At 42.5% G+C, this 71,161-nt stretch overlaps 6 protein-coding genes across 6 annotated transcripts in view; 5 read left to right on the top strand and 1 right to left on the bottom strand.

The window, feature by feature from the left end:
- Positions 1–3,299, top strand: part of LOC111226771 (protein FAM46C-like) — a 6,987-nt gene extending 3,688 nt beyond the window's left edge. The window contains exons 3-4 of the mRNA XM_022752082.1: positions 1–161; positions 2,712–3,299. The exon at positions 1–161 is cut by the window's left edge and continues 139 nt beyond it. Of these exons, the coding sequence (XP_022607803.1) occupies positions 1–161; positions 2,712–3,299 (749 nt within the window). The remainder of the gene's footprint in view (positions 162–2,711) is intronic.
- Positions 3,300–12,638: 9,339 nt separating this feature from the next.
- On the bottom strand, positions 12,639–16,008 carry LOC111226651 (non-histone chromosomal protein HMG-14A-like). The gene is made up of 6 exons (XM_022751913.1): positions 15,870–16,008; positions 14,881–14,907; positions 14,663–14,692; positions 13,865–13,912; positions 13,644–13,763; positions 12,639–13,548 (listed from the first exon to the last, which is right to left on the bottom strand). The coding sequence occupies exons 1-6, from the start codon at positions 15,882–15,884 to the stop codon at positions 13,501–13,503; spliced, it is 288 nt and encodes a 95-aa protein (XP_022607634.1). The 5' UTR covers positions 15,885–16,008; the 3' UTR covers positions 12,639–13,500.
- Positions 16,009–16,937: 929 nt separating this feature from the next.
- On the top strand, positions 16,938–27,823 carry sh3bgrl (SH3 domain binding glutamate rich protein like). The gene is made up of 4 exons (XM_022751814.1): positions 16,938–17,184; positions 24,499–24,684; positions 26,433–26,513; positions 26,905–27,823. The coding sequence occupies exons 1-4, from the start codon at positions 17,140–17,142 to the stop codon at positions 26,938–26,940; spliced, it is 348 nt and encodes a 115-aa protein (XP_022607535.1). The 5' UTR covers positions 16,938–17,139; the 3' UTR covers positions 26,941–27,823.
- Positions 27,824–30,826: 3,003 nt separating this feature from the next.
- On the top strand, positions 30,827–32,486 carry LOC111226655. Its single transcript, XM_022751919.1, has 2 exons — positions 30,827–31,085; positions 31,344–32,486. Exons 1-2 carry the CDS (start codon positions 30,917–30,919, stop codon positions 32,042–32,044), a joined length of 870 nt encoding a protein of 289 aa, XP_022607640.1. The 5' UTR covers positions 30,827–30,916; the 3' UTR covers positions 32,045–32,486.
- A 2,956-nt stretch (positions 32,487–35,442) lies between these two features.
- LOC111226620 (sodium/hydrogen exchanger 2-like) lies at positions 35,443–44,574 on the top strand. The gene is made up of 13 exons (XM_022751866.1): positions 35,443–35,686; positions 36,249–36,471; positions 37,228–37,468; positions 37,568–37,818; positions 37,928–38,145; positions 40,025–40,221; positions 40,340–40,429; positions 40,863–40,933; positions 41,125–41,259; positions 42,322–42,418; positions 42,544–42,672; positions 43,943–44,006; positions 44,390–44,574. Exons 1-13 carry the CDS (start codon positions 35,443–35,445, stop codon positions 44,572–44,574), a joined length of 2,145 nt encoding a protein of 714 aa, XP_022607587.1.
- Positions 44,575–45,183: 609 nt separating this feature from the next.
- On the top strand, positions 45,184–48,474 carry LOC111226716 (transmembrane protein 182-like). The gene is made up of 5 exons (XM_022752006.1): positions 45,184–45,467; positions 46,657–46,768; positions 47,165–47,263; positions 47,781–47,918; positions 48,239–48,474. The coding sequence occupies exons 1-5, from the start codon at positions 45,294–45,296 to the stop codon at positions 48,457–48,459; spliced, it is 744 nt and encodes a 247-aa protein (XP_022607727.1). The 5' UTR covers positions 45,184–45,293; the 3' UTR covers positions 48,460–48,474.
- Positions 48,475–71,161: the final 22,687 nt, after the last annotated feature.

The following is a 71,161-nucleotide window of genomic DNA, read 5'->3' as shown; positions in this document are numbered from 1 at the left end:
GCCTCATCTCCCTCTCAAACAACAGTGGCAAGAATCTGGAGCTCAAATTTGTGAGCGCGTTGAGGAGGCAGTTTGAGTTCAGCGTCGACTCCTTCCAGATCATTCTGGACCGTCTCCTGGAGTCCTACATGCAGCAGGAGTCACAGCACAAAACTAATTCTGTTGATGTTAAGGAGCAGCCTGCAGAGAATCAGAATAAAGACTCTACCTCTCTGCTTAAACAGCCCACTGCTCCAGAAACAGAGAGGACCACTGGTAGAGACTCATCCAGCAAAGAGGGTGCTCAAATCAGCCCGACGCAGCAGAGAGATGAGGTGCACGAAAAGGGGTCGCAGACAGACCTCTCACAACAAACTGAACATTCAAACCAGACAAAAGAATCCAAAGTGGAAAAAGACAACAAAGAGCAAACACCTGCAGAGCGTAAAGACATGTCAGAACATAGAGAAAATTTAAAGGAGACAGACGTCTCTGAGCAGACACCTCTAAACCCTTTGTCAGAACAGAAACAAACCTCTGAGAAAACTGAAACACCAACACCAACACAAATTGAACTCAGACATGAGCCAGAGCTCTCGGACAACACCAACTGCTCAACGAAGGTAGAACAGTCAGAGCAAATCCAGTCCAATGAGGGCCACCAACCAGCACATTCAGATCACGAGGAACTCTCTGTCCAGAAAGAACCATCTAACCACAAAAAACCCCCCGATGAACAGAAAGATCTCACCGAGCAGATGGGAGAGTCCAAGTTGTCAGAAAAGTCAAACAAAACCCAGGCAGAATCTTTAAACCTGGAAGAAGAATCACACACTACAGAGCACTCTGATAAAACAGACATCTCTAAGTGTTTCAATGTGGATCAGAGTAGCAATGAGAAAGATAAAACACAACATGTGTCTGCTGCAGACACTATCACATTTCCACATGCTAAGGTAGAGACACAGTTAGCAGATGAAAGAAAAGTAGAAACAGAGACAGGGGAGCAGACACAAGCAGAGAGGAAAAATGACTCTGAAACCAGCGAAATGGCAGAAGAGATTTTAGCATCAGAAGCAAAAAACACAGAAAACACACAGGGTAGTGATTGTTCCTGCTCCTCCTCTTCCATATCTCTTACATTTCACAACACACAACCTACCGGCACACAGGATACACTGGAGGTTCACAGCACAGTACACACAGATAACTCAGAAAAATCATCTAACATACTTGATGCTGTCAGCCCTCCAGATACTCAGGATATTTTACCTGCACCACCCAGCCTTGTTTCTGACAAAAAGACCTCCTCTTCTCCCTCTAGTAAGGCCTCAGATAGACTATCTCACATGGTGGTGCTCAAACACTCGTCTCCCAAACCCCCCCGGAGGATGTGTAGGAAGGTTACCCCCAGTCCTAACTCCAGTCCGGCTTCTGAAAGTGAACCTGTCATAGCGCCATGTGTAGATCCAAACCCCTGCCCCAGCCCTGAACCTGAGATAGCCTTTAACCCCAAGCCAACAGCTCCCAGTTCAGACCCTACACCTACCCCAACAACCAGTATCATTACTAAAACAAACCCCGGGCTTGAACCCAACCCTTCCAGTGACCCAGCTTCAAAGCTAGACCTTACCTCAGATCCTGATCCAGCCCCTGATATAGTCTCCACTTCTGCTGTGGATCCCATGTCTTTACCTCAAGAGCCATCGTCCTCTCAGCCAATCACAGATGGTTCATGTGAGACGAGCTTAAAAGAGGAACCATCTACACATGTGGCTTTTGATGAAGAAAGCCAGTCCTCGCCTGAAGAACCTGTCTCTACATCCAAACAATCAGAGTCTCTCGACTCAGCGGACACATTAGTTTCACACACTGATGCGTCCAGCTCAAACACCCAAGAACCTGTTCATACCTCAGAAGTTGAGCTCAGCGATGAAGACGAAAACAGAGAACAACCGACCAAAAAGATGGAGTTGAATCAGCCAAACACCAGCCCACAAGAGACCACACTTAGTTCACCCTCCTCTTCCCACTGTGTCACCCCTCCCGTTTCCTGTCTCACCCCTCCCGTCCTCAGTCTCTCCCCTCCCTGCTTCACTCACTCACCCCCCAGTCTCAGTCCTCCCCCATGTCCTACCCCTCCCCCCCATTGCCTCTCATCTCCGATGCCGAGCACCGCCAGCCTTGCTACGAGCTTTAGCTCTCCACCCCTGAGTTTCAGCCCTACCTCATCCTGCCTCAGCTCACCTCCTTACCTCACTCCTCCTATGCTCAGCCTTAGCCCTCCTCCACTCTGTCTTACCCCACCTTCCCCCTGCCTCAGCCCTCCCCTCCTCTGCCTCACTCCCCCAGTGGAGTCAGAGGACCTTGTACCTCAGGTATCTTCAGACATGGAGCCTTTGATACTGAACACAGACAGCGAGGAACAGATTGAAGAGTCGTCCCCTCAGCCACGAGTTCCTCTCCTACAGTCGGAGGACGAAAAGGAACAAGATTACATTTCGTCGTTGCCTCGGGTTGCAGAGCCTGTCTCTTTTCCAATCACAATCCCGAGCTCCACCTCACATGTGCTGCCTCACTCTCAGTCTGGAGGCCCAGGGGAATCTGCCCCTCCAAAAGCCGATGAGGCATCCAGCTCCATGCCTGAGAACAAAGAGGCCCCTAAGGCAACCGCAGACATGCCTGAACAGAGCAATGTTCCTTGGGCCTCTGGCTCGGTCCCTGCTGTCGAGGTCCTAGCAGAGAGCATGTATGGTGACTTTGAGGCAGCCATGGACCACCTGCGCTACCGGCTAATCGCTACCAGGAACCCAGAGGAGATTCGAGGGGGTGGCTTGTTAAAATACAGCAACCTGTTGGTCAGGGACTACCGACCGGCCAGTGAGACTCAGATAAAGACACTGGAGCGCTACATGTGCTCACGCTTTTTCATTGATTTCCCCGACGTGCAGGAGCAGCAGAGGAAGATCCTGTCCTACTTGAAGAACCACTTCATTGGCGAAGAAAGAAGCAAGTACCAGTACCTGATGACGCTGCGTCGTGTGGTAGACGACAGCACGGTGTGTCTGATGGGACACGAGAGGCGTCAGACGCTGAACATGATCACGGTGCTGGCACTGAAGGTTCTAGGAGAGCAGAACATTATCCCTAACACAGACCATGTGACATGCTTCTACCAGCCTGCCCCGTACCTTGCTGAGCACAGTGCCCCTTATCTAGCAGAACCCAGCTACTGCAGCTACTACATACCCCAAGGGGGATCAACTCTGCTTTACCAACCTTACCCCTTACACCTGAGCACACAGACTGGACTAGTCTGAAACACACAAACACACACTTAATTACACATAAGACATAATCGTGCAAGGGGAAGGTGCTCTGCCATGATGAAAGAGCTGGAGAATGGAAATATAATCCAGGGATAAACTGTTTGGTCTATAATAGACTTGTGGGGGTGGGATTGAGTGGGTTTTTACAGTAAACTCCCAGAGTACTCTGTAAGGTCCTAACATGATTATATGTAATTATCTGGGCTTTGTGGGAAAATAATAATTCTTCCGATATTGTTGAAATTCCAGAAAATGCTGTATGCACTGCATGAGTCATAGCCCTTTGGTCTCCCTGGGAAACCAACTGCGCTGTTGACATTCACACATGCACGGACACACACAAAACACACACACACACACAAACACAGACAGACACACACACACACACAGACCCACACACACACACACACATACACACACACACATGTGCAAACACACTTCCAGGTTCTTGAATTGTTGTACACTCTTTTCATGTTCTTACTGTGTTGTTCTTAATGGGTTTGTTCAGAACGTGGACCTTGCCTGTGGTTGATATTGTGCATGGATAAATTAGGACTGTTCTCTCACTGCCAAATACTGTGTGACTACTATGCTTCTTAAACAGTTTAATGTAACTTTGTTATTCCTTTACTCAAGGGGGTGTATTCTGAAAAAATACTGAGGGACAAGTCTACCGGTGTGTACAGTATTTTCATCAAAACACACGCATGCACAACACGTACACACAAATACACACATATACATACAAACAAACAAACGTGCAGTCTACTGTATGCACACAGAGTTGGACAACGCATGAGTAGCTGAATATATAGATCACATCCCGAAGTCAAAGCAAAGGCTTTTAATTTAATAAAAATTGATCTATTTTTGCAAGACTTTCCAAGATAATACTCAGTGGTAAACAGACTGGTTAGTTCCTACATAAAAATGCCAACAACAATGCCTTTGCAATAGACTGTACAGCGTATTGATTACAGTATATTGTGTGCGAATACACTGCATTGTTTCAGGTAAATTGTGTTAAGATGTAGTGCTTGATTTCTTTCCCTTGTGGAGTCTTTTCTGTAATCACGTGAAGTACTGTACCATCTAGTGTTGATTTATTTAATGCTAAAGTTTACTCTATGGAGGTGGTCAGGTTATAACCATCTTTGGGTCATCTCTAAACATGGCAGATGCAGATCTGTCCAAACTGAAAGAAATTACATTTAGACTTGTAGGGACTCCTCTCAGCATGAATCAGCATTCTCTAATTCACTCAGTCCGAATCAACAAGTTCAAATCCACCTCGAACCTGTTTGAATCTAAGTTTAAAAGCCGTGCAACAGCAACTATGACCAAAGATGGTTCGGTAGGGAAATCAAGTGCCTAAATGTGAGACATGATTGGCATGTCTTTATCTCACTGCACTGGGGGTGTTAATGGGGTGGGCTTGGGGCTGGGTTGGGTGTGTGTTCAGTTGTTGACCCCTGTTATTGCTGCCTGTTTTGATGTCTTCTTTAATGTAGTCCTTTGTTGTAGTTTGTTCATGTACATTTTGATAAAAATAAAGGGGAACCCAACAAACCTTCAGATGCGAGAGAAATTGAATTCTTTCAAAGCAGCTAAGCCCTGTCTTTAAAGAGAAAAAGAACTCCAATATCACTGTTTTCTTGTCTTTTTTTCCTCCTTTCTCATTCACCCTCCCTTCCACTAGTCCACAAAATGACATGCTGTACAGCTTACGTATCCACCCCATGATTACCCTCTGCAATGATCCACTTAAGCGTGACCGTCAAATCACGATGGTGCCCAGGAGAGCGACCCAAAGCTGTGAAATTCTGTCTGTGTGACGCCTCTTATCACAAATCACCTGTCCTTCAGATGTGTTTGGACCCAAATGACGCATGGTCTACGCAACACAGGAGGCTCAACAATGTGTAAATGTGAGGAGAATACGGTTTGTGAGGTGTGAGACTGAGAGGGGAGACAGGAGGGGAGGGGGGCAGAGAGAGAGTGTGTGTGCATGTGTGTGTCTTTTTGTGCGTATGTGTGTGTGCTTCAGATGGGAATACATGTGCAGAGGCGGTATCAGGTGGTCCCCCTCTCCACCTACTAATTGAAGAGACCTACAGTATAATGAAACAATAGGGCTCGCTCCTTACTCCCTCTTTGCCTCCATCCTCTCCTCCTTTTTCACACCACTGATAGTCCATGGGGGGGGGGGGGGTGTTTTGTGTGATGGCAGGTAGTGGCATGGTCACACACTGTCTATTTACACACAGTATAGGCTTGCTTGCGCTTATGTGCACAAGGTTGCAAGCATGTGGCTCTCTGGGAGAGAAAGAGAGCGTGTGATCTAATAGGGTCTGTATCAGTGTCTCACAGACCTCTGAGCCACTCTTGTCCACTCGAGGTTTCCATAGAGACAGAGACAGGCAGCATTGTGGGCGCAGAGAGCATGACGGAAAGCAGGGAAGACCCACACACCAAATGAGGGGGAGAGAGATGAAAACAAAAAAGAAAAAGGAGGTGGGTGAAATGAAAAGAGAAAAGATAGTGGACAGAGACATGGATGCGTGCGAAAAAAGAGTTGAGGGGGAGACAGACGGCGAAGGACAGAGTGAGTGGAGTGTGTGGGGTGGGGGGTGAGGTTATAGATAAAGCGAGGCGAGAGGAGCGGGAGCAGGGGAGTTGATGGGGAGAGCGTGGGAGGTTGTCAGGCCCTCAGTCACAAGGGAGTCACTGTGAGGTGGCTGCAGTGACGGCAGCAGTGATGTCAGAGCAAGGGCACACACACACACGTGTGTGTGTGTGCACATACACACAGCTGCATGCACATTAATTTTCCTAATGGCCTGCCCACCCATCCACCCTCAACAAACATTTTCAAACTCACCGAGACAAAAAGAGAACATCACCCACACAGCTGTCCTTCTCCCTTTCTGTCTCATGCATACATTTTATCTGACTGTCTCCTCAGAATCATCATACAGGTTTAACAGGTTTAACAGTCAAGCTTTTTCTTTTGCTCAGATTTCCAAATCTTTTCATACCTCAGAGTTAGTTAAACATGAATAACAGAATCTGAAGTATAAATAAAAACAAAAGCATCAAGTTGGGGTTAGTAGAAGCTTAAAGGGGCGAAACATGCTGCTCCATCTCAGGTGTGAGTTGAGATAATTGTGGCTGCCAGACAATTTATTTGAATTCCTTCATCTTATTGCCCAGATTAATTCCTCTGTAACAGTCTGTCGATTACCAGCCCCTTTAAAGTGTCATTCTAAAATATGACAGTCACCATTAAATAAACCTGCAATTACAAAACACTTAGTGACACACAATTAATAGACACCATAATCATTTGTGAGGGTTTTATGCTCCATTGCAGGCAGAATTTCTGTCTCTGAGACTGATGAACACCAGGTAATAAAATGGATGTGTAGTATTCACCATTCATAATTTTTTTTCATTCACTACAATCTCCCCCCTCCCCTTCACCCATACCACCCACGTCCTCTACCTTTCTCCTCACCCCCACTCCCCCCCTATCCACTGTGTGCCTCCCACCCACCTGCTTCCTTGACTGAGCTATGACTCAGTCCTCTCCCAGCTGAGGGTACAAGGGGATAAAATCCTTGATGAAAAACAGCCAAGAAAACCATTTTACTCAAAGAAATAGAGCAATTGGCAAGGTAAGTGGCTGCTGCATCTTTAGTTTCTAATGCCACCCACCATACACACACACACCTCCAACCCCCCCCCCATCAGAAATACACACACACACACACACACACACACACACACACACACACACACACACACACACACACACACACACACACACACCCCGGCATTGAAATTGATGCACTCTTACTTTATCCACTAATTCATGCTTAAAAGCAAAATTGGGAAGGCAGTGAGGAGTGTTTCAAAAATAGTTTTTCATTTCTCTAGATAGAAGTCTGTGTCGTCACGACTCTGTGACATGGATGGATGATTTCTTAAAGGCGAACTTGCCAAATACATGCCATACATGGAGCCTGAATCAGAAAACCTTGAGGAATCAAACCTGTCATTCATATTACTTTCTTATCCCACTTACAACTTTAACCTGTCTGTGCTATTTTCAGGCTCAAATTGTACCATAATTACTTAAACTCCTCATGCACCAATCCAAATGGTGCACTGATGCAGAATGTAGTTTGAGGCGATTATGTTCCCTAAATGGTGTCTGCACTATCTGTCTCTCAGGTATCAAATCCGTTTAGGAACCTTTGGGTCACTGAGACCTTTCTTTGTTAATTATGCAAACTAAAAGCAGCATGATGGATCATATTGTTTGCCATGTGACAAAGACACACGCTTGTGTAACAGGCGATCAATCAGGTGGACGGACAGGCAGATTTACATCAGAGTGAGGGGTACAGTTTAGTGAGAAAGGCAGCTCAGGCATACATGCAGCTGGCTGGTGTAGAGGTTTACCATTTATTTAACATCGCACAGCAGCCTATGTGCCTCTGTGTTATTGGTCATATAGGTTTTCTCAATCATATGGCTTTAGTAAGTAAACATTGAGATACTGACCACCAGTTTCATAAAGACTACAAATTCTGGTCATTCCTCTTGAGATGTGTCTAGAACTTCACTGGAGTCCATCTGTGTCAAACCAAAATGATTGGACACAGTTTAGAAAGAGCACATGTGTGTATATAAGGTTTCATAATTCACACTGCATATCAGGACAAAAACCAAGCCATGAAGTCTGATGAACCCCCTGTAGACCTCCGCAATAAAATTGTGGTGAGGCATGGATAAGGGCAACGGTATAAAACCATTTCTAAAGCTTTGAGTGTTCCCAGGAGCACGGTGGCCTCAATTATGTGAAATGGGAGAAGTTTGGAACCACCAGGACTCTTCCTAGAGTGGGCTGTCCTGCCAAACTGAGTAACCGGGAAAGTAGGGTCTCTTTGAGGTGACCAAGAACCCAATGGTCACTCTAACAGAGTTTCAGACGTTCTCTGCAGAGATGGGTGAACCTGCTGGGAGGACGACCATGTCAGCAGCTCTCCATCAATCAGGCCTTTATGGTAGAGCGGCTGGACAGAGGCCACTTTGACAAGAAGGCACATGACAAAACGTGAGCCCTTTGGGCAGAACTCTAAATATGTGTGACGTGCGGCCTGATACTGGGGCGACGGTTCTCCTTTTAGCACAGCAATGATCTGAAGCGTACAAACAAGACAACACTGGATAGGCTTCAGGACAACATTGAGTGGCTCAGCCAAAGCCCAGACTCAAACCCCACTGATCATCTGTGGAGGGACCTGAAGATGGCTGTTCACCGCTTCCCATCCCATCTGATGGAGATTGAGAGGATCTGCCAGGAAGAATAGGATAAACTGCCCAAATCGAAGTGTTCTACAAAATACTGAATTAAGAATCTGAATGCCTTTGTAAATGAGAAATATCTCAAACATCTTTTCACTTTGACTATAATAATAATAGTTTGTCATTACGGGTTATGAGTGTAGAAATGCAATTTCATCCATTTACAATGAAATGTACAAAACAATAAAGTGTGAGAGTGGAGAAGTCTGAATACTTTCTGAGGTGACTGTATGTTTCTCTGACGTATTTTCACAATGATATACTGGTACTGGTATTAACCGAAGGATCCGAGTTCTTCTTTCACTGCTGTCTATAAAAGGAATGATTGACAGAAATGATAGCGTCGCATCATCAGCTAGGTCAGGGATGAAACTCAGATCTGCATGTCTGAATGTCTGAATGTGCGTATGCTCATGTTTGTATTTGGTGGTGGGGGGTGGGGGGCTGTTTGTGTGTGCTGATGTTTATGCCTGTGATTCGTAGCACTGCTGCTGTTTGCAGTGAAGCATGTATTAGCATGGGACTGGTGGAGGAGGGGAGTAGCTCAATGTGTGTGTGTGTGTGTGTATGTGTGTGTGTGTGTGTGTGTGTGTGTGTGTGTGTGTGTGTGTGTGTGTCTACACTGATTGACGTCACAGACGCCCACTCATTTCCATCTTGTCTGCGTGCGTGGAGAGAATAGATCCCCATCTGCATCCAGCTCCTCTACCCTGCACACTTCCTCTCCTCTCCTCTTTGCCCCCCTCTCCCCACCTTCCCCTCCTTCTCACCCTGCCTCTTCCCATTCACTCGCTCTTGTACATCCCACCCCCGTAGAGTGCTGTGGGCCTAGTAGATAAACAAGACAGTCGAACACAAACAATTTAAGACAGCCAGGCAGTGCCATCCTCTCAGAGAAGCATACTAGAGAACCTTGCCACTAAACATCTGCTCGACTCAAGCGTCACTGAGGTCCAGTCCGGAGGGAGGAGGTTTGACTCAGGCTTTTCCACACAATGTGAATGTGTACCTGTTGGCAACTTTTGTGTGTGTGTGTGTGTGTGTGTGTGTGTGTGTGTGTGTGTGTGAAAAAGTGTGACGTTCTTTCCACAACAAATGCTCATCCACATTCACTCACTAGTATCCCTGGTGACGACAGGACATCATTTAAATCGCTTCCTCGTAAAAGGTCATCCTCATCCTTTACACCAAGAGTTGCCTCCCTCCCCCTCTTTGCACTACAACACAACAACGCACATGAGAAGGTGTTGGTGTGTGCAAACACGCAGGGTCCCTCCCACACAAACACTCATTCAACCCCTCCTGCCTGCGAGACCTTGACCAGAATGATGTGGACAGTGGATGTGAATGGGAGAGTGTGGGGAGGAGACAGGGGCTCGGAGTGCGTGGGATGGATGAGAGAATAAGACATGCACATGTTTAAAAAGGGAAAACTGTGCTATTTTAGTCAACATATCATAAGCCATCAGAGAGATGAGGGTGCATACTGGGGGCTTGTGCGCGGCTGGGTCACAACTCCCTTGTGATTACTCAGGCTCAGACAGTGAAAGGAGACAGACGAGGATGAACAGCAGACAAGCGGGCAGACTGGCAGATGGTCACACAGACAGTTAAGCATGTAGACAAACATTCAGTTCAGACAGACCAGGCAGCCAGCATGCACAGACACAACATAAAATAATACTGGAGTAATTAGCTCTTTAATGTCAGTGTGTATGTCTGCTGGCGTGTGTGTTTGTCTACATCTCAGTATCAAAGCCGCTAACGAGTCAGAGGGCTGATCACAGGAGACAGGATGAATGGACGGATCAGTGAAGGTGTAAGAGCTGAGGAAAATCACAAAGAGCACTCAGATGAAAAGAGGAAACAACGTGGCTGAGATCTGAAACTTTCTGTCAGATCAATAATGTATTTCCTTTCGTTTCCCTCGCATCACTGCACTTTATCAATGGAGCTTATACAGAGGATGCTGGATTCACAGCCTGGGCCTGAGGATTTGCTCTTAATTGAACTGTCTGGTTGAAAACTGGTTAAATAGAAAAGTAAATGTATCAAACAGATGATGCTGACAAAGGATTAAAAGAAAGTATGAAGGGAGATGAAAGCCTGGAGGGATCCACTTTTTGAGTGTTTGAAGTGCTTTTTCATTCTGAAATGTGTGATCTGCCTCCTATTTTTCAATGGTTCCTCGTAATATGCCCCAGGAAAAGTAAAAACACTTTTAATATATCAGCTAATAAAATGTAAGGTTATTTAAAGCTCCACAGGGCACAATGAGCGTTGCTCCTCTGTGTTTGCAGGAGTAAAGCTAATACGAGGCTGCCATCTAGCGGCGGCGCGACGCAACAACGCTCCGCACACTACTAAATATCGACAAAATGGTGCCCGGTTCTCGGCCATGACAATGCAGGTCAGAGGAGCTGCAACTGCTGCACAAAATAGCGGAAGATCAGTCAAACTCGAGTGTAGCGTCATGTTCTGTGGAAAATGAAGACAGTGATTCATGGTTAAAGTAACACGAGCAGCTGCTGCAGAGTGTGAAGCAGAGGGCCTGATGCAGCCAGTTGCAGCTAATCCTTAGAAAAAAAAAAGAAAAAAAAAAAAGTCTTTTTACAGAGGGGATCACAAAAATGTCTACATGCATATTTTAATGCACTGCAAAGTGAGATTTGGGCTTGAAAGAATCCTGCGAATATGTATACACATACACACTTACACGCCGTAGGTGCTGGAGGCAAATGCGCAGACACAAAGCTCGGTGAAAGCCTATTCAATGTGTGTTTGGTTAATAGACCATGCATTTTCTCATGCCTGCTGCTGCCAGGCTTCTGATGCATGCAGCTTTGAATGCAAAAACTAAATATGGAGCAGTCTTTAAATGATGTTGCTAAAATAAACCAGTGATATTTTGTTAGAGGGGTGAGATTGATATGGGTCACAACGCTCATAACTTGAGTTGATGTAGAGTTAAATATGAGCCTGTGAATCCTAAAGGGGAAGGAAGATGCTGGGTGGATAGACACAGTCTGCTCTCTTTGGGGGGGGGGGGTCAGCCTCAACTGGAAAGGATTCACAGAGTGCTATAACTTTCCTCAGTATTGTGATGTTACAGACACTAAGGCATGCAAGATATAGGCTTCACTAGAGGCCTTCATTCAGTTGTGGAGTATAATGTCCTTTACTTTAACACTTTAATGATTCATAACAAGGATGAATCATTCTTTAAGGATGATGAATGAATGAGAGACTGTCTCCCAGTAAGACACACACCCCATATCGGGGAATCTTGGACTAGTGTCCCAGCTAGTGACCTTATGCTTACCTGACCTCCCTGTGGATCTGTAGCAAGACCATCTGTGGAATAAAACACACTGCTTTGAAGATCACAGTGGACAGATCCAAATCCACAAATCCAAAACCCCATCTAACAAATACTGGCCTAAATTTGGACGAAACTCCCTCTGTAATCTGTTAAGAATCTGTATCCTTCAACAGTCCTCTCGAAGGAAATGTTGGATTTGTCTACAGTGAAGTTACATTACAGACGTGTTTTATTTAGTCAGAGGTCAATGCACTAATCTGAATCCTGTTGTACAAGTCCTGCTTCTATTTGAGTGAATGCAATCATGTGCATTACACGTCTGGTTGTACATCTCTTTATACAGATTAACACTGAAAAGCTCTCATATGTGGTAAATAATAGAGATTGCATATGAAGTTGGCAGAGTACAGGTTTGGAGGTGCAGCTTTAAATTTTAATTTCATCATGATCCATTGTTGCAATTACTACGAAAAGTGCTGGAGTTTTAAGCTGTGCACTCTGAGCTGTGAAGTTGACTGTGGTTATAGATACATATTTACAAAAGTTAGAATTTGACTATTTGGTGATAATGTAGAAGCTTCATCTTCTATCTATACAATACAAAATCTCTTGAAGAAACAAAGTCGAGACACAGATTCGAGGAAAATTCCCAGGACTTCTTTTTATTAAGAGAATTTCAGAACATAAGAGAGGGACCAGACACCTGCATTTGTCAGAGAAGGTTTCCAAATTCGATCGTTTTAAAAAAACCAGAGTGTTTAGAAAAGCTGACATGACAGCGTGGATGGAGCAGGAGCTGTTTTACACGCAGGGTCGTCTAGGAGACGGGTCGGAGGCAATCGCTGTTCCCGGAATGTTTCACATGTTCGTCTTCCTCTTTCTTATGGACAACACTCTTCAATACGCTTTTTTTTTTTTTTTTAAACACAATTTCAATGAAAAAAAAAAAAAAAAAAATCCAAAAACAAGACCATGAGACAGAAGCAAAGGGAACTCACTGCACATTTAGAGGTCTAAAAGAATCACCCACATTAACATGGCTGAACCGTTAATAAAACATGGATAAAGGCTGAACTGTAGGGGGAGGAAGGTCTAATCTGTGGAGGAAGAAGAGGGGAGGAGGGGGAAGATCAGGGAAGGGCGGAAAAACACAGGAATACACAACTCACAACATAGCCAATCCGGCAGGGACGCACTTTCTACACCAAACAAGCCTTCAACAATCATGAAATGCCATTTAAAAAAGATTTTAGTGTGTTCATCTTGCTTGCAGACACTTGATATGACCACTGCAAATCTGCAAGGCGCTCCATAATCAGCTTTGCTTTTTGTGCTAAAAATCTGTACGGATACTTATAAAATCATTGATAAAAATATTCCTCTGTTAACAATACGCCTTGGAGGGAAACCATGTGAGAGACTTGGGGGGGCTGGCTGGCTGGCTGGGGGGTTCAGAGGGGAGGGATTGTAGAGGAGGAGGAAGCTTGGGCAGTGGTGCTACTCGGACTTGGCCTCCTCCTTGGCCTCCTCAGGGGCTGCCTCCACCTGTGGGACAAAGAAAACAGGCCAAGGTCAAAACTTTTGATTCTGTATATCTTCAGTCTATGATGGCCAACTTGAGAACTTTTTCGTCCACTCACCTCGTTGGTCTTGGCCTCTCCGTTCTCAGAGTGGTTTTCCTCGTTTGCCTCTGCCTCTGCGTTCTCCTTTGCCTTCTTGGTCTTCTTGTCCTCCTTCTTATCATTCACAGCCTTTTCTTTCTGCAGTGGCAACAGGACAAGCCGTTAGCAGGCTGAATATTCACACACTACCTGTGTCTTGTAATGCAAGTTAACTTAGAACCCGGGCCAGCGTCTCCTACCTTTGCCGCCTTCTTGACCTTTGGTTCCGGCTTGGGTGGGGCCGGTTTCTGCAAAAAGAAAAAGGGAAAGGAATGAAGAAACAGCTACAATTACACACTAAAGCACTGTCTTTGCTAATCTACTAGTTTTCTCATTATTCTGAAGACATGAGAGGACTTTGGCCGCCATAAGACACTTTTTTAAATGGATGAAAAAGAATTTAAGTCTAAAATATTCCCCAAAAGTTAACCTCTGTGAATAAAGATACTGTCAGAGGCTTTCTAACCTTAACATGACAGTCCTTTAATCACTTAATTAAGGAATTTAGACAATATTAAGATACTAAAAGTAACAATTCTGAGAGCCTCTATTATGCCAGCTACTGGTATTTAGTTAAAACTACAAGTAGATACATGTGCAGATGCTTTAAGTGATCAGTCCTGCAATTTTTACTTCCTCTAACGTTTATAAATCAAGTTTTAATTGTGTTATAATTGATTTTATCATCTCTGATGTATTTCTGCCAACTTTATTGCTAACTAATGCACTACATGAATATTCTTTAGTGATTCTTCAGGTCTGTAATGTAAAAATAACATGTTTTGTAGTTTTGTATATCAATTAATCAAGCTAAAGTATTCATGATACGACAAACTATTTCTATACTTGTTTTTGCTTCTCTTAAAGCAGTGTTTGGCTTGATTTAATGAGTTTCATGTGCGTAACCACTTTTAAGAATTCCACTATGCTTTACATGTTAATTAACTGCATCTGCTAATGTAAATGAGTTTCGTGACATTGTATGTGTGTCTTCTTACCGCTGATAACCGAGCTGATCTCCTCTGGGGCTGAAACAGAACAAAGACTATTATCAAGGGGCTTTTATTTTGATTGAGACTGTATTCAGGAAACACACATTTGAATTTAATACCAAAGTACTTTCTTTTAGACAGTTGCCCACACATATCCCACATACTCATTAAAACTGAATTTTTAGCACATGTATGAGGTGTTGCTTAACGTGCCCGCAGCTTACCTCCTCCTTTTCTCCTCCTTCTGTTCCCTGTGCACAAGAAACACAAATATAACAGGTTAAAATACAAAAAAATCACATACAGCATTATTAAGAGTTTATATGGTGTTTATATTAACAGGAAACAGCTGTTAAATGCTTCAGGCACATATTACGAATAATTACAGACCTGCTGAAAAAACTTTTTAGTTTCATGTGAAAACAAAAAAATATTTCAAATACAGCTAAATTTAATGGATTAGAGCCCAGGAATGTAGGGGTAATGTGTCATTTCAGTAATAGGCTGTGAGAACTCAGCCATGCGGGCCTCTGGAACCATATTTTGAGGGCCCAGGCCCTGCTTTTCCCTTTCACTCCCCCATCTCTTTCTCTCATTCAATGCATGAAGCTCAGATTTGAAAGCTGGCGCGGGAGTCTTTGAGAAGGGGGAGGGACCTGCTATGGCTCGCGCGCGCCACCGGGCGGAAGAGCCACGCCATCGCAGCCATTTGGGACTATGAACAAAGAGAGAAAATATATAATTTTATCGAAACGCGACGGCGAATGTTTGTTTTTGCGGTCAAAATGCAAAGTAAAGGCACTAAAGCATTTTCTGGCGGCACTTTTGGCCGGTTTGGTGGCGAAATGGCGATAAGTGAAGCGTTTGTTCTCGGTAGGTCGGCGACGAAGGTGGACAAGAGCTGCAAAGCATGGCTGCTGCTTGTGCTTTAACTGCATGGAGACCGAAAGAGACTTCTGACTCCCCAAAGGACAGCGGCTCTCACATGAAAACGCGTTTTAAAGGCCGTGTCCGAGCAGGAAAATATTCATTCCAACACATAAAAAATGTATATTATATCTACAAAATAGGCAAAAATTACCAGCGAGAAATAACGGTTATACATTGCGTTATAATTAAGTAATGTCTCAGAGGGATGTCTTCACAATCGTTTGCATTGCATTAATAGCTGATATCCCCCTCAAACTATTTTTATTATTTTGAGAATACGTACCTTTCTCTTGGGCATGTTGATCTCTTGGAGGTTTTCTTACAAATACAACTAAAAACTGTTTTTCTTAGTGGGTTCAGTGCATGTGAAGACGAGTGTCTCCCTTATGCTCGGCAGTGTAGTAAACACACTGGAACAGAGAGGCGAGTGGTTGAATGGGGGGAGGGGTGCGGCTAAAGGCATGATTGATAGGCTCTCGGCCAATCAGGTGACGCCATTCGGGGCTGCAGAACACTTGGAATTTTGGAGCCGGTGATGTTCTGGGGTCTGCGCGAATGGCTTCTTGCAGGGAGAGATGGGAGGAAGCCTGCAAGAATGAAAGGATTGCATTCGAGGACATATTGCCTTCATACAAGTGTGATCGTTTACTGTCAGAGAGAGAGGCCGCGAGGCTAACCTGTATGCACGGTTACACAGGCCCCGGCGGCGGGCAACATGCCCCGGTGTAAAGCCATGCAATCCACGCTGGCTCGTCTAAAAGCCAGGGCTCACATCTGCAGCAGCCAGCGAGGAGACATTTCTACATAAATTCACTTCGTGTTTGAGTCCAATATGGCGCCCACTCCTCTCCGACACATTTTTTTTGTTTGTCAGTCGGCTTTCCTAAATTCGTTTCAGGGAAAAGCCTTGCGTCGTCTGCCCCAGACGCCTGCAGGGGGCCCACAAAGCCCGTCTAATCAATGTGGCTGCTAAAGACGGCGCTTCCAGAGGCTGTGCTGTTACACAAAAGCTCTCAGAAGTGTTCAAAAAAAAATCATTGCAGATTTTTATACCTTGTTCACTTTTATAACATAACCATAACCACCATACCAACAACACATGCAACGGTGCATGTGTGCAGCGTTTGCAGAACAATAGCCAAAGTCTGACTTGCAGACAATGGGGTCGAAGCTAAAATTCAGACAATATACCCTCACTGTGTTGCCAGCATGATAGGCCTAGTGCCTTTCTGTGCGTGCGTGTACGTGTCTCTGAGTGTGTGCTCTTGCTCTACAGAGAGAGAGAAAGAGAGAGAGAGAGTAGAAGGGGCGGGGAGGCAGAGTAGAGGCGGAGGAGGAATGCCAAGCTCCATCCAGTGCTGAGAACCGGAGCATTTGCGCAGATAGTCTGCGCTGCCTACAACAGACACACAGCATTTCAGCCTGGGAAGTTTGTTGTTGTTGTTGTGTTTTTGTCTCACTGCCGAGCAATCCGCCTGCACAGTGTCTGCAAGGAGCAAGGCAACCAACCAACCGCTGCTTTACCGGAGTCCAGTCAGCATCAGGGATTTAACATGGTGATCAAAGTGTACATAGCATCGTCCTCTGGATCCACTTCGGTAAGGGACAAAAGAACGGCATGGCTTTTATATAACCGGGGTTTTAGCTGGGTTTATCTGCTGCATCCAGCTTGTTAGGCAGGAGAAAGGAGGCTGAACTTTTATTGAACTCACTAACTGATGTCCATCCGGCTGTCATCCTCTCAGTCTGGAGTGGTCTGACTCATCAGTAAGCATGCAGCTCTGCCCTCCTCAAGACTTTGGACACAGATGGAGTCTGTCAAAGTCTTTCCCCTCTCTCCCTCTCTCTCTCTCTCTCTCTCTCTCTTTGCCCTTATTTAAACTTTGTCACAGAGGCAGACGTAGAGAGGAAGTTTGAGGTGGGCAGCTGAGAGTATAGGTGCTTCCTGGAGCGACAATTGAATGCTTTTGCAAATGGAACCAGGCTGAAAACAGGAAAGGCATGTAGTAAAAATCAATAATTGTACTCCAAATTGCCCACTCTGTTACCTGATGCCAGGACAGACAGCTTGTGCATCTGAATGTTTGTTTCACTGTGCTGCAGCCTGGAGGATCTTCAGCTTCATTTTTTGCCAGTTTCTTCCAGACTGGAGAGGAATGATGGTGATGCAATTCTCCAGGGCCCCTTTTCAGATATGCAGCTGCAGCCCAGGAATACTTAGGCACTGTTTAGGACATGTTGGAGGTCTGGAACAGCCTAGACATGCTATACTACAGTAGGGGTTCAGTAAACCTTAAATTCTGGCTATAACATGTCATTTTTTCAGTCAAATCTATGTTGCTCACAGCTATTGCAATATTCCTGACATAATCTGTGATGTAAAGTATTTCTAGCATTTAAGGATCTGTCTCTCATAGTTGAGGATGTTACTAAATTGTTCAATAGTGCAAATTTGAAAGGTGCTGTGATGGAAATAGCACAGGAATAACAGTCTTATATCAAAATCCTCACTAAAAAAAACCTCAAAAGTCGCTTAAATGAAAGTCACTTGTCACATCTGGTGGTGTAAATCACCTTTGGGATAATTTACCCTCATTAAGCAGCTCACGCACAGAGGAAATGATCGAACAGAACACAGAGCCTCTTCTCAGTTGGACAGGATTGAATTACTTTATTGCTCGTCCAGAGAAGTGACATTTGCAAAGGCTCAGCCGCAGCAGTCTTACAGGACGGGAGCTTCCTATAAAGTGAGAGCAGTCGGAGTGTAGAGCCGGTGATGCCATCACTGTGCTGGAGCCTGTCTGTGAAAATGCATTACCTCTCATTGATCTGTCTTTGGAAGAGTCTGCCAGAACTAGTGGGCGAGGTTATGTTCTCTTAAATGCTGCATAGACACACTTATACTCACATTATCATATTCATTCTCCGTCTTTTTTTTATTTTTTTATTTGGCAGATCAGCAGCAGTGTACTGACTAAACCAAGCTGCCATAAACACATCTTATCTGTTTTATCTTGATCTGGTAGCTCATTTGTTTGAATTAATTTGCATATGAGACATTCTGTCACATTATAGAGTTTGTGGGGATTCACCTCTATGTCTGATTAGGACAGTATTTATTTTGAAGTCTCTCCCTGATGCAGTGAGAACATGTTTGTGAAATGGAGTGCATTTGCTGATCGACTGAATGACAAATTGTGGTCGAAACTCTGCCCTCACCGAGCTTGCAGTTCGATTGCATCACTGACACAGCAATGTGATTTGCATTCCACTATCCAGCACTGTCTGCTGCTACATTAATCAGTCCAATTTAGTTAAGCATGTGAATGGGGCACCAGCCTCAACAGGGAGACAAGTAAGTATATCAAAACCAACATTTAAAGCTCATGCCCCACTTAGGAAACAACTGCAGGTCAGTGAGGGAGACAGTGTTAGCCAGAGGGATGCATCAGATTCAGCAGCTGACGAGCTACAACATTCAGCATTATTCAGACAGATGTATTTTCTAAAGACATTACGTTTTGGTTCATGTTCAAGCACTTTAATAGCTTTTGGTGCTTATTGATTTTATGCAGAATGTGATTCACATAACAGCAGGTTGTTATTATGAATGGTTTTATGTAACTGCAAGGCTCAAACATCTCAAGAACCAAGTTTTCTAGGGTTTGATGGACAAAAGTCTTAAATTCCTAATATAAAATAACAACAGCTGATTCACAAAAGATGTGTTCCACAAAGCTCAGTTAGAGAGAAGTACAGTATGTTAATAACAGATAATGAAGAACTCAGGTGAGCCATGTCAACCAACTGTGGGTATGTTGAATAGATTAGGTTGGGTGTGTCGGCTCTTCCTCTATACTTGTATATACTTATTGCAGTGTAATGTAATGGTCTTGGAATAAATGTTGTGTAAAACGGTAGTTTGAAGAGGAATATAACATAAATGCCTTATAATATAATGCTATTTGGAGAAATCTTACAAACTACAGTCTTGCATATTATCATTGTGTGGAATCAACACCTTTGTGACAGAAAAAAAGGGGGTATGATAAATTACAAAATCAGATTTTAGCCACAGCTAGTGAGAGTTAGTGTCCCTGAGCAAAGCACTGATTGCCAGCTTATTCTCTCCTGACCTGTGACCTGTGCTAATCCAATGTGAAGGGTGGTATCCCTGCAAACTGAATGAGAGTTGACATCATCGTATTTCCACCCAGTAATGAGAAGCAGAGTGTTTGAGTCACCTGAAAAATGGTGTTGTGACTCGCTGTCAATTCTCTAGAGACACGTCTAGTGTTACCGGCAGTGGCTTTGTAAAGATTAGGTCATACTACATACACTTCTCTTTGTATAAACCTTAGCTGTGACAAAAATGTAAAGAGAATTCTTATGAGATTTGTACACACGGTATCTGTGAGGGATTAGCACCAGTTTCCTCTTCACCTGGTTACATTGAGGCCAAATTTGCATTGCAAACCTTGAAATGCTTTGAAATACAGACATGTAAATGCATACATGCAAACACACACACGCACACACACGCACACACACACACACACACACATGTGCGTGCAAACAAACCTACAGCCGTGTATCTAGACTAGAGCACTAGGCCAACTGGGCAAACTGAAACAAATTCTGTGAAAAGAGCACATTTACTGCCTGCAGCCACAGTATTGTACAGTTTCCTCATTGCCACAATAAGCACACTAAGAATCAGCAATAACTTTCACACTGAACATTCTCGGTGAGATTGTGCATATGTGTCGTATCTGTGTATGCCCAAGTTTTAAGCTTTCTACCTCACAGTCTCTGATTTACTGGACTTTCTCCTCTGTTGGTTTGACATTTATGGTGTATAGGTCAAGCTTGAGTTGGCAGTGAGTCAGTTAGTTGGTATAACAGGTCATTGTTTGTTTTTTTTTGTTTTTTTTGGCCTTTTGCTGTTGTTTCACCTTTAGGCAGCAGTGAGGGAACTCAGCCAGTGCAGCAGTGTAAGGCTCTTTTGTAACAATGTTGTAATGCTGACTGAGCTCAGGATTGGGTGGAGGCTACAGTTGTTGCTGCTGAAATTCCAGTAAGTGACTGTTTTCAGCACAAATCAGACTTGATCTAATCAAGACAAAACCTTTATTCCTTACAAACACACAGGGCCGGGGCTGATTCATGCTTCCTTTAGTTCAGAGAGTGGATTGTCCTGCCTTTGAATGTTGGACTGGAGAGGTCATTTAGTCTTACAGTATCTGTGAAGAAATTCTTTGACAAATCCAGTTTAAATGTCTTTTCTTTTTCATCTGAGTGAATTGAGCACAAATTGACCCCAGCCCCAAGTCAACATCACTGATTGAATCAGTCTCCAGCATATTGATCCAAGCCTGTGTTGTGGATATAGTGCATCCGATCAATGCCTGCCATTGTCTGGCAACTGTTAATGCCAGAGTCCTGACCTTTCTTCTGGGACTGATCAAGTCCGACTCTCATCTCATTGCTCTGTTGCCACAACTCTCACATGACGATGATGATGGTTATCTGGATTGTAAACCACACAACATATGATACAGATTCCTTTTCCACACTTGTGTTTTACTCAGGTTATAGTCAAAAATAATGATCAGTGCAACAATATGTATGTTCTGCTAAAACCTGCCTCTGATCTATTGTGTTGTTGTTGGACTGTTGTCTAAAGTAGAATGAAAAAATAGCAGTTATTGAATCTGCAACTTGAGCTCTGCAGATCATATTGTTGCAGGAACAACCAAATGCATTTGTCCTCATTCTAGACCGCCTTACTTTGGTGAATCATCTAATGATACAGCAGTTCTTCCATGGGTGTGTCCACGGACTGTCTTGGGAATGTGATAACAGTGTCAGGTCACTGCTGATAAAAGTGTTATCTGTATGCAGTTATTAACAGATTTGTGCCAAATCATGTTTCTCTCATTTGTGTATCAATGAACTAAAATCAGAAGGAAAATTTGAAATCAGTTTAGTAAAATTTTGTGTGAGTGACAATTTACCTTTACACCATTACCCAAAACTAAGAATCTACAGGAAGCTGTGTGAGGGCTGTGCATTGGTTCTTTCAGATAAATGCAAACACCAGCGTGCTAACATCAGCACAATGACAATGCTAACATGCTGGTGTTTAGCAGGTTTCACGTTTGCTATGTTCACAATCTTAGTTTAGCGCTTTGCTAATTAACACTAAACACAGAGTACAGCAGAGGCCGATGGGAGCAGCATTAGTTTTGCAGTGTTTTGGTCATAACCCAAAGTTCAAATTCAAATTTGATCTGATGATGGCTGGAAGAGCAGTGTGGGGATAACCAAAGTTATTACAATTCATCTTGAGGGGGACACAAATGCCTGTGCCAATCCATATAATCATACTCACAGTGGTGCTAGAGGAAAAGTCAAGGAATCATCAAAGTCATTAGGGTACATCCTCTGGGAGCCATGAATGTCAGCACAGAATTTGGTGCTATTCTGTCCAGTAGATATGGAAATATTTTACAGGATATGTAAAAACTCTCACCTGTTGGTAGCACTAGAGGAAAAGTGATTGGATCATCAGTGACACCAGGATTCATCGTCTGGGGACCATGAATGTGTGTACAAAATTTCATGGCAATCCATCCAATAGGCCTAGTTGTTGAGACATTTCTGTCAACACGAATGACAAAAGTTGTGGATCGACTGGCGTAGCCTAGCTAAAAACACCACTACTTACTACCTGTATCACGTGTGGACATAACAAACAACAAAAGGACACTGTTCACCTGGTTTTGCATCATGTTAAGCTCAGTGTCGATATGTGTTTGCATACGCAGACAAGCTGTGAGAAAGCATGGATTATGGAAATCAAATTTGAGGCGTTCAGCTCCTGTCAGTTGACTGTCTGCAGGCTTGACTCTGGCTCTGCTCCCTCACTCTCTGTCTGTCTAGTTATTTTGTGGCATTCCAGACTCATAGATAAGGAGTGAATAAGGCAAGGAAACAAGAGCAGAGTAGTTGTTTATTACCACACCCAAAAAAAACAGGGACAGTCTGGTTTCTTCCATAAAAACACAAAAACAAATCATCAGGATTCCCACTGAAGACACCACAGAGCAATACAAATTGCTGGAAGGGGCAAAGCTGAGAACTCTCACTGTGCAATTACAGTTAGTGGCAGATGGTATGTGGCCAGTTTGCCCTACAAATTAATTTTCCTTGGCAACAGTACAATGCAGGCTTGTTGGGGGAATGGTCAGCGTGCACCAAAGTGGAGCAGAATAGAGGAGAAAGCGGAAAGATCCCTATGTTTAACTTGTCATTTTAGCAATTTAGGTTCAAGTTTGTCAAATAAGAGACAACATGTGGAGTGAGTGTGAAAAGGAGGCTGTGCAGATTCCTACCTCAGAGAGAGCATTGTCTCTGTGTGTGTTTGGAGAGACAGAGTGAGTCAAAGTGAGTCTGAGCTCATGGCGTTCCACTTGGCTGCTTTGTCCCAGGCAGGTGGAGAGAGAGTGAGAGCTGGTTTTTTAGGACTTTGGCCTTGGGAGTGCAACGGCCATTAAATGATTCAAACTGTGCGGCAGCTAATCTGCCGGCATTGTCAGCTCCCTCATTTCCATGCCTCAGTGTTGTTTCAGCAGATGGCTGTTAAATAATCCACCTGTCTGTCTCGTCTGCACGCCATAAAGCAGGGTGCAGCTCTCGCATGGAGTTCTCTGGACTGACATGAGGACAATTAGTCCAATATTAAATGTATAACTGTATTATGTTTTATCATGGTGTTGGCTCAGTTTCATTTTAAGTGTGTGAATGTGTGTGTGTGTGCAGCAGAGGCTGAATGAGTGTGTCTCCTTGCAGCAGGCCTTATTTGGCTTGTGTTTGACCAGTTACCTCCTCTCGAGTCCCAGAGGAGCTCTTGTTTCCGTCTGGCCTTGTAGGGCCATCCTCCCTCTTAAACACACCCACTGAGAGCTCATTGGACCACAATTTCATACAGTAAATCACACACACACATCTATATAGATAGAGGCAGAAGCAGGAATCTGTAGCATCTTTCATTATCTTGCTGTGTGTGACTGTGTTTGGGTTACCTTGTGATATAGCAAAGGACACAGCTGATAGTTCACTATAAATGAGGTGAGATCCCAAAGGATGTCACCGTGTTATTCTAGACACACTTTCATTTTCTTTGCAGGGATTTGTTCTCAGATGAAAGGTTTGCAGTTTTGCACCCAGCAGGATGGACTGCTTTAAGTGTCACAAATGACACAAGTGTTAATGTTAAATATATGGTAGCAATACAACAGAACTGCTTTTTTTTTTTTTTTTTTGAGCATGGAGTCCCTGTCAGAAATAATCCCATCTGCATAAAAGTCTCAGATAGTGAGAAAGACAGCAACTCTCACGTGTGAACTGTCAACACAGTCTTTCTTTGCAGGAAATTTACCCACTTTATTGTATAAAAATTCTAGGTTTGGGCATTCTGTCAGATTAAAAGTATGCAACATGTCACATATGCCTTCGAAATGGTTCAATTTTTAACAATAAATTGATATTTACTGTTAAAATGAAAGAGTATGGCGGGAGTCCAGTCTTGGGAGTTGCTGTCCTCCTCACTATCTGGCATTTTTGATGCAGATAAAACACAATGTGTCCCTGCTTAGCCTTGCCTGAGTTCACCCTCTTCAATACTCTTGCACTTCATTCACTTGTAAGCAAACGAGTGGTAACTTAGTAACAGAGCAGCCTGCATTCTCTGTAGTGTAATTTCTCACAGCAGCGTAGAAGTGTTCTTATTTTTGCAGCAGACTGACGGTGACGGTGAACTGAGGCCCTTATGCTTCCTCATATGGCTGAAGTTAACACACACGTTTAACTGACAACTTCCCCTGTCTCATCCCTCCCCCCCCACACAGATCAAGAAGCAGCAGCAGGATGTGATGGGCTTCCTGGCAGCCAATAAGATCGAGTTCGAGGAGTGTGACATCGCAGCCAATGAGGCCAACAGGAAATGGATGAGAGAGAATATTCCGGAGGAGTCCAGGCCGGCCACAGGGAACCCTCTGCCCCCACAGATATTTAATGAAAGCAAATATTGCGGGGTGAGACACATGCAGACAGGAGCAATGCAATTACAGTGTTACTCTGATAGGTCACACACACTGAGGAAGCTCATGTCCTCAGTACACACAAAAGAATCATGGAGGGCTTTGAATGCTGATTCTGCTCTTATGTTTAAAGCTGTGCTAATTAATATTTTTATATTAACAATAAATCAAATCATTAATGTGAAAGGTGTCGCTCATAGTGAAGAAGTCTGCAGTTCAAAGCATTTTAGTGTCTTTTAGCTCATTGTTTTGTTCTTTGCAGCCCACAACTTTACTGTTCTGGTTCCCTCTCACCACTTTCATCAGTCACACCAACTTTCTAGATGCAACAGGCAGCTGTTTCTTTGAAAAAGCTCTGGTAACCAGATATATCCCTCAGAAGTTGGTGGAGATGTGAATTTTGGCCCCGAAACTGACGGGTGGACGGAAACAGGATGCTAACGTTCCTCCATATCTGCTGGATTTTGTAAAAAAGGAAACTGCTGGCCATGAAATTAATTATGGTTACTTTACATTTTCAATAATATTAAATTAAATTAAAATGAAAGGGCTTTCTACCAGATTTTTTTCCCTGGCAGTATATGGAAGTCTTCAAAACAGCCAGTTGAAGGAATAGTTTAACATTGATCAAAGACCGATACCAATCTTTTATCTGTTAAACATGAAGCTGGTTAGCTTAGTTTAGCAGTTTAGTAGTAGTAGTTACTAGTTTAGAGACCTGAGACGGAGAGAAATGGCTAGAGTGGGTTTGTCAGAAGGTAACAAATTCTGCCTAAAGCTTACACTGTGTCTCGTTTGTTGAACATGCACAAAACCCATAGTGCCAAAACGACAAGGAGGCCTCGTTAAAACAAGCAACTTGTTGTTTATTTCACTTTGGTTTATGTCCAGATTAAACAAACACAATATAAAATGTAGATAAATCTAGACCTGCTTCCAGTCTTTGTGCTAAGTAAAACTAACTGTCAACTGGCTTAGTTGAAATGGACAAAAATGAGTCTGGTATTGATCTTCTCATTTATCAGAACTGAAAATTCCCAGACTATGTTTTTAGCTATTCAGAACTGACTTGGGGGTATGGGATTACGAAGAAAGGTTTTTTGACATCTGACCTCAGTATTTCTAACATCTTAGCTATGGCCCTGATCAGATATACTCTACCTTGTACCCTAGCCTGGTGTCCTGTGTTACTCCCATCCGACAGACACTGGGCCCTCAGCCTGAGTGCACTGGGGCATCATGCTGTGCAGCTAATGGATGGCTGGATGTGAAGTTGCACATGCAGAATGGGCCATATTGAATGACACAGGCAAAGAGAGCATCATTTCCCAGGATACTTGCAGCTGTAGGACTCCTTTTGAAAAATGTGTTTGTGTGTGTACTGGTATGTGAGTGTGGGAGAAAAAGGAGGGAAACAAAGGAATGAGAGGGAGTGGGGGATCAAGAATGAGAGAGACTGTAGACAGCTAAACAGTAAATGGGTGAATGTGCTAGTTTGTTTACACAGGGTTGCTTTCTCAAAGACAATACCCTCCCATCAGATTGACTACAGAGGCCTGTTCTTCGACAAATAACAGAACCTCGACTGTTTCTCATGGATTCAGATTGTTGCCCTCAGGCGCTGCTCCAAAGTTTGCCTCACATTATCATTCCTTTGGTGGCAGTTCAGATTTAGGCGAGCTGATCCACTGAATCGATCTGCATCTAAACTTCTCTCTCCGTGTCTTCCCCTTCTTTCTCAGAACTATGAGGCCTTCTTCGATGCCAGAGAGGACAATGCTGTGTATGCATTTCTGGGTCTGACTGCTCCCCCAGGCTCTAAGGTATAGCTTATGAACACAAACACTCACTGATAGCTGTCCTTTCTTTGAACTGCATTCCTACAGCCTCACCATGTTTCCTGTAAAACCGGCTTATGTGCCCAAATATATATTTATCCTCGCTGTGTGATTTCCATACAGAAAACACACATATTACGTAATACATCTGTTCATGATAATCTAACACCCAAGCAGGCCTCTTCTCCTCTTCCTCTTCCTACTGCACACTGGCGCCTCCTCTCGGTCACCACAGGAACTACAGGGAGGTGTGCCAGTTACCATAGAAACAGAGGGGTTTTCCTCTGAGCTGTGGCAGGGGATATATAAACCAGTATCCTCCATTTTAATTTAACACGCTCTCTCCCTCTTGTTCTCCCCCTCTGTCTCTCTCCAGGAGGCCGAGGCTCTAGCGAAGAAAGCACAGCAGTAGCAGCTTTGCACCATTTCTACCTGAGACCTCAGGCTTAGACATAGACCCAGACCCTGGACCCAGACTGACCTGGAAAAGATCCAGGAAAAAAAAGAAGCAACATTTCACTTAGCTTATAAATATGTGGACGGTTTTGATTTTTCAGTATGTTTTTTTTTATTACTCTGTGTTCAGCTGTGCCTTTTCAGCTGTAGTGAAAGGAGGTACTAAAGCAGAGAATTTTGGGGTATCTAAAAACAGCTCTGCCTCCTCCATTAACCTCAGCCTGCTAAGCCTATTGGCCTAATGACATGTCAATCAACCATACGCATGAATGTGTAGCTTCCTGTCGATCAACACATCATGAGATACAAAAAAATGTGCACACCTTGAAAAATTGTGTCACAGATTCATTGTTTGGCCAACAGAATGTCATCCATGTTAACATTAGATCATAAAACATCATTATTATTTATGTAACCCGACAGGTTTAATCAGTATATCACTTATCTGTTGAATTCTGGAAACATCGAATCAAATGTTGTGCTCCTGCCAGTCATGTTGTCGCCAAAACCTTGCAGCACTTTCTGTAGGAGTTGTCTAATACAATCCCATTCTCTGTGTTTTGTTTTACTTTATATTGTCTTAATGCTGTTTTAATAGCAAACCTTTTTCTACAAAATGATATATGTTTGAAAATGATGATACATGCCAAAATGTACAAGTATGCAAACACAGAGGGATGTGAAATGGACTTTTTTTTTTTTTTTTGCTGTTTTTGTTGTTAAGGAGAGTTGGTAGCTGTTTCATTTCGCTGGTGGTATCCTGTTTCACATTGTTTTGTAAATCCCTGTCTTACATAAGTTGATACCTTCCCTAAAATAAAATAGAAATAAAACTGCAAGCCTGACTCTTGATATTCTTTTCCTGTTAGTAATACTCATGAAATACATCTTGCCTCCTCATTATGAACTCTCCTCTCTTCTCTTCAAGAACTGTTTTCTTTACAGTGGATAATGCCAAATCTACTTTGAGTAATTAAAAAGTTAGTGAGAATGATATATACAGTAGTCCTGCAAGAGGAAGACCAGCAGTTGGTCATAATGCTGCTACTACAATGTATTACATGTTTTGCAGTTGCACTGATTTTTATGTATCCAGCACCTATCCCACAGAGGTTTTGTAGATGCACCCATGACTTTGATTAACCAGATGTTATCAGTGTTTTTCACTTGTGGCTTTCTACAAAGAACAGTGTCTGGTTGGGGGCCCTTGTCAGGTTTCATTCAGTTATTAGTTCCACATAAGAGAGATGTTTCCCCTATTCACTTCTCACATGGTTTTAAACTGTTTGAAACCCACATAGATTAAACTCTTCAATATCCTCAAAAAAGCAAAGATTAGAGAAACTTTTTCTTTTTTCCCCAACCTGTTAATCATGTCAAGACCCCACGAATATGGAGTCCTGCCCCCAGGATCAGAACCACTAAACTGCATAACTGTACAGTAGTAAAATGAGCTCCATCTTAAGTAGCTTAGAACAGTAAAATGCTACTTACATAGTGATGCCACAGTATAAACAGTTAGCAATCTTATATCAGAATACATCAGTCGCAGGGGGCTGAATCACCGTTTTTGCTAATATACTTGAAAGGAGCTATTTTTAAGTTTTGCTCTCCTCGCTAGCATTTAAGGCTATTTACATACCAGTCTTGCCTAGAGCTTCAGCCATGGTTGCATTGACGAAACGAGATGTTATAACACACCCTCAGAGCAGCTGCTTCTTCTTCAGGGCAGACTGGACTCTGTCGATTCGGCCGGGAAGAAGTGATAGAAATAGAATAGAGTACTTTTCACCTCTGGAGACAGCTGTGATGGAGTGAGTAAAGGAATGAAGGTTGATGCTGAACTGGCAACATTTCTTCTAGACTGGTAAGTAAACAGCTGTTAATACTAATGTGGGCTATGTAGCATTAGCAAAACTATTGCTTGACAAGAGCCTCGGGCATAGTTGTGTTTACAAGACAAGAGGTTATAATATGTCCTGTGAGAAGCGCTACGTCTTCAGGACAGATTGGAGGCTACAGTGAGTTGCTATCGGAAAGTGACATGAGAGGCCGGGGGTTGGTTAGTTAGCGTGCTAACCTCAGCAGAGGTAAAGACGTGATAGAGACAAGAGTTAACATTTGCCTTACTTTTCCACCGTTAGACAGCTCTAGGCAAGTAAAGGAATGAAGTTTGATACTGAACTCACAACATTTCTTCTAGACTGTTAAGTAAACAGCTGTTAATGCTAATGTGGGCTACGTAGCATAACAAAACTTACAAATAGCTCCTTTTAAGTTCTTTTTGCTAATACTGTACTTTACCATGTGCTATAATTTAAGTAGAATTTTCAGTGTAAGATTTTTACTATTAATGGGGTATTTTAAGATTGTTGTATTGTTGCTGAAAGCGTAAAGGATTGTAGGAGAATTATAAGGCCCAAAGATGTATGACTTGATATCACTTAGTTGATGCCAACAGGAGTACAAGAGCCAGTGTAGGAGAATAACAAACATAACAATAACAAAAGATTGTCAAGACCAGACTAAAACGCAGGATGCAGATGCAGGGTTTTCAGGTTCTTCAATAAAAAAGTCTTTATTGAGGGAAACAGGTTCTGAACTCCAAGACAGAGTAAACAAAGCAGGCTATGAAATTTTTCCTCTGATGCACTTCTTACAAAATGGAAGAAGCGTGGCTGCAAAACTACCAAAATAATAATCGCTCCACTAAAAGGAGGAAACCCAAAAGACAATATAAAATGTTAACAGTAACAGAAAATCACTCCCGCTACGGAGGAAAAAGAAGTAGCAAAATGAGGTAGAGACAACAGAAAACTCTCCTGAAAATTGGAGGCACTAATCTATGAAAAGGTAAGCAAACAAAGGATCACTCCACACGGAGGAAACAAAAGGCTGTGAAAACATTAACTATGGAATAAAACTAAGATATGAAACTTACAACTCAAAATCTCTCTCTTGGAGGAATCAGACCAAAATTCATGAAACGACTAAGGTCAAGACTGTGGAAAGGCTGGGGTGAACGCAGGTAGACAAGGACGAAGACGAACACACTGGCAACAAGACAAAGGGAGACGCAGACTATTTGAACACATGGAGGTAATGAGAAACAGGTGGACACAATCGGGAATCAGGGAAGATAATCAGACCGGTGACACGTGAGGAAGGGCAAGTGACCTGAAACGAGAAGAGAGTTACTTTTCAACATCAAACAAGAAATGACAGGACAAAACATGGAGACAGGACAAAAACCCAACTTGACCTCACCGCGGTGTGACAAAGATATGGTTTGGCGGCCAACAGAGTGGGCCAAGACACTTTGACCGGTTCGGGAGAACATCTGGAAAATTAGGAATAAACATAACGTCAAGGCCATGACCAATGGGAGCACAGTGATCTGGCAAGGGGCCACTGTGTTCTGCCAGGAAGAGCACAGAGACCTGGGTGAGGGCCAGGAAAACCTAATTGGTTATAATTAGGCAAGAGTAGTAAGACGAAGCCAAAAGATTGGAAAAACAGGTATAGCCATCTGGGATATAAAAGAACATGTTTCGTTCTGTGTTGTGGTTGTTGTCTCCGTCTATGACTGCGAGTAGGCCGTTGTGAATAAAGAGACTCTCCGCTTTGACACCTGTGTCTTGACTGTCTGATTCCTTTTTTGATCCACTGCTTCTCGCCACAACAGGATCTGAATACTTCTGGCCCTTAGTTTAACTTTTCTCAGCTTGTGTGTAACAACGAATTTCAGTTATAGTTTAATAAAGGAAGTAGACTATCTAGTGGTGGGTGGAGGGGCCAGCTCTCATTTGCAGAAGTGAAACAGGCCTAAAGAACATTTCAGTGGCAAACGCTATCACATTGGGTGTGCCTAAGACTTACACCCAGAAGAAGCTAAAGAGAGACATTAAAGAAGAGGACAGTCCGCTTGCGCCATGCTGGCCGAAGGTTTTCTCAGAGTGCTGCTTTACAGGGAGGAGAGAAAGTTTGCTTCTGCTTCCAAACGACACAAAACACAGACGCACACTCATCGTCCGGACGCGTTGAAGTGTAGTCTCTCGGAGTCAGACTCTACAGACATACGGACGGATTCAACTGAAGCAGGTAAACAGCCTCATCAAATGTTTTAACATACAGATTACACAAATTACAAATTACCTGAGGTAGCGAGAAGTCTAATTTACCATACTCGTTTCATGAGCTAATTTCACATGGCCTAGTTCCCTTGCTTCCCTTTTACTAAAATGTTCTTGCTCTATCAGAAATTATTTTACTAATGAGTTCATACAATTTAACAAAATGACAGACCAAACTAAATTAAACTGAAGACAACTAAATGACCAGTTTATTTTCTGTAATCAGGTTCAAACCAGGAGGAGTTAGACTCCACCCATGCTCAGGGACTGAGAGTGCTGCCTCAAGATCCTGTAGGCCTCTCAATCCCTGGGTGTTCACCTTCCCTCGCCCTGGACCCTGACTTTACAGTTTACAGCCTTGACGACTGTAGCCTCCTGGAACAGTATCCAGACCTGCAGGTGGTCGACTCAGGCCGCATCTCACACAACCTACTGAGAGCCACTATCGCTCAGCAGGATTTGTACACTGCTCTCTCTGAAAATCACCAACATCCAGGATGGGCAGCCCAGCAGGAGCCACAAGGGGATCCTGTTTCATCCATACCAGACCAGGGATATCTGGTTATGGGGGCCAGTGTGAACATCAGCCTGGATCTGCCCGGATCAGGGTTGGAGCCCATGTCAAACTCTGTATTGAATGGGCTGCTGGAGAAACAGCTAGAAGAGGTGTACATGCAGCACCTGACTGACAACTTGGCTCGATGCAACTCCCACCTGGGGAACAGCCTCCTGCACGGTCTGGTGCCGCCGCCGCAGCCCGGCAGCCAGCCGCAGGGGCCAGACTCACTGGAGGCCAGTCTGGAAAGATCAGGAGGAGACAGCGACAAGAAGATTAGTTATCTGAGCACCCAGAACATAGTACCCTGCTCATCCAACTTCAGCTCCCCTGTACTGAGGATTTCAGAGACTGACAATACTCATCAGTAATGAAACGTGATGAATACATCCTGCAAAAGTATTAAATGTAATGGTTAGTTAAGCTTTTTTATGCCTCTGTACTTCACTCCCAAGTTTACACATACACATGTATAGATATGACTGTGAAATAGAGAGAAAGCGCAATTCACTAAAATAGTTCATACTTTTATTTTTAACTGTCTACATAGTGTATTTGTTAACTTGCTTGATGAAATGATGCCTCAGATTTACCTGCTCTCATGTGCCACCTGCTGTTAGATTGTTGTACTACAACACGCTGAATTTACCTGTTATACATGAGAATTTCTTTTACTGACATTATAAGTGGGTGTCTAATAGGCAGGTAAGATGATAGAGTAAACTGTAAGATCATTCTGCACATTGGGGAAACCTTGTAGACATGTATCCTGCAAAATAATCCCTATGGTATGAATAAACTAAAATGAAAAAATCTTGTCTTCTGCTTTGACAAGGGAAATAATAAAGAAAATATGCTCATTGTTTCCTTCTGTACCAGAATACAGCAGGAAATATATGATGTATCATGAGCTGAAGCACAGATGTTAATGCCGCATTTCTAAATGTGGAACTGAAATCTGATATCACTCTCAAATTACAGGTTACAGGTTTTTTTTGAAGCACAGATTAACAACTCCATCATTAAAGTTCTGAATCTTTTCTGCTGTTTCAGTTTCAGGTAATGACAAAAATTATACAAATCCAGTGACAGTTTTGTTTTCAATGGACCAACTGCAGCTGATGATACGTTACCTGATGATAACTTAATCTTGATATTTTTGTTTTTAAATTAGGGAGACAGTTGTCTACTGTCTATTATATATTTTGACTTTACTATGAAATATAATTAAGGGTTTGCCTGTTCCACAGATCTCAGTGAGGTCCAGCATGAGCTGACGGAGGAACAGCCTAAAGATTTATGATGCCTCTGCCTGCTTAAGGTTGATTTGTAACCTTTGAGGCTCAGATCCTCACGTCTGGGCCTCTCAGAGCTCCCACAGTGAGGGTAATGGTGATCCAATAACATGCACTAAATCACTTGGCTTTTTGGAAACCTAAGCCACTTCACTTATCTATGCTAAAAGATGGAAAATAAAGATTCCCAGAGTTTCTTTTCTGTAATTAACAGATTTGAGGTGACGGTTTCTAATCAGACTTTGTTACATACAATGTTAGTGAAGAGATTGGAGCATTTATGAACTGCTAATCTGAAAATTAAACGCAAACTAAAAGAAGATTTTACCCTTGGGAGATGTATAACCAAAACGGCTTATTCCATTTAAGTGAGCTGGATCCAGGATCCTTGTATTGTGCCTGCTGGCCCACTGGGACACTGAAAGAAACTGAGCCACTGCTAACAAAATCTGAATCACCTGTGCTTTTCCTACTGCGACAAGTCAAAATGTCTGCAGTGATAAAGGTTCACTGAGGAGAGGCAGCCAAGCTAACTTCATGTTAGTATTGCAGAGGGCTTCAGAAATGTAGACAATGCCACATTCAGACCTTTAAGGGAAGCTTGAGTCAAAACTATAAATTCTAGAGGCTGCACAACTTCGGATCCAAACATTTTCGAGTGCAGTGAAGACCTGCTGTCAACACAGTTATATTATATATCAACAAGTGATATTACCGTCCATGTACAAGAATTGTACTAGTATTGTATTGTATACCTGCATGGGCACATTTGCATAGTTACTCAGTGAACATATGAAAGCAGAATATGAAGCCATAACTTCATGGGTAACAAGATTCACTCTGGTAAAAAAAACTGTTTACAGCAACAGACTTAATTCACTGCAGACATTTCGACAGCAGTCGTTATTCTTGTTATTAATTACGCCTGTGCTTTTCCTGTTACATCAAAAACAAACCAGTGTAATATCACTGGGAGCCAATAGTCAGAGTAAGAGATGAAAAAAAATCTTAACTTAGCCCTAAAGTCACATGAGAAGACACCACTTTCTCATAAGGCATCTTTAATAAAGATTTTATAGAATGGTCCATATGCTCTGCAGCTCTTTTCCATAAGGCGTTAAACTCTCCACTGAGCAAACAAACAAAGCAGGCGATATCTGAAGAAGTCTGGCATCCTAAAACTTGTTCTTAACAGTGGCTTATTACTCACGAATACGTTTATTTAAGAAAACTTTTAGGTACAACAACAACAAAGTTTAAAAGCATGCGTCAGCAGAAAGTGTTAACAACGTCATTTTCTCTTTTTTGAGCTCTGGTTTTTATTATTCTGCAATCTGTAATTGCTTTATTTTTATTACTACATAACTAATTTCAATTTCAAATGGCAAACTATTCCCTGTGTGGTGCTCTGAAAAACTGGTTCATTTTCAATATCTGTGGTTATTGTTTCATCAATAATTCATCATTAAACAGATATTAGAAAAAGACAAAAATGAGCTTCAATCTGTTCTCTTGGAGCAGAGAAGAATGTGAAACAACTCTCCAAATGCTGCAAGAGATTTTAAAACTGGAGAAAAATATTTTCACATGCCATCTGTTTGAAATTTTGTTAGTCAAAAAAGCTGCACATGCAACATATTTTTAATATTAAGAGCATATTTGTTGTGTAGATGACCTGCACAACTAAATTCACTAACCCCATTATTGAAGCAAAAGCCTTATTCTGATAGCAGTCCTCACGTTGGCCATAAAGCTGACTAGACTGTGGGCATATTGAGATGATGTAAGGACAACATAGGAAGATGACAAGCTCTGAAATTATTAATAAGACCCTGGGAGGGAAAGATATTGTCTTGGCTGCAAATTAAAATCTTTTTGAGGATGTTTGTTCATTTCAGATAAAAAATCTCATGAACTCCATGATGTGCTATTCTAACCTGTTTGTTTGTCTGAAATGTGTGATGTGTGGTGAGTTTATCTTTCCAGTTATATCTGCACATATCTAGATATTAGAAATTCAAGAAATGAAGCACTGCTGTCACTATATTATACTTTTTCATGTCTCAGTATTAGAAAACAAAAGATGTCACCATTCATTTCAAATTATGTAAACTAATTTGTGTGCATGTGTGTGTGTGTGCGTGTGTGTGTGTGTGTGTGTGTGTGTGTGTGTGTGCGTGTGTGTGTGTGTGTGTGTGTGTGTGTGTGTGTGTGTGTGTGTTGAGCTCTGTACTGCTGGTTAGATATCATTGCTAGCTCAGGGATTCCTGTGCACATTAGTGGCTGCATGAGTTGTGGTCAGGTTGTTTTGTGTTAGTGTGTGTGTGTGTGTGTGTGTGTGTGTGTGTGTGTGTGTGTGTGTGTGTGTGTGTGTGTTTGGTGCTGTTTGCCCTCCCCCATGTCCATAACCCCTCTCCCATTCTCTCTCTCTGTCTCTCTCCCTCTCTCTCCTGTTGTCCCAGCATGGCCGCAGGATGGCTGCTCTGTGGACTCTCTCTCTGCTGCTCTCTGTCTGCCTGGGATGTTTGGGCCTGACACCCCCAGCTGACTTCCCTCAGCCCCACATTCAGCCCCCCTCACTGGGGTTCAACAGCAGCGATGGTGGCCTGTCTGTGGATCTGCCCATGGCTCTGAGGGTTTTCAGCGTGGACTACCACCATGTGCAGGCTCCCTTTGAGATCGTGCTGTGGATCATGCTGGCCTCACTGGCCAAACTGGGTAAACCTCAGATTTACTTCGTACAAGCTAACTTTTGATTGGATGTCACAGGTGGTTAGATGTTGTAATAGGTGTAAAACTGAACAGAGAATGTGGGAGTTACAGAATGTGACATTCATTCAGGGGTGGGAATGTTAATAAAAGTTACTTTTTTATAGTGATATTTAAATTTCTGTTACTTTCAGATCACTTACTTACGGTACATATTTCAAATATAAAGCCAAAAAAGGAAAAGGTTTGAATAAAATTCAGCTTGTTTATATCACATAAACAATAAAGGAGAATTTCTCTGTTCCACATTTTACAAAGAACTGGAACTTTAGTGCTTTTGTGAATTTCTTAGTTTCATTTTCCCTTTCTGTAATTGTTCACAAAAAGGCATTGTAAAGGAAACCAACAAGAGCATCTTGTTAACAGCCAACTCCATCATTATAAGAGTTTGTTTATGTGTGTAATGTGGAGAGAGTGTAAATTCTTGCAGCTCAAACAGTCACAACTCTGTTAAATCGAACTGTTGTGATGTCCTTTCAGCTGTTCTTCTCTCTCTCTCTCTACCCCTCAGGTTTCCACTGGTCTGGTCGAGTCCCCGCAGTCGTCCCAGAGAGCTGTCTCCTCATCATGGTGGGCCTCCTGGTGGGGGGTGTGATATATGGTGTTCGTCACTCCGCTCCCCCAACTCTCAGCGCTGATGCTTTCTTCCTCTTTCTGCTCCCGCCAATCGTCTTGGACGCAGGATACTTCCTGCCAGGGAGGCTGTTCTTTGAAAATCTCGGTACCATCCTCTGGTCGGTACACTGTCAATGTTCGATATGTCTGAGTGCAAAAACCTTTGAATACACTTTGTGTTTGGGAGGACACTTTCACTAAACATTTCAAAACTTTTAGACAGAGTTTTGTTTTAAATAGAAAGTTAAATTCTCCAGTTTGGATTATCAAGTTCTAAAATGTGCCAAATATGTCTATGTCACAGGGAAATATATATTGAATTTTGCATTGAACATATGTGGTGTAATTGAAGCCCTGAAACAAGCAGCTAAAAATATGATGGAGAAAGAAATGATGTTCCTATCAGCATCAGCTGTATTTTGTCCTTAGTGCTTATTAGCTAATGTTAGCACATTAACACACTAAACTAAAATTGCGAACATGGTAAACGTTGTTGTTGTTTGTCATTGTCAGAATGTTAGCATGCTGACATTAGCATTTAGCTAAAAGTATTGCGTGTTTATGTACGGCCTGACCCATAGACTCCCCTCAGTTTTGGCATCTTTCAGCTCATTGTTTTGGTTTTATTCTCCCACACCTTTACAACTGTTTGGTAAGAACCTGTTCTCCATATCAACTATAAGGTGATGATGTCAGTGTTGTTTACAGCTTGTTACACTGCCCACAAGTGACACAAAAAATGAATTAATGCAGATTTAAAGAGTTTATAAAGTTTAAAGAGTTTAAATTTAAGAGTTATATTGGGAACATGTGACTTCATTGGGTGTTATGAGGCCTGTATACTGTAAAGCTGTTGATTCTGTACATATTTCCAGGTATGCAGTCCTGGGAACCTTATGGAACGTGCTGGGCATCGGCCTGTCTCTGTACGGTGTGTGTGTGTTGGCTCAGAGCTCTCTGGGAGACGTCTCTCTGCTTCACTGCCTGCTGTTCGGCTCTCTGATCGCTGCTGTCGACCCTGTGGCCGTGCTCTCTGTCTTCCAGGAGATGCATGTTAACGAACAACTGCATATCTTGGTGTTTGGAGAGTCGCTGCTCAACGACGCTGTTACTGTGGTGAGGGGAGAGGTGGTGTTTATGCATGTGTGTGTGTGTGTGTGTGTGTGTGAAATCAAATATTTTATTGTGTATGTAATACACTTCTTTTCCCATCAGGTCCTCTACAAGCTGTTTGAGTCCTTTCTCCGTCTGCCATCAGTGTCAGGGCTGGATGTGTTGCTGGGTGGGTGCAGGGTGGTGGTGGTGGGCCTCGGTGGCCTGTGCGTAGGCCTCTTCTTCGGCCTGGTGGCGGCCCTCACCTCACGGTTCACCTCCAGAGCCCAGGTCATCGCCCCACTCTTTGTCTTCCTCTACTCCTACTTGTCCTACCTGACCTCAGAGATGCTTCACCTCTCTGGCATCATGGCGTGAGTGCTGCTGAGCATTAACTCAACCTCAAACACCTCCTTTTGTAAATGTTTTGTTTGGTAAAATTTGATTTTGTTTAACAGTCTTTGTTCCTTCACCTTCCTGTAGCATTGTGACCTGTGCCGTCACCATGAAACAGTATGTGGAGGCTAATGTGTCAGAGCGCAGCAACACCAGCATCCAGTACTTCCTGAAGATGTGGAGCAGCGTCAGTGAAACCTTGATCTTCATCTTCCTGGGTGTGTCCACCATACAGGACGTCCATATGTGGAGCTGGCCCTTTGTCTGCTCCACACTGCTGCTCTGCCTCGTGTGGAGGGCCACAGGTAACTTTAAAAATCATTCCTGCACTTTAAGCTCATTTTTTTCATGTCTACCAACGTACCAATGATGAACAGTTGACAAAGGGAAGCCTCAGGGATTACTTCAGGGACACTTGCATCAAGCCGGCATATCGTAGTAAAAAACATCACAAAACAGGAAAACGCCGACCAGTTTCAATCCACACTGGGTCTTCATCAGGGAGGGACTGGAAAGAGGAGTAAACCAGAGTGGAGTGTCGTGATTCCACATATAGGCAATTAATGGCCACAGAGGCTAAATCAGCATGTCACACAGTAAATATACAACATGTAGACTTTGTTAAAAAGAAGCTAAAACTCACAGTAACAATTATGATCATAATGATAAAAGTAACAGTAAAAAATATCCACAATAACACCAGCAACGATGACAGGAGGATGAAAGTTACATCTGTGTTTCTGAGAATTATATGTATGCATAATGAATGAAATAAAGATCATCATCATCCGCCCAGTATTATACAGAACTGTGTACTAACCCTCTTCCACGTATGAAGGAACTCACTGCTCTTTGGAATATAGAAACTGTAATTGGAAAAAACACCTATAAACATGGCCAAGACTCATCACTTTCTATATGTTACCTAAAGTTCATAAAGAATTAAAAGAGGCCCACTCTGGCTGCAAATGGGACCCATCACAGTTTACAGTCTACCATTTAAAAGACTATGTTCATAAGATATCGTCATATGTGCGGGATGCTACAGATGATATTGCCTGGGACTTCATGGGTATTATAGAAACATTATATACTAATATTTAGTGAGTCATTATCTGCCAGACAGAGAGGGGAGAGACACCCCCTACAGGTTTCATTGTGGAACTTACTAAGTGGGTGTTGAATAATAATGTTCCCCTGTTTCAAGACCAATTGTTCAGGAAATGTAAAAGGACGATTATGGGGGTTAGCTTTGCCCCAGAATACGCTCTCATCTATCTTGGACTTTGTGAGTCTGAATATGTCTTTAACCCTGAAATGAAACGCTTTAGTGACAACATAGAAATATATGATGATTTCTTCTTTATAAGGTTAGTTGTAAGGATTTGATGAATCTCTATAATTATCTTTATAACACTAATAAGAACATAGAAATCATCTATTGAACACTATAAAGAGAGGCTCCATTTCCTAGATTAAAACCATCAGATGATGATAAATTATATACTTTTTCAATGGTTGAGAAGGATCTGTGACCTGCACTCAGATTTTTAGACAGATCATATAAAAAGACCACAATCTCCACAGCTCAGGCTAAGGCGGCCTCTATTGGACGTCATCACTTCCTATAATAATCAAACAGACACTGAAAAGATGCCTCAGATACACAGTGAATTACTGCAGAGAGAGACTTACTACATTTTTTAATTCGATGCTTTAATTTATCCAGGTCTTAATGAGGAAATAGATTTCAGATCTGTTTTGTAAACTGATTCTCTCCTGTCATCGTTGCTGGTGTCATAGTGGATATTTTTTATTGTTACTTTGACTGTTATGATCATAATTGTTGATGTGACCATTAATTTTGTTTCTACCTAGTCTAATTGTTGTGTATGTGTGTATATTTATATTTCGTATAGATAACGATATTTATCATATTTCATTTGCCCCAAACTAACAAAGGCACTTTAATTACATCCATGGCTCAGTGCGAGTGTGACTGAAGTAAGGCCAGAGGCTTCCCTTTGTCCACAGTTGACCAGTTTAACTTCTAGAGCACCTTGCATTCACCTGGACTTTACTACTTCATAACCCTGAGCACCTGGTAATTCTCATTTGCCTTCGGAAACTCTTGATAAATAGTTGTCAAAATGGAGGGTTCAACATCTTCCCCCTCCTCTCGAGGTGTTCTGTTGCTGACCGCTGTGGTGAACAAGCTCCGGAGGAATGCTGTGACCTTTAGAGATCAGTTCATCATCGCCTACGGTGGCCTGAGAGGGGCGATCTGTTTCTCCCTGGTCTTCCTCATCGATGACTTCCCAAAGAAAAGACTCTTCATCACAACAACCATTGTGGTCATTCTCTTCACTGTCTTTGTACAGGTGGGAGAATAATGTCAAATGTGAATGTGGAAGAAAAACCAGTTCCTGTATTTATTATTTATCTTGGACATGTTTGGTTTCATGGGGTATTTTTCTGGTTATATTTTCTGATTTCCAGGGGATGACCATAAAGCCTCTGGTGGAGCTGTTGGATGTGAAGAGAAAGAAGAGAGCTCTGCCTACTGTCAGTGAGGAGATCCACAGCAGGGTGAGAAATTACAGCAATCACAGTGAAGTGCAGCGTCTGTAATTTAGAACACCAATATTACAGTGTACAGCGATTTTATTTATAGCTCAGAATTTAATTAATACATCGCCTCAATATAGATAGGTTTACCTTTGTGACTCACCAACAAGAGCATGTGTTGTAGCTTTATTCAAAATTTTATATCAGCTTCACCTTATTTCAATTTTCTTACTTTTTGGGAACACATTACTACACAATGTACACAATGCACTTTGTGCATGTTTGTGAATTACTTACTTGTAGAAGTTGCACATGCAGGGCTGGCGTTGTGGGTATAGTGCGCAGATTCACATCGCATTTGAAAATACAAATCATGACACAAAGCATATGGAACAATGTATTTAGAATCAAGACAAATATATGAATGATACGTTGATATCATGTCTCTTCTTAGCTCATTGATCACCTGCTGGCCGGGATAGAGGATGTGGTTGGTTACTGGGGGCAGCACTACTGGAAAGACAAGTTAGTTTCACTTTATTTTACCTTCTCCATGGATTTCCCCTGACATGCGTGGCGGAGCATGTTCATAAGAATAGGAACAGAAATCACCAGTAGATGGCAGCAAACACCACATGCAAAAGTTTCTGATCATTTTCCACATTCAACTGGAAACTAATGCATGTTGTGTGTGTGTACCTGTGTGTGTGAGTGAGGTTTGAGCAGTTCAACAGAAAGTACCTTCGCCGTTTCCTGATCCGTGAGGACCACCAAGCTCGCTCCAGCATCCTCAGAGTTTACCAGGAGCTGGAGAGAAGGGAGCAGAGAGGAGACGAGGAGGCACCACCAATGTGAGAAAGTATTTTTTGTTACTTTATATCAGCATCTTGCACAGAAAGGAGTCCCGTAAGGGTGCTAAAAACAGTGAGAAATGTTTCATGACCATCATGGTTATCTGTGTTGCTTCAAATCTTTAAAAAAAAAAGTCACTGCTCCTCGATGGTGAACCCTGGTTCAACTCAAATAATTTGTGAGATTCCCTCACAACAATATTTGCATTTGTTTTAAAGTCAAAAGTAATAGAATAGCAACACTTTCCCTGTCAATTCTGATGGTTTCTCCTACTTAAGACCCCAGTTAAAACACTGAAGCTGATTGAATATGTGAGTCTTTGCCAGTGGTGTAGTGGTGCCTGGTGAAATGGGTATACTATTAACATATGCCCCTTTTTTTTAAAAGCAGCCCATCCAGCAAAGGATAAACACCCTGTGTTATAAACAATGACCTGTACAACTACAATTTAATTCACCCAATAATGACCCAGCAGTATTTGCTCATTGTCACTTGAGTTCTTCATCAGGTAGTTAGGATCATTATGAATTTAACATTACTACAGAAGAGATGCAGATTTTTGCAATCAATACTGGCCCACAGACTAGGTGATGCTGTCTTATTGGGGCAGGGTGCAGTTGTGGGTGCTGGGCCATTGCTACAGCACTGATGTAGCATCACAAGGTAGTTTGTAATTCTTAAAGCAAATTTTTGTTTCAGTAGTTTTCTTCATTTCCCCTATTAATTTCATTAATGAAAATAAAGAGGACTTTTTTTTTTTGTGCTATTATAGAGGTGAACCAACAGGGCAGGTAGGCAGCAGGTGATTTCTTTTTCCCAGGTTGGCGTAGCATAGGCCTAACCCTAACCCTAACCCTAATCCTAATTGGTTTACCCTCATATTTTTACCCCAACCCTAACCAATCATTAAGGTGCCAATCAGAGGCTGAGTAGGGTGGGTCATGCCATTGCCGAAATAAGTAGGTATACGGCGTACACTTGCATATACTCTACATTACACCACTGGTCTTCACAACACAGTTTTTGGCTACATCATTGTGAACCTTCACACTTTGCTTTAGAGTGGACCCTCGCTCTCACAGCCGTCCTCTCTTACCCGAGGAGATGGACAGCATCAGGCGTATCCTCTCCAGAAACCTTCATAACTTCAACAATAAGGTAAATTCAGAACTTTTGGCATGAAAACAATATTTTTATAGCATTATGATATTAGACCAGAGAACTTCTACAGGCGTGTGCTATTCATATGTCCTTTTCTGGGTTTGTGTGTGGTCTCACTCCAGCAGACGCCGGCTTACAGCAGACACACTTTGCATCAGTACGCTACCACGGAGAAAACAAGGAGACCTCTTCACAGACACCAGAGTCTGGGAGAGAGATACTCATATAATACAATCACACACTGGTCACAGGTACTGTATGCATGTAAACACACAGGTTTGCCTGAATTAACATGTCATTAAGCCTTATTTTGACTCTCATTTTTCTTGAAACAAGAAAAAAATGATAACATAGTAATTCCATGTGTGAAGTTTAATTCCAAAATGCTACATACTTCATCAACTCTGCAGAAAGAAACTGGCACATGAAGTTTATCAGGCGGTGTTTGAAGCTATAAATGATGAATTGTATTTTGTCATGTTAGGATAAATACAGTATAGTAGATCAATATTTTTCTAAAGAAAAGACAACTTTATTCAAAGGTACTATATGTAAGAACTGTGTTACCAGTTTGTGAACAGATTGTAACATAACCAAAAAAAATTTTTTTCCCAACTTTATCGGTTGCATATAACAGCCTATGGATTTCTATCTAAAAGACTTTTCCAGGAAAATTGTGTCTAAGGATGTGACGTTTATACTCGCTCCAGAGTGCCTTATTGCCTCAGTGCCTCTCTTCTGCTTCCCTACAGGGCCAACACTGTGCGACACTAGCTAACGTTTAGAATTGGAGTCCTCTAACGTCAAACAAGACCGGCTCCCAACAACAAAATGTCTGTTCTTTAGAACCTGTTACTTTGTAGGTTTTATGTGCATTATCAAATTATTATGTTACTCATCCCACTCCTATCATCTGTTTATGTTAGATTAGGATTATCGTTGTCTCAACTCACTGCCAGACACATTGAGTACATTAACATAACTTGCCAGATCTATTCTATTATACTGAAACATTAGCACATCTACTTAGGGAAATGAGAGTTGTGATGGAAAATATCACATCAATTATGAAGTGTGGTAGTTCACCTTATTTATAATATTATGCCCTGTTCACCAACAGTTAGTGTTAGCATCCAGCAAATTATTGACATTGCTGAGACTCTGAGTTAAAGCTAGACACACAGCAATTGATAAAAGCTGGCTAGTTAGCTAACGCAAATATATCAAATAAATGCAGTCAGTATATCATGCAAAGAGAATGGATTAGTTCAAAATCCCTATAGCCTATATTGTTCTAACTAGCAAGCTGATCACCATATAGCTTTATAGATCCTATTTCAGAAAAATGTAACGTTAGTCGAACTATAGTCAGTTCATTGCCAGTCCTTTCGCCACACTTCTTTTTAGTGATGTGACAGCGCTGGAGAGTCACATAGTCTAAAATATAATATCAAACTGACATTGTGGGGACATTGTTTCAGGAAGCTATTGTCACATTTCACTGTGTTTCCATTGTTACAGCGGGAGGATAGAGAGTTCGATGGATCACACAGAGTGAGAGCAGGACTCAGCAGGTCTCACACAGGTAAAGTGCGAAACATATTAACCACATATTAAACGCAGGTTCTCCGTCCAACATCTACCCTGGACTAAGATCCCAAGGACTTTTATGCACAGATTTGATTGAAATACTGCTGCACAATGAAAATAGATTACAGAGAGTTCAACAGAAAGACTGTTTGTACTCAATTTATGTTTCAAGAAATGATTGTTTTATCCGCGCATCTGCTCTCTCTCAAGTTTTCAGTACTCACCAAAAAACACATAATATAACACAGAGTATAGAGACATATCATCAGATTGTCCCTTGTCTCGCTCCTCCTTCCCGCCTTTGACCCTGACAACCGCAGTTTGACTCTTCTGACTTTGTGGCTCTTGAGCCCACTTTAGCCTCTCCTCTCTCGCCAGTGTGCTCCATAAGCCCAAGGCCCATCCTCCAGGATTCATCAGTCCCAACAGCCTCAGCTCAGACTGGGCAAGTGGATCCAAAATCATCAGCTGCCAGAGAGGATCGGATCTCTCCCCAGCATCAAATACCCGTGGGAAGAACCCCTAAGAAACATCTCAGCTTTGTGTTGGAGAACGAGAAGTAGCAATGAAGACAGACTGTGAGAAAGAAAAAGAGAGGAAAAGACATGTAAAGCAATGAATTCTGTATGTTCAGCCATTTTAAAACGGCTCCATAAAGTAATAAGTTACTATTTGTGGGGTGCAAGACTGGGTTGATGAAAGGTTTTAGCCAATTACGGACATTTTCCAAATGAAATTATTAAACTGGGTTCAATTATTCACCTTCAGCTTTTATCATTTTGAGTGTTTGCCAGCCACAATAAAGCTTTCCTCAGCTCCATGTTTCACCTTTTGAACAGCTCTGGTGTAGGTTTGAGGGTCATTTACATCTCCGGTCTAATTCATTTTCAAAGTGGCTCTCCAAGAGTTACACCTCCTTTAGAAATACCTTGCAGTCATAAATGCTGATAGTCGCTGTCCACATTGTAACACACACACAAACCAATATTGCCTCTCCTTGTTTTCTTTATAAATGCACAGCACACCCACTGGTAATTTGACAAGGACAGCCTTCCTAAAATAACTCCTGCACCCCCCCGCTTGACCTCCTCAGTTGCTGTAGTTTCTTTCCCTGCAGCTCCCAGCATGCCAGGGAGTGGCTGGCAGAGCCAGACTGTTTTCTTTAGGACTGGGGCTGAGCAGAGGGCTGCAGTGGACACCAGTGAGGGGCTGAGGAGTCACTGACCTGAGGGCTGAAAGCTGAGGAGAAAGGGCACAGTGAAGGAGGTTTTAGGCTGGAGTCATGAGGGTGGGAGCAGCAGCCTTGGCTGGGGGGATTTTTGGGGCGGTAGCGACCCTGTGTTTCTTCCTGGCCTTTGGTACAGACTACTGGCTGGTGGCCAGTGACAACTGTGGACCATATACACTGCCAACGCAAACAACCCTGACAGGGGAAAAAGATGCCAATGGGACTGAGGTAGGACAGATACATGTGTGCACATAATCGTCCATAAACAAATTCATGCACAGAATGTAAACTTCACTGTTAGAACTGGTTTCTACTCTCCAGTTAAACAAATGCATATAATAATAGTCACAGCAGTATAATATCTTGAACAGTGAAACATCACATGTGATAACCATAAAAAGACCAGTGTGGAACCTGATCAGGTGCTATGTAGACAGTGGGGTGCATGCTATGCCATTGTAGGATATTTAAAGATGTAGTGAAGCAATTTAGTGTTGCACTTCTGTATAAGAGACAGAAAAACACTGGACAAAATCAATGCAACAGAGACTGAGAGAGCCTGACTTTTAGTCTGACTTTTGACAGACATTTAGTATGGGTCGACTCCCAGAAATGCCAGATCTTATGCTCCCAAAATGCAGTTATTGCTTCATTAGACCCTCCCTGCCCGGTCAGCTCACATGTCTGTCAAACCCCATTACCCCAGTTAGCAAAACAGTCTTTCTGTTGACAGATTAAGAATCTACAGTCATGCTAACCTGCTAAAACTGTTAACATTAGCATGCTAATACTCTCACCATGACAATGCTAACAAGCTGATGTAAACTAAGTACAATGTTTAACATGTTCACTATCCTGGTTTGGTATGTTAGCATGCTAACATTTAGTAGTAGTCCAAAATAACCCTGATGACATCATCAGAGCCATGATACAACTGTTTTCATTGATTGAGTAGTCAACTGATCTTCATGTGTAAAATCATGTGTACTGCCCTTTTAATTTCCCAGTTTATTCTTCCATACCACATTTGTGAGAAAGTTCTCAAAATGCAAAGTAAGGGATATATTTATAAAAGTAAATCCCCTGTGAGTTTCTCATGAACATCACAGCAAAACAGTCTTTCATTTTCAATAAAAGACGATGATTAAAGTTGCTGTGTGTTATTTGGTGCCATCAATCATATTTTTGACAAGCAAGTGGAGAGTATCACTCATGCGTGTTTCATAAGTTCCCCTTGAAAACCTCACAGACCAGCAGGCCATAATCAGAACCATGTTTGATGTCGTGGCACCACTGAAACACAGGCACACACAGAGCAGCTAACACAGACAGGCGTTGACAAAGCTGACAGACATTAAGGTTCATCCATCTTTAGATATTTGAGTGTGTTCATCCCCAATCTCTGTCTCTTCTTTAGATCCAGTTGGAGGTTCCTCCTCCGTCTCTCACCCTCCACCATGAGGGTTTCTTCTGGCGCTGTGTGTTTCAGGTGGAGCCCACAACACATGCAGTCCTGGCCACTCTCTTCAGTATGTAAAAAACTTTCTTTTAAGGTAGCAAAAAGTTTTTGTTGGGGCTTGTCCAATGTGGTGGCATGTCTCATGCTCAGTTGTGTGGTCTCCCTGACATGCTAACAAGTGTAGGAAAGAAAAATGTCTATAATTTGGATATTTGACAGAAATATACAGTAAGAAGAATTATGTTGGCTTTTATTTCAGTTTATGAGGCGTTTTTGGTTTTTCACTCTTGTGGTGTTTCTTATTTTTCCCTGGACCCAACCACATCCAGTCATTTTCAGAACCACATTATTTTTCTTAGGTTTTGAATTTTCTTTTTGAGCCTTAGACTTTTTTACTTTACTTACAATTTTTTTATTTTACTTTACTCACTATTTTTTTTACTATCCCCATTTCTTTTAACTGTAGCAAACCAGCCAGAGTCCAAGGTGTGTATCCATGGTTACCTCTTCCCTCTGCCTGTTGCACTTGGACCGGTGCCTCATCCAAGTTATGATGCTACAGCAGGTAATTTACAAAGTCACAAACACATGATGTATGTACACACACATGCAAGTATTTCCACAATATTGTAACTAACAGTGAAACTAAAATTTCAGGGCGGTTTTGACGGAGAAATAAATAAAAAAATATAGACATATTTCCGCTTCATATACATACAAACCAGGGTCAAAGCCATGGGTCAAAGTCCTACAATATAACTTGCAACAGCCACATTTTTTTTTATTATTTGGATTTTTGACATGTATTTAAGTTCAATATTTTCCTAATGTTTCATATCCCAACATGAGGATCTAAATGCTGTGTCAGAGCCATCCCCACAGTCCCCAGTAATACAGTTCTAGTGGTAATTACTGAATCTTATTAATTATTTGACCTAAAAGTATTCAACTTTAAGTGTAGAAATATTGGTATCTGGCTATATGACATAAAAAATATTGAGGACATGACCTCCTCGTCCTGAGGACCAATATACATATAGGTCCACTGCTCTGATGGAGGCCTTGTTGTGTTTCTTGTGCAGTGTTTCGGGGTTTCTGGACCCTGCTGATAATCCTCGGGCTGGTCTCAGCTCTGACTGGAGGCTTCCTCTTGGTCTGTGGTGTCCCCTTCATCAGCCACAAACTCTACAAGTTAGGAGGAGCCTTCCTCATCACTGCTGGTAAAATCTAAACTACTGCATGTGTACGTGTGGAGTTCATATAGCGGTGTGAAATATACTGCTGGGGGAATAGGTGAATGTACAGACACAAACACGTATTGCAGTCATTGCTGCTGTCAGCTGTTCATGCCTGTCACATAACAAATACATGCACACAGGGCAGCAGATGCCACTCTGCAGCACTGTCACTATAACAACAGCAGGTGTAAACACTGCTACCGTGGTAACAGTAGAGATGAGTAGGAGCTGCATTCCTCTGCTGTTACTCATAGCAGTGATAGCCTCTGTGTCTCCCTGACACTCTCTCTATCACTCCACAGCTTGCCTGTTCCTGTTCTTGCTCCTGCTCTACGTGCTGTGGATGGAGGTGGTGGACGTGAAGCGCTACGTCCTCCAGGAGAGAGGAGAGGCGTGTCCAGATGCCAAGGTTTCAGTGCTCTACGGCCTGTCATTCATGGTGGCGGCAGCTGGCGTGCCTCTGGAGCTCGTCTCTGGGTTGGTCTTCATGATGGTGGGCCGAGCGCTGCATGCCAGCAAGTGAGCTCATCATCTGGCCCGAAGGAGAAGAGTGGACTGACCTTTTCATGTCCTGCACTGGGACTCAGCAGCACACTTGTGGGATGTAAATACTGGCAGGAAAGATCAGCCAACATTACAGCACCACCCTTTGGATGTTAGGTAGCATGCAGGCAGAGACACTGCTGCTGTAGCAGTTTTCTATCACTTGCTGTGCTTGATTTCCACAAAAATCACCAGTTACACAGGAATATTAAAACCACGATAGTTCAGTGGTAGAGTTTATAGGATTAATGTGATATGATATGGATATGATACTGGCACCAAGGAGCAGTATAAGATGTTTTTTCTAAGCAAAACTCTGAATATAAATATTTCTTCCACTCAGCTGAATCCCACTGTCATTCCACCATTTGCTTCTTTTATCAATGCTGCAAATGAGCGGAAGGTGAGAAATGCATGGGTGAACCAGCTGTGTCCCCTGTCCTGGTTTTGGCACAGGATCAGAGTAGGCTAGCTGGAGCAGAGTGAGGAGGGAGGGAGGAATGGCTGGATGGACTGGAAACAGAAATGGCAGGTTTGGGTGTGGGGGTGGAGCAGGAGAGGGATGGATGTGGGTATAGGGGGGATAGAGAAAGAATTGATGTGTGCAGGGGGGCAACAAGGGGGCTTTGAGAAATGAACAGCTGTCTGTGGGTTTGGTCGGTGTGCAGCGGGCCGGCCACCTGCCTCCTTCACCCCAGTCATATTTCACCCCCTCATTCAAATCCTTATGCTTTCTGTTTTCAGCCTCACACTATTATGTTTCTCCATCCCACCCTACATGTAAATGTTAAATTCAGAAACCTCCAAACCCCTGCCTCTAATAGATGTTCTACTGACACATACCCATTGCACACACACACACACACACACACACACACACACGCACACGCGCGCGCGCACACACACACACACACACACACACACACACACACACACACACACACACATAAACAATCCCCCACACCATTCTGTCTGTTCCAAAGGGGAAACACAGACATGTGATTGTATCATAACTGCAACAATATTAGATCATCCTCCTTTTTCATTGGGCTGAATGTGCAGCATGTGGAAACAAGCAAGTGGACTCTCAATCACACATATCAGCTTTCATCTGCTGTAGTGTGGAGAAGAAGTGGTGTTGGGCTGGGGGTGTGTGTGTGTTGAATGTTTGCTTCAAAGACCTCACTGATCAAACACACACGTTTATGCACACACACACACACACACACACACACACACACACACTTGCTGAGATCAAACTGGCACCAATGCTAATTATTTAAACTGTTTAATCCACATACAGTGCTGATCCTAGTCCTGATTTATGTAATATATGTAAGACTGTAATCTAGCACCATGCTATAGGACAGCTGAGTTTACCACACTGCCTGTGATGTCAGAGGACACCCTCTAACTTTGGTACTTTGCAGCTGTTCTTTTACATGATGGTTACTGGTAAATGTGTGTGTGTGTGATTATATGATATACAGTATATTCAGTGGTGTGTGCTTGTTACTAGTTTTCATAGTCGTTCACTAGGACTAGTGAGTACAGAAGCAGCTTTTTATCAAACATGGTGAAGGTCACCCGATGTACATTTGCCAAACGGTTTTCATCCATAAAGACTTTTCTCTTGTTAAAAGCAAAACACGATGTTTGAAAAATATCTCCAATAAACCATAATTTATATGTTTCTGTGTCTGTCTGTGCTTCTTCACTTCATTGTGGTGCACCACGGTGGACTAGTTAAAGCTAAAACACTCACTTTAACTTAGCTTAGCTTTGAGAGCTACCAACAACTGCAGTTACAGTAATGATGAACTATTCTGAGCTCCTTACCAGAAGGGGCAAAAAAAAAAAAAATTATCCTGAGGGTGGTGGACGAAAAGTCATGGGGTTATTGAAGTCAAAAGGGTTAATCCTTGGAGGGGCACAAATGTGAGACTGACTTTTGAATCTATTTTTTCCACCAGTGCAAATATTGGCCTGTGGGTGGAGAGGTCAGGAGGGCAACCAAAAATCACGATTTGGGGCCATGACTATCCACAACAAATATAACAGAAATCTGGCAAACACTTGCTAACATATCAAATAACATTGTTTTGGCCCAAAAACCAGTCAATGATCATGGACAAGCCAAGAAACATGAAGACACGCTATTGCAGCAACACGCAGTTTAAGGAAAATACCGACAGGTTAGGAGGTTTCAGGGTTGAAACGGCCAACGTTCAGGGGTCATGTAAATGACACTCATTAGCCACACCAAACTAATTAGTCATTATTCACAACCTCGATAAATAGCTGGCATCATGTTCACTTGACTCATCAAGGTGGTCGAATTACCACAGTCAGCCAGCAGAGGGCTCTCCAGCTCTCCTCTTCAGAAGGACAATCTCCCATGCATGGACAGACAGAGGGGAGAACATGAGAGCAGTCAGTGGAAAGGAAAGGAGATGAAAGGCAAGGAAAGGAAAGGAAAGGAAAGGAAAGGACGCAATTACTGAACAGAGTATTGAGCTAGAACGCTGGCTTGTTCAATGACTGTAGCTCTTCCTAATCATAGTTAATTAACTCTTATGTCTCCTCCCCTGTCATCCACAACAATGGAAACACACTATCACTTCATTTAAGGAAGAAATAATCTTGCACTTGAAGTGTCAGCAATAATGGCATTATAATATTATGCATATGGCATAGTGAGCATCACGTGAATTAAGACATGACATGATAATAAAGTAATAAATGCTTTGCAAATTAACCCCGGCAGACCCAAGCAACCCAAAGAGCATACGTCTCGTTGATTAGGGGTAATGAGTGTGAATCATATGTATATGTGGATGCATTTGCATGGATATGGATATTTGTTGATAATTTCCCAGTATTTGCCGAAGGTTCCATGGATGTGATGTGTCAGACAGCAAACAGCAGGATGTGGCCTCACACTAGGTAGGGAAAACGAACCCTATAGGCGGATTCCTCACCCCTCCGTCCTTCAGAGCACCTGGACTGAATACTGGTGGGCTCTAATCCAGTCAAAGAGGGGGATACACTTGGTGAGAGCTCTCTCCGTCCTTTCTCTAACCCCCTAACTCTACTAGTGAGCCGATTACCTGCTCTGTGTGTGTGAGCTCCAGCCCGCCACGGCCTGACTGTGGCTCTTTGTGGGTGTATGTGTGAGTGTGTGTGTGTGTGTGTGTGTTTGTGTGTATGTGTTTGTGTGTGTGTGCAAAGGGCCAGACGGACACAGTTTCTCGCAGATAAAGGCTTTTCTCCTGTCAAAAATGACTGCCCTGATAAGAGCTGATATGAGAGAATAGCAAGCCTTATGGCATCACTCTTGCTTTTTTGTTTCTTTTGTACACCCCAAATCCCCAGGAACAGCCCCACCACCTCCTTACACACACACACACACACACACACACACCACTAATCTGTATTGGGGAGTATAGTGGAGGTAGAGAGGGAGCAGGTGGAGGGATAAAGAATAGTTGCTGCGTGTGTTTCTTTTTCAATTTTTGTATAAATAACTAGCGTGGTCTTATTAAAGACATCCCTCCCCTCAAACACCCCCCCTCTCTCCACACACACACACACACACACACACACACACACACACACACACACACACACTCGCACACATGCATACACACTGTTCATGCAGACAGATTATGTCTCAGACAGTCAGAGCTCCTGCCTTCAATTAACCTCACAAAGACAGGATCACTTACACACACATACTCTGATGATGATAGTAGGAGGGAGACAGTGAGGAGTGTGTGCGTGACTGGCTGCTGTAACAGACAGCTTCTACTCCATAGTCATGATACAATAGTCGACTTATGAGTGGACGTTATATCATATGCTCTGTCTCCTGAGAGCATGTGCAAACATTCCTGTGTAGCGCCAAACATGTTCAAACTACTGAATATAACGTGTTTTCAAATGTTACAGCTAATTCACCAGATGTTGTTTTTGCTGCTGAAAAAAGTAAAGAAATTAAAAATTCAAGGTGGAGGTACTGTTGTGTGTAGTCTCAAGAAAATACACACTGGATGTATAGTAAATGGAAACAGCTTGTTTTTTTACATTTGGCAGGGGAGTTGTTCAGACTGGTGAGGTGAGGTGCAGATAGCAGGGATGCCAAAGAAAAGGGCTGAAAGAACTGGCAAGGTGCTGCTCTGTATTTGTATTTACTGGCATTCACCACAGTGAGAGGAAGTGCTGCTGCTAGTTTATAGACTGAAAAATAGAAACCAGCATATAACTGTGCTTTTATCTTTGTTTATGTATATATGTTTGTCCCTGGTTTGGCTGCACAAAGCTGGTTTCTGTCTTTTTTAGTGTTTGGTCAAAGTGAAGGCCTTAGTATGTTGCAAACAAAGAGCTTGTCAGATTATCTAACAGCAACTCAAACTCTCTTTCTAATGTCGAGTTTGGAGGACAATTCTGGTAACGTTTCAAGACACGCGTTCCAACAAGAACGCCCTTTTTGGCCAGGCGATTGGCCATGTGTGCAGAGGTGTGAATGTAAGGCAGGATTTGAACTTTGCTCTCACGCTCTTTTTTTTTTTTTCTTCTTGCTTTACAGACTATTTCTGTCACTTGTTGTGTGTAATACCATGAATGGCTTCATGGAGATACTGTCCGATAGTGTGGGCTGTCATTTCAGTTTGTACAATTCTTTGCATGACGACAGCAGAAACATCCAAAAGACAGAGTTCTTGAAGAGTAGTTGGGGATGCAGTGTAATGCGTGGGAGGATATGATGGCAGGTCTTTTCTTTTTGCTCCACCTCTGTATGTAGCCATGTATCATATTTGATTAGAAACACAAACAACATACTAATGATGGAAAAACTTATAATAAATAAGTTATTAAACTTAAATAAATGCTCCACAAATGTGTTTTGCTGGGACGTCCTGGTGGGTGTGACCTTTAAGATGCTGACAACAGTATCCATGAGCCAGGAGTTTGAGTCTGGCTTTTGATCAATGCTGAAGGTTGTCCAATATCTCTTTCTCTGTCCTCATTGCCTGACCGATCTATATTGTCACTATTTCCGGTATAGTGCCTTTTAAATATAGCCCTATAGCCTAGTGCTATATTTAGCAACACCGTTAACTCAAAAAAACCTGGCACAGAGCAAACGTGATGTAAAACTGACCCTGTATCAGCTAAGCTAGGGGAAGCATCCAGGAACTAAACGTCCTCTCAAATGAGCCAACTGTGCGGTCATGTGTTTGTTTTGGGGTTCACAGGTCAGCTGGAGAGCTGGCAGATTAAGTCAAACTCCCTAGTAAATACAGTGTGGCTTATATAATACACCAATTTAGTTATATTTTTTTGCTGTGGCTGCCTTCTTCATTCACTTGCTGCTGATCTACAGGAGGACGTAAAGCTGTTTTGGCCCCGTCTGTGTGTTTGTGTTTTGGACCTGGCACACACCACTACCTGGGTAGGAAACACTCAAAGCACACAGATACACACGAACCACTGTGTACATGCACTGTTCACTGTTGGAGCTGTCAGGCAAACAAACCAAATCCAGTACAGATACAGTACAATCCAATTGAACAATAAATATATAAATACACTAAAGTAAAACAGAAACAAAGAGCTTAGTATAAAGATAAGCATGAAGAGCTCCGCGTGGACAGACAGAACAGAGGAGACACTGCACTAGGCTTGTGTCTCAACCATCTCTTTTCTTCTTCTCAACTGTATGTCTTTATTTCCCTTTAAACACCCCCCCTCAAACACACACACACACACACACACACACACACACACACACCCACCCCCCTGCACACACCAGTCCTCTCCCCAACTTCTTTCATTTCTGCTGAAAGAGAGGAAGAGGAGACATAGGAGAGGAGGAGGAGGGGGTTGCGATTAGTTTCAGGGTTCCAGCCCGCTTGATTGGCAGCTGGCAGCATATGGAGCTGTGAGGAAGGTTTGCCCACGCTCACTTCTGAGGAAACAAATATTTGCCTGAAGGGGGGAGAGAGAGAGTGAGAGAGAAAAAAATATTAATTAGTTTGCAGACGCACTGAGAGATAAAAGTCGGCAAGACGTATCCATCAAAAGGCTGCAGAGTTAGCTGCAAAATGGAAATTTTCCCCAAGTTGACAGATCCAGTAGGCTGCTGGCTGAGCTGAGGGGAAGAACACATGCGCACTGGGAGAGCACTGAGGTGCACAACACAAGAGCCCTACGTGGAGTCTTCATTAACATCTGTGCATACGTTAACATATTCTGAGTGGAATTAACATTTAGGCATGCATCTTCCACGCTTGAGAAACATTTCACTAGCCCCTCCAATTATTTCTTAATTACTGTCTCCATGTCGAAACAGAGCTGTGTGTAGATACGATCGACACATATGCATTGCATTGGATGCTCTCAAGGTAAACATACAGATGCCAGTCAAGACTGACATTATTTTTGATTATAAATCTATAAATTATTTTTGTGCTTCTCTGCAGCCACAAACAACCATCTCCATACAGATGTACACACCTGCAATGGCCACTTTAGCTCTTCATGGACACACTGTTTAGTTTTGCTAACAGGGAAACAAGCAGCGTGTCGGTGACTGTTCAAACTGTTAAAGTTGTTTATTTTGGGAAATTGTGTTTTGTTTCCAAATGCAAAGATTGACATAAATCTCATGCTTGTGTGTAAAGTACAGAGCTGGTTAAAAGAGCCATAAGTTTTGCTATTGCTACATAGCCAACATTAGCATTAAAAGCTACTTTACTTTACTTACAGTCTTGCCAAGATCTTCAGCCATCTTTATGTTTACAATACAAGAAGTTATAACATGACTTCTGAGCAGCACTACTTCTTCAGGGCAGTCTGGATTCTACAGTGACTCGGTATCGGAAAAATCGGCCAGACCAGAGCTAGAAGGTTAGCATGCTAACCACAGTAGAAGAAAAGAAGTAATAGAAATAGAAGCAAAACATGCCTTAACATTGGTGTTGCTCTTGATGAGTAAAGGACTGAAGTTTTATGCTGAACTCGCAATGTTTCAGCTAGACTGGTAAGTGAACAGCTGTTAATACTAACACTAACTAAAAAAGCACAAAAAGAAATGTAAAAATAATATTTGGTGTTACAAGAAATTATTTCTTTGCGGTTGTTGCTACAGTGGGCCCCAAGTTTGTGCCTTTACACAGATCAAAACCAAACACAAACCCTACATGCAACCTTTTCCATAGCCAGACATTCAGCACTTAGATACTGGGTGTAAAACCGTTGTTCCTTTTACTTTTCTTCTTTGTGAATGGATTAAACAAACAAGGTACAACATGTCAAGCTTTAGAGGTGTTGAAACCATAATTTTGAACTTTGGACAGAGCCAGGCTAGCTGTTTCCCCCTTTATGCTAAGCCAAGCTAATCACCTCCCAGCTCCAGCTCTGTATTTAAAGTACAGACATGACAGTGGTATCAATCTTCTTATTCTCAGAGAGAAAGCAAATAAGCACATTTCCAAAAAATGTAGAGCTGTTTCTTTAACATCATATCTACGAACCAGGCCAGCACGTTACTTTGTTTTTATTGCTCCTATGACACAAGAGTAATTCTCTGGGGCAACAATTAGAATTAGCAGAGCACTACTACACTAAATAAACAAAATAAAACAAACACCTATTTCTATTTTCTCCTCGAGACATTAATTGTTAGTAAAAATAACTAACTTCATCTGCAATCCTAAACCCCTGAATTCACTAATCAGAACCAAAAACAGCACATGAAAGAGACTTGCTTTGCTTTGATACATGGCGTTCAGACACTGACCATGGGATTATGCAGCACTGATAAGGTAATTAACAGACTATGATAGTGTAATTAAGCAACATCTGAGAAGAAAGGCTGCTGGAGTGGCGTGTTGGTGTGGGTGCACATCAAAGCCTGTGGCACTGCTTTAAAGGAAGATTGGCTATGCAGAACATTTGGTTGAGCACGGTTCCTCCGCGAAGGTACCGACGTGGGCTAAAAGAAAGCTTGTTATGCCATTGAGAATTAGCTGACAACACCAAATAACTTTATTGTGATGGAAATAAAATGCTTTTTTTTTCTTTTTTTTTTTTGGAGCAATTCAGTTGTATAAAATGGACAGAGATCATATCGAGGGAACACAGAGACAGTAACTGATAGCTCCATTGTTGGAGAGCCAAATGGTGTCTCTCTCTATCAGTGCAAAGTCTCAACAGATTTCAGTAAATAAATGGAAGTTGCATGAATTCACTTAGCTATTTACCTTGCTTTGCTTTATTGAGAATGCATCTTTGTGGGGTTTGTCGTCAGGCCGCGCAGAGTGCTCTCCCTCCATTTCCCTCTCCCCCCTCTCCCTCTGTGTGCACTGAACCAGCACAAATTCGTTTTTATTGTATTTATTTGTTTATTTACTCTTATCTCTTTTCCATTTCAGAGGCTTCCTATCAGAGACCTGCAAACCTCAGAAGCCGAGTGGCAGGGGAGCCGTGGGTTTACATTTGTGTGTGGAAGTGCATGAGTTGTTTGTGTGTGTGTGTGTGTGTGTGTGTGTGTGTGTGTGTGTGTGTGTGTGTGTGTGTGTTTCAGGGGATTGGTATAAAATTAAAATACAAATAGAAAGGAAACATTGGAATCATCACTTTTGTTATCGCCTGCTATACGGTTTACAGCTCCCACTGTTAACAAACTCCTCCAGGGTGATGAAACAGAAAGCGCTGAAATGTACTCACTTCATGACTCACAGAATATCTTTCAAGTAATATTATAAACACTTGGCAAGAGTTCCACTGCAATGGGTGTGAAACTCATTTTAGGCATTAGATGAGAAAAAACATCATTGCATCCAACAATGAAGCGTTCCGCCTATGATGAGTACATTCACAGAGTTGTTTCACATGTATAACTCTGAGCCAAGTCTGTAGGAATCTCCAGGGACAGCAACACTTACAGTATACCTTATGTATAAAACTGATTATCCTTGTATCTCTAGGAATTACTCTGACTCCAACAGACTGTTTCCTAAAGGTTAATCATCCACACTGAAATGACAAACGACAGGCCTGTGTGCCCCAGCAGCTTTGTGCCATTTATTTATTTTATTTTATTTTATTTACTATTACTATACTATTACAGTACACAGCTGAGAAACGTTGGGACAAGAGCAAGGATGAGAACACAGAGAGAGCAAGGCATGCAACAGAAGTCAAGGTCACCAGCCGAGATCAAACTGATGCTGTTTGAATTTGGTGATGTGGTGATTACATGCTACAAGTAGACCGCATGACAATCAGACGCCTGAAATCATACGACAGCGGTGCATCAGTCTTCTCAAAAAATTCCACTTTCCCTTCACACAAATAATACAAGACCAGAGATCTCAAATGTCTTCATTTTGAAGAGTATTTTTTAAATAATCTGTTTCTGCGGGATGAATGATCAATTGAGTTTGGGTGGAAGGCCAAACCAGAAAAAAAGGATGGGTTTTCAAATGTATCCACATTAGCATTACGGTCATAGCCTAAAGCCAACAGTATAATCTGAAACAAAATAGCATTTGGTGTGATCTCAGAGTCCACATGCATGAAAACCGTACTGACTGCAGCTCCAGGTGTGTTTGTTTTGTCATGCCCGTGACACATGAAGAAGAGTGGGAGTCACAGTGGGAGTGCACACGCAAGAAGTTAACTTTTAAACTGGTGTAACTCTGTGGAGATAGAGCTAAAATTCAACCCAAATGTGGGGGCTTCTTCTCCTCTCATTTTTCTTATACACACAGATTTGATTTTATTTGGAGTGTACTCATATACTGGTGGTTTAAGACAGTGCGGTAAGGAAGCATAAAGTCCCATCAATCACTGCCTCATTACCACCACCACCGTCATCCTCGCCAGTCACCCCGAGTACTTAAACGTTTGTGTGTGTGTCTGTGTGAGTCTCTGGTCCACTCAGGAGGAGAGAGCGAGCGATCTCGCCAGGATCTGAACCGCCTCTTTGATCTCCCAAAGCCAAACAGAGGGAGAGAGACGCTCGCCCCTCACAGAGAGGATTAAATATCCCTGAGTCGGGACATCACAACTCCCTCTCACCACTCTCCTCCCCCTCCCTCCATCCCTCTTTCCTCCGCTCCCTTCCTCCTCCCGTCTACCCTGGTTATCACTGAGTCTCCAGAGGGGCTGGAGGGAAAGGAGAGCAAGCGAGGAAGAGAGGAGGAGAAAAGCAAGTAAAGGAGAGACTGCGGTTATAAAAGCCAAGAGGACATCTGGGTCCACAAGGACTTTGACTGTTTCACCCACACAGGTCAAAGTCTGGATAGGTCACAGTTCTGAGCCAGAGCTCTTTGTGTGTGTGTGTGTGTGTGTCTGTATTCGGAGGGGTATTGTCTGGGTCACAAGGGAACGGCCGAGATCTCACATCAGGCAGGATTTATTTAAGAGTTAGTAGGTTGTCAGAAACAAGAGGATTTGTTTAAGAGAGTGCAGTGGAAGGGGTGGAGGGGACAGAGGGATGTTGAAACAGCCAGATGAAAGAGTGCAGGAGGTCTGAGCTGTTGTGCTAACCTCCGTACCCTCGGAGGTGCCCCGTGTTGACTTCCACCCCACACGCATCTCTGAGAAATTCTTTTATTAAAGACTTTCCTCTCCGGCCAACTAGATAAGATGGTCTGTTCCAGGCGAGAGTGAACATCTGATTTATAATGTATCAAAAGAAAATGTCTTCTATTTTACTGTAACAGTCATTTTTATTATTTTTATTATTCTAAAATAATCCGAATATTCTTATGTCGCCCTTTTTTCTTTGTAATTTGTCTGTTAAAGGATTATTATAGGTGCCTGTGTGAAGGCATCTGGGTTAATGTGGGTGATATTTTGGTTAGATATCACATGGACAGGGAGTCACTGGTGATAGATACACTAATCTTCTGTCAAACCGGCAATGAAAATAAGCCAACTGAGGTTGTAACTCTCAAGGGAAGAGATATGAAGCAGTATTTAGTGTCTTGACATTCATTCCTCCGGATGTAAGTGATTATGGGGGAGAACTGGAGATACTGCAAACGTGCAGGTCTTTTTTAGTCAGCTGACAGTGGCAGTGCTTGTGGCTCATTTGAACCTCAGAGGCCAGCTGTTCTTTTAGTTGGGCGAGTTATATTAATCCTGAGACTACAATAAGAGCACTGTCTTTGGCACTCGTGTTAGAAAATAAGGCCTGAAGTGGGACGTGTGGTTATTTTACGAACAAATGCAGCGCGTTCAGGATAGAGGCGTACGAATCACTTTTCCTGATTCTAATTATTTCTTTGCATCAGATAGTGACCACCACTCCATTTTTTAGCAGTGCTGATTCTCACTGTCCTCTCTTCAGTCTGCTGTCCGTTCAGTTCAGTACAGAACGCCACTGGAACTATACAGTACAAGCACTGTTTATGAAGTTAATACCTCCACAGAGTTTTGACATTATGCATATTTCTGTAGCGTTTGCTGTTTTCAGTAATCTCCTAGCAAGTCAGTAACATACAGTTTATCCCAGCTGAGTCGTGCTTTCAGTCACCAGTGAGGGGAGCTCCACAGCTTAACTCTACTGTTCAGTCACTGACAGCCGACAGCCAGCATAGTCCGATCAGTTTGAAAGATTCGTACGTAAGCTTACTACACACCTCTACATCACGTCTGAAGAACTGTTGCATCATGCTGGAATACAAGAAATCACATAACATTTAGTTACATAATATTAAACCACAGATTCATTTAGACAACCCACTGACACCACAGTGTATGATACTAAAAACATCACTCCTATTTTTTTTGACCCACCTGTACAAATATGTACCTTATACCGAGCTCACATTCATTCAGATAGTAATTTAATGTTCACTTCAGTATCAAACATGTATCAATACATGACTTATACACCACTCTTATCTTTGTCATACAAAAATAGCCTGCACATGCCCACAGTATTCCTTATCTAGCTAATTATTACAGCTAATTACTTCTTATACAGAGGGGCTTGAATGCAAAACAAGGATGAAAAAATTTGTAACAAGCAACCACAAGATCTTCTCCACCGGTAACCATTACAAAACACACAAAGTATGTGAGTTGACCACATATACAGAATTGGGGAAATTTGCAACTTCAAGTGTGCAGGTACATAAATAACTACATTCCAGCAACAATCTCCATAATATAGTTAATACATCCAGACATGGTGGATATATATGTGCATATGAAACACGAGCCTCACTTTATTTATATGTAAAAGTACTTTGTTACCGTTCACCCCTGCTGAAGATGGGTTTGAAGCTAAGAGTGGGCTGCTCTGTGTCGCCATCTTTGCAGTGCGTGACTCTGCCTAACTCTCAGCTAATCCAGAAATGGGCAAAGAGGTGGGGCGTGTGTGGAGCTGAGACTTCGTTGCATGCTGGTTTGTGGTGGATACACTCACCAACCTGTCACTCTAAGTACCACGCCCTCAATTATGCATAACCTTAAGCCTTAATAGAATTTTAAGTAGTGAGTTATATAAAAATTCGACCCCAGGTTGCCATGAAGGGGAAATTCAGCTATAGGGCACACAAACCAGACTGTAAACATGTTTATATCTGCTGTAAAGTTGGGCATTTTAACATGGGAGTCTATGGGGATTGACTCGCTATTGGGACCAGCCTGAAGTGGCCATTCAAAGAACTGCAGTTTTTGGCACTTCAATGTTGGCTTCATTATTCACCTCCGGAGGTTGCTGCTTGATTGAGTTAGTACCATGCAGAGGAAAAATGCTAAAAGTGGGTGGCATTTAATATCTCCTGAGGAGTACTGTCTCACTAATTTGAAGAAACAGAAAAAAGACATCTTATTTTAGTGCTCATCATCTTATTCTTGGTGTCTACTAAAATAGATTTACATGCTTCAATGTTCCAAAAAGACATTATTTTTCCTTATAGCCTACTGTACCTCTCACTGTACTCTACTCTGTCTGAAATGCTTTGTTAGGGGTCAGGGTCAGTCTGCCATGGACTTTACATGACAATAATTATAACTTGGAATACTCTTATGCACTTTTTATCTGTGGACACGTATGGACTGGAATAATGGAGGAATGGGCAGACAACCGGACTTCAAAGGTAGGGAGGTGCCACCACTGATTTAAGATGCTGCTAAATCTGAATTGATTAAATACTTTTGCGCTCGTACTTAGTGAAAATGAACTCAATTGTGGAATTGTGGATAGTTTATCGGACCTAAGGACGTGCATCAGGTCGCTGGTGACCCTGTTAAACGTGAACTGCGAAAATCCGACGACGGATTGTGCATGGTTTTTGAAGCAGTCCTCCAATGTCCCAGTTTTAGTGCTCATGTTTTCTGGTGATATTTGTTTACACATTCCACTTCCTATGCTCCATCTTGTCTTTGAAGATTCATCATTTGCACCATAGCGAGCCTACCTGCGTGTCTTTTGATCCATCAGTAAAATGTGCACTTGATCAATATTTGCGATCCGTTGACCAATAGAATGCTCATCAAATCTGCATTACGGTTGCAACTCCATATCAACCTCAGGATCTATTAGCGACCATGCAGGGATTACTGGCCAAATGACAGTTCAGCAAAATTGTAGATCTGACACTGGGTTTCTTGCTGCTGCCTCTCCTATCCAGCCAGAACTGGTCTTTGGTGCTCTATGCCCTTCCCAGCAGGTTTGCAGCACTTTTTTAGTTGGGTGGTTATCTTCCTAGAAAAACTTTTCCTGGCCTTCATTCTAAGTAGTTGTGTGTTGTGCTGTGGGCCAAGCTTGCAGGGAGTGTCCAGATTGCAGGTGGGCTGTACTTAGGGACATACTGACGTCAGTAGGTCTAGGAAGTAAGGCCCGGTCCCCTAATGAGGCATCTCATGCAAATGAGAAAAGTGGGTTTTGCCCTGGCAGTTACTCCCTTTGATGTGTACTTTGAGCCTTGCAACTTTGTAGACATGCACAAAAAGCTATATAACACACTACGGGAAACTTAAAACTCGTAGAAACATAGAAGGTCCTCTTGGTCCTCATGAAATGTGGGGAGGAGAGGGCCATGGTGTCATGATACAAATACAGTAACTGTAACAAAAAAAATTGTTAAGTTTTTAATTAAAATGGCAATAAGGAGTTGCCTTAGACTGCCTTGTGATAGGAGTCTGGGCTTCCCCTCCCCACAGTGAAGTCCAAGGGACCCTGGCTCCTGATGGACCAACTCCAGAACTACTGCTGTTAGCCAAACACTCACAATTTATTACAATATTGTAATACACGTTATTTGCACGTCACTTTATGGAGAGCGTTTTTTTTTTTAAATTACACAAGCCACTAATTCCTCCAAAACTTTGGTGAATCCTGTAGTGTGAGTGTGCATGCTTTCAAACATATGTCTGCCTGTGTGTTCCTGCACTATTACCTCCAGCTGAACAGAAGCGAAGGTCAGCGCTCTCTACGAGGGGTTAATACAATCACCATTACTGCTTCCTGCTGCTGTGCCGGGGCAGAGGAGGAAGGGCGTGGGGAAAGAGTGGGGGTAGGATGGAGGATAAGAGAGGCAGCGAGGGCAGACAGAGAAAGGGGCAACTCTGACATGACAGTGACAAATTGCCTTGTATTTATTCAAATTGTGTAATGTGATCTTTTGGCTGTGTTGTAATGTGTGTTTTCAGAGTGTGTGACCCTGCTGATGAGTTAACACTAACGAGCTCCTAAAGAGGAGAAGGAGAGGTGAGCTGAAGACAATTAAGTGCGTGGACGCTCGACTGACAGGAACAATATTCAGATAGACTCACAGATTAGCACGAATCTGAAAAACACACGTCTATCGAGTCGGCTAATCGTGTGGTCAGTGTCTCATTGTAATTGTTGTATATAAAAATATTAAAACTTCATTGGAATATAATTAAGATTTAAGAAAGAAAACTTTTATCCCTTTAAGGAAATAATGTACAAATGACCAGACAAACTAATGGAAAAACCAACAACATATCTCATATCTAAAAGAAACACCTTCACTGCTTCCTATAGATTCTCCAAGTCTCTGAACTCCACTAGAGGGATGAACAACGTTTTACCAAAAGATATTCTTTTATGTTTGAAGATGGTTGAGAGCGCTGTCTGACACATTAGTCCGAAATCTCCCATAAGGGCCGAGTTAAGGCTGAGACCTGGAGACTCTGGAGACCATTAGGGTTGATGAAGCCTTGTTGTCAAGCCAACTGTGTTGAAAGTGTTCGCTTGGGACACATACAAATACCACTATACACATTTTCTCCACAAGCTCCTCCATAACTTGAGCCATGAACATTTCAATTCGAAATATTTCCATACTGGAGAAAACAAGAAAGACCCCATCTCAACACAAAGCTAATACATCACTAATTTATACCATTCAGTGAGCCCTTGCTCCCTGTATGGAGGCAACTGCATTTGTTATGATTGCACTCATTTGTTCAAGTTTTTCCTTTAATTTGCCACCGGTCTGTATATTAGATATCAACAGCTGTGGACAGACTGTGCTCTCTCAGTGCTGGGGGAACCCAGTGGAGGCAACATTACTGACACCCCCTGCAGACAACAGTAGCTTAGTTTTTATAGCAGCAAAAACTTGAATTAGATGTCAGTGTTGGATTTTCATTGACGAGTAACGGATGCGTCTCCAGTTTTTTTTCACTGGCATTGCTTTGTGTCTATCCATTCATTGTAAATACTGGTCCAGGACAGGTTAGCTTGGCACAGAGCCGGGAGGTGCTGGGTGGTGGCTACTTCCACCGCAAGAGGAAGAACATGCCTCAAGTTGTGTTTTTCACATAGTTGGCCATCCACTGGTAGGCTACATTCAAGAATTAGTTTATGCAGAGATGGAGAGTGTGAAACGTGACGTCCAGTCACTCGAGGTAGTGTTATCTTTTAATGGTGTGTGACACCTCCAAAATGTAGGCTAACTCCATGTTGAACCACAGTGTCTTGTTTTCTATCTCTACATATGTTAAATACTGAGTGAGTGAGTGTGGAGGCTTTGGAGTTGTTACCAGGCACCTTTGACAGAGCGACTCTGAATGACAACAGTAATGTAACATGATAAGTTGCAGTTTATTGTCCTTTTTGGGAAATGTTTGTTTTTCATTACACATCATTATCTCAACAGACACTTAGCAGCATCTGTAAGATCATTCAGACATTAAAATACATATTAAAAAGCCTCTGTCAACCAGCCAAGTTGCAGGAACTATGGTCATAATCTCCCCATCCTGAGTTACAGCATTAGTGTTTTTGCAGGACATTATGATGTCACAGTGAAGTTGACCTTTGACCATATGGAAATAAAATGTCATCATTTCATTTTATCCTCATTGACATTTCAGTTGAATTGTGTCATAATTGTGTATGAATTTGTGAGTTATGGCCAAAATGTGTTTTGTGAGGTGACCTTTGACCTTTGATCACCAACTTCTAATTAGTTCATCATTGAGTCTAAATGAATGTTTTTGTCCCCTCAAGGCGTTACTGAGATGTTGCGTTCATGAGACTGGGACGGACGTACGAATGGACAAACAACCCGAAATCGTATTGCCTCCGGTCTTGGCTGTCACCGGCACGGAGGCATAATAATTAGTGAGTTACTGAGTAACTTGCACAACACTGTGTAGCACAATGTATAAAAACCAGCGCTCACATGACACTTTATCATTTCAGAAACAGCACAATAGATCCATCTGCCAAAGTTTGTGTCTCTCTAGAGTTCAAACTATGACTTTTGAACTCGTATGACTTTATGTTACAATGATTAATATTTACTGTATTACAATAATTAAAAATACCGATATGAATGCAGAAAAACACAAAGCCTATGAATTATTTTTCCTCTATCTCAGTATGATAAGACTGAGAAGACAGACCTCTTTGCCAAACTCTGTGACATAACATTAAGACAGACCCAGTGCTGGCGGACAGACGAAACAGCGGACGTAGCCTCAACTGGTTCCCTTCTTTCTGCCCTGTGGATTATTGATACAGACACCTGCAGGGATCCGGGAAGTCGACACACACCGATGAACACGGCCAACACACACATACACTGACACACGGAGCCAGCACGCTGCGGGATGAGTCACAGAGAGCTGAGGTCAGTGCAGAGATCTGGAGACATTAAGTGAGGAGAGAGGGGAAGCACCTGCTCCAACAGGGAAGGCAGAGAAGGATGAAACGTCCTTTACCCTGCAAATTGTTCTCAGTGTAGCATGAAGTAAACATCGTGATCATTTCCCGTTTGATGCGTTTTTGTGTGTTGCAACAATGCTCGCAAGATCCTGAGGATTTATCAGGAATAACAAACTTTAGCACTAATAATGCAATTTTGCTGCAGACACCTGCCATCTTCTGCAAGAGGAAAGCCGCAAAACTACATGTTGCATAATGAGATGTGGGTTGAAAACATACTGCTGGGTACAATGCCAGTAAGTCTGTGACTAATCATTAATTCTCGGATATCTGCAAATCTGCACACTGACCACCTTCCTAATGAGACATTCATATAAGTTAATATTACATATGGAGGTCAGAGTTCATGTAAACACGCTCTGAATATGATGTTTAAATTAAGATGTGGGAAAACAAGGCACAATTAGAATATCTAACAAAACAAGAAAACACAGGAGACGCAGAATTCTTGCAGCTATGATGGCAGGCTTTTTACCCCACCTTTGAGTGTGGGCATTCAGAGCAGGTGTAACGCCATCGCAATATCTGCCAAAATAATCACAATATGATTTTCTCTGGCTATCACTCAGCCGTAGTTCCCACCTTATTTCCCCGGTAACTACTTGGGAATTTCTGCACCTTCTGTAAAGTGTTTTGTCGCTCTCAGTTTAACAAAATGTTTCCTTCTTTTTCCTCAATGTCCTTCTCTTCCCTGTCCTCTCTTTTTCGCTCTCCTCTCTCGTCTTGCTGAAGCCTTATCAGTGCTCCAGGGACTAACTGACATTCACACAGACGCTAATGACACCACAGGATTCGAGGCGCTTCACTCTCCGCTCTTTCCCCTCTCGCCTCTCTCTCCCTATCTGTTTCTCCCTTTCTCATTCTGGTTACTTTTTCTCTTGTTCTCTCTTCCTGGGCAATTAGACAGAGGGAGAAGTCCCAGTTGGCTCGCGGTGGTAATCAAACATCTTTTTCTTGTCCATTTAACACTGGGATTAATTTCCTACAAGGTTAATTAAAGAGGCCCATCAGACAGAACTGATTGTTGCAAAGGTTACTGTAGCACTGCTGCTCACTGTTTCCTTGCCTGTGTCTGTACACACACACAAGCGCAGGTGTGCACACGTACTTCTGCACTTAAAAGCACAGATAGTCTTATACGTACATGTGCCCAGAAGGCCTTCGTACAACCAGGATCATTTTGTTGATCATGCGGAATCTGTAGTTCGTAAATGATGAACAGTTATCGTAAGCAAGGTGATGTTTCTGAGGCATAATAGACTAACTGAAGGGTTAATGACCACATGTAAAGCATGTGAACTAATCCTTATTTTAGTGTTCAAAAAACACACAGGCAAACTACACTGGTGAAGTGGAGATGTATTTATTTTGAGCTGATGAAATGTGCGGTTGTTACTTTTTCCATTTTGAATGCAGGACTGTCACATTATGGTTTTTGACCAGCACCACTAAGACAACAACAACTAAGACACTTCATCGTGGTAGCCATTATCCTACACAAGTGCTTGTGTTTTCCTAAATATAGAAATCCTGCCGTTACTGCCAGTAAACTGCCTTCTTCATATCCTGCCTCCCAAATCCTGCACTAGTTTTTCCTTTTCACTTTAATCATGAGGATGAAAATGTTGGAATTGATTTAATTTATTCCACTACTTTTTAAAAAACTGGTAAAAAGAGAGACATAGAGCCAAAAGGCTTCCGTGTTCTCAGCAACCTTTTATACTGTTATTTCTCATGTACAGTTACTCATTTACAAAAAGCCTCAAAATGAATATACTTAGCATTTATTGACGTTAAAACCCTAAACCTCACTCACTTGCCTGTGAGTCAGTCATTACAAACTCCTCCCGCTCACCCGAACATTTTTACTATTTAACAAAATCAGTTCTTTTGTGTGTGTGTGTATTGTGTGTTTGTGTGTTCACAGCCTCTGAATATTTGCATGTGCCTCCTGTTTCATGGAGGACGTGTAAATCATGTTACCCATGGAGAACGAGCTGTGACTGCTCATGTCCACCTCTCAGCAATCACCGAGAACAAAGGTCACCATGACAGGTATAACTAGACAGAGAAAACATTCCTATTCAGCCGGTTACCATAACAGCGGAGAGTAAGACCAGGGTCACAGTCCATAACACACACACACACACACACACACACACACACACACACACACACACAGACAATAAGCAGAGCAGCAGCCAGCCAGTCCTCTGAATGCCAGCCTATTTGTGTTTATGCTGCACAGTGAGAAAGAGCCCTCAGGTGACACACACACACACACACATACACACACACACGCGCACAGTCACACATGTGCAGGTTCATTAGCATGCTAATTGGAGGTGAGGACAGTGTGGTGTGGAGGTGGTACAGAGCAGCCCCAGTGTATTAATCACAGGCTCAGGGAGACCAGCTGACTCCCCAACCTGGCCCTTCAGCCCCCTCACCCAGCTCCCCTCCTCCCTCATCCCTGCACCTCCTTCCACCCAGTCTGCCCACCTCCTACTCTCCCACTGAAGCCGGCCTCTATGACTCCCTGCCCAGCTGTTAAAGGGAGCTCTGGTGCACAAGGAACGCTGTGTTCACACAAGTTCATTGAGACTAAACACAGGAGTTTTCTTTTTCAAAATCTTTGCTGCGGCTCCAGAAACTACAACATACATGTGAATTTTACTAATGCATTTTATGGATGTACTTTTTTCATTCTTTTGTTTTATGGTTTATATCTTTTTTAATTCTTCTTAACCTTTTATCCTTGATCACAACGCTTAATTATTCTTTTATATTTCATTTACTTCATTCTAACTCTGCGTTATATTTTTTCATACTTCTCTTTCATGTTATATGTGGTGCTGCTATGTTGGTCACTCCTTTTAAAAGAGATTTAAATCTCAGTAAGACCCTGTTGAAATAAAGTTACATTAGTATCTTATTATCCCAAGTAAATGGTAGTAAAATACAATGATCTACACCTGTGACATTAATGCTAATAACGGAATAGTTTAATTCCAAAGCTAAATATCCACAGTTAAAGGAAATAATATCAAAAGAAAACAGGAGGTAGAAGCTTTAGATATGCGGGAAAACACGGATTTTCACTGTGCTTCTAGTTTAAGTTCAACATTGTATAGAAGTTTTTTATGAGTTTACTTTTCATTGAAACTTGCATTAGTTGACTTTTTGGCCACTTGGAGGCAGCACAACAAACCATGAGTACAATATGGACATACGCTCATGGAGCACTTTATTAGGAACACTATACTAATCAAAACGTACCTCAGTTCTTTGTGACGTGGATTCCACAAGATGTTGAGATTCTGGTCCATGTTGTCATGACTGCGACACATCATTTCTGTCGACCAGATCTGGTGACTGGGGAGGTCACTGAAGTTCACTGAACTCACCGTCATGTTCATGGAACTAGTTTGAGACGACTTCTGTTTGTGTTGCTGCATTATCCTGCTGGAAGATGGTAAATTGTGGCTATAAAGGGACGCACATGGCCAGCAACAATACTCAGACAGGCTGTGGCATTCAGACTGTGATTGATTGGTATTAAGGGCCCAAAGTGAACCAAGGAAACATTCCCCACACCACCACCACCACCACCAACACCACCAGCCTGGACCGTTGACACAAGGCAGGTTGGATCCATGGATTCATGCTGTTGATGCCAAAATCTGACCCTACCATCTGTGTGTCTCAGCAGAAATCCAGATTCATCAGAACAGGCTTCATTTTTCCAGTCTTCAACTGTCCAGTGCTGGTGAGCCTGTGTCCACTGCAGCCTCAGATTTACTGTTCTGGGCCGACAGGAGGGGAACCTGACGTGGTCTTCTGTTGTAGCTCGTCCACCTCAAGGTCGTTGTGCATCCACAGTTGCTTCTCTGTTCACCAGAGCTGTGGTGAGTTACAGTAGCCTGTCTGTCAGCTCCAGCCAAATGATTTTATACACAGCACTGCTCCCACATGATTGGCTGATCGGATAATTGCATTAATAAGCAGGTGTACAGGTGTTCATAATAAAGTGCTCGTTGAGGGAATTATCAACATATGAATTTGTTGTGTTCAGCTAGTTTTTTCATTCAATGAGCGGGCACAAAGAAAAATTTATAAATATATATACATATATATATATATATATATATATTTTTTTATCACATTCATTTGTGTATGTGTGACAAACCTCAGTCCAATATTCAATCTCCTTCAAGCTCTGCTTTTGCTCTCCAGTAAATACTGAGGGAAATATCTAGTTCTTTAGCAGTGAAATGCTCCACTTAGGTAGATGTGTACTTTGTCTGTTTGTTGCTTAGTGCTGGGCAGGTAGCGCATAATGAGTATGTCAGAGCATTTTGCCTCTTGTGTCTGTAAACAGCTGATGAGAGGAGGGACAGTGGCTCATAAAACCAAAACAGGAAGCTGTAAGACGCTAAAACTCTCCAAAAACTGAGTGAGACTGCGGAGTCATTAATTATTCTGTCAGTTCAACAGACGCCTCTCACATCACATGTAGTATTTCTTTCCTTTGTTAGTCTAAAAATGGTGAGTAGTGCAGCTTTAAAGACCCTGTAATGCCTGCCTGAATTAACAAACCAAATTTTTACGTGGACACAGATGGAGATTTAACAGGTATGAGATGCACTGTATCTTTGATTTTCATGACGCTGTAACTGTGCCAGGTATTTAACAGATAAGGAGCTGTGGTGTTATGCAGTGTTACGAGAGAGGCAGAGAGAGAAAAAGAGCCAATGAAGCAGCCAAAAGTAACCTGCTGTTACTGTAACAAGGGACCCTGATAACACAGTAATAACAGGCTAATCGTATTTGGGTTCAGAAACCACAACATGCTAATTCAATTAGCTTAATAAGCCCCTGTAGATAAAGGGCTTGTTTCGGCTGTCGTGATTGGCTCAAGGTCCCAAGGAGGTGGTCCTCTGGGGCAGGACGTCTCAGCATCCACCGCCACCAGTAGAGGGGGAACTTCCAGTGTGTCAGCATACAGACCCCTGTGTGTGTGTGTGTGTGTGTGTGTGTGTGTGTGTGTGTGTGTGTGTGTGTGTGTGTTTCTAGGATAGTGAGAGCAGGGAAATGTTGCTGCGTATAAATATGCGTACCTTAGAAGAGCTTTAAATGTTTGTCAGTATGATGCATAACTGAGGTGACTGGCAGGTGAACCTGGCTGACACAGAGTGATAGAGGCCTTGCTATCAATAGATCAGACCTGGTGATATAACATGTACAAAGGTGCTGGGAAACAATTTTTTTTTTCCAAGTCTGACTCCAAGTAAAGTGATACTTGAAAGAGGACTGATACACACAAGTGATACGCACAGATTCTCCAAAGGAGCAAATCCCCAGCTCCTACTTGTGTAAACTGTGCATCCTCTTAAAGTTTCAACAATGAGGAAGAAGTCGCTCGTCCCTTGGAACTTTCTTTATTGTTTGT

Source organism: Seriola dumerili, unplaced genomic scaffold (genome assembly GCF_002260705.1).
Source record: "Seriola dumerili isolate Sdu_G_001 unplaced genomic scaffold, Sdu_1.0 BDQW01000161.1, whole genome shotgun sequence".
Lineage (NCBI taxonomy): Eukaryota > Metazoa > Chordata > Actinopteri > Carangiformes > Carangidae > Seriola > Seriola dumerili.
The sequence above is the reverse complement of the archived record's forward strand: the minus strand, read 5'-3'. Positions and strand labels throughout refer to the sequence as shown.

Bases quoted from the DNA above. Each gene is read 5' to 3' on its own strand.
- sh3bgrl (XM_022751814.1), top strand. From the start codon at position 17,140: ATGGTGATCAAAGTGTACATAGCATCGTCCTCTGGATCCACTTCG. The intron at 17,185-24,498 runs GTAAGGGACAAA...CCCCCCACACAG, and splicing joins CGTCCTCTGGATCCACTTCG to ATCAAGAAGCAGCAGCAGGA. The intron at 24,685-26,432 runs GTGAGACACATG...CTTCTTTCTCAG, and splicing joins ATGAAAGCAAATATTGCGGG to AACTATGAGGCCTTCTTCGA.
- LOC111226651 (XM_022751913.1), bottom strand. The intron at 14,693-14,880 runs GTAAGCTGCGGG...GTTCTGTTTCAG, and splicing joins AAGGAGGAGAAAAGGAGGAG to CCCCAGAGGAGATCAGCTCG. The intron at 13,764-13,864 runs GTAGGAGACGCT...TTGCCACTGCAG, and splicing joins AGGTCAAGAAGGCGGCAAAG to AAAGAAAAGGCTGTGAATGA.
- LOC111226655 (XM_022751919.1), top strand. From the start codon at position 30,917: ATGCTGGCCGAAGGTTTTCTCAGAGTGCTGCTTTACAGGGAGGAGAGA. The intron at 31,086-31,343 runs GTAAACAGCCTC...TTCTGTAATCAG, and splicing joins GACGGATTCAACTGAAGCAG to GTTCAAACCAGGAGGAGTTA.
- LOC111226620 (XM_022751866.1), top strand. From the start codon at position 35,443: ATGGCTGCTCTGTGGACTCTCTCTCTGCTGCTCTCTGTCTGCCTGGGA. The intron at 36,472-37,227 runs GTCGGTACACTG...ACATATTTCCAG, and splicing joins AATCTCGGTACCATCCTCTG to GTATGCAGTCCTGGGAACCT. The intron at 41,260-42,321 runs GTGAGAAAGTAT...ACTTTGCTTTAG, and splicing joins GACGAGGAGGCACCACCAAT to AGTGGACCCTCGCTCTCACA.
- LOC111226716 (XM_022752006.1), top strand. From the start codon at position 45,294: ATGAGGGTGGGAGCAGCAGCCTTGGCTGGGGGGATTTTTGGGGCGGTA. The intron at 45,468-46,656 runs GTAGGACAGATA...TCTCTTCTTTAG, and splicing joins AAGATGCCAATGGGACTGAG to ATCCAGTTGGAGGTTCCTCC. The intron at 46,769-47,164 runs GTATGTAAAAAA...TTTTAACTGTAG, and splicing joins AGTCCTGGCCACTCTCTTCA to CAAACCAGCCAGAGTCCAAG.